This window comes from Danio rerio, chromosome 5 (genome assembly GCF_049306965.1).
Source record: "Danio rerio strain Tuebingen ecotype United States chromosome 5, GRCz12tu, whole genome shotgun sequence".
NCBI lineage: Eukaryota > Metazoa > Chordata > Actinopteri > Cypriniformes > Danionidae > Danio > Danio rerio.
In genome coordinates this window covers 37,536,957-37,609,045 of record NC_133180.1, presented here as the reverse complement: position 1 = coordinate 37,609,045, position 72,089 = coordinate 37,536,957, and the positions used below count along the sequence as shown (strand labels likewise).

The 72,089-nt window shown below is 36.2% G+C and overlaps 4 protein-coding genes and 1 long non-coding RNA gene across 10 annotated transcripts in view; 1 reads left to right on the top strand and 4 right to left on the bottom strand.

Annotated features, from left to right (window-relative positions):
* Positions 1–7,732: 7,732 nt before the first annotated feature.
* On the bottom strand, positions 7,733–15,604 carry dlb (deltaB). The gene is given in 7 exon segments (NM_130958.1): positions 7,733–9,352; positions 11,237–11,453; positions 13,253–13,614; positions 14,090–14,347; positions 14,444–14,510; positions 14,996–15,235; positions 15,369–15,604. Coding segments are annotated over 7 exon segments (1,848 nt in total). The 5' UTR covers positions 15,420–15,604; the 3' UTR covers positions 7,733–8,699.
* An 18,865-nt stretch (positions 15,605–34,469) lies between these two features.
* On the bottom strand, positions 34,470–42,778 carry zgc:153990. Of its 6 annotated transcripts, none has more exons than XR_012406088.1 (5): positions 42,250–42,764; positions 41,090–41,257; positions 39,091–39,561; positions 35,122–36,333; positions 34,470–34,904 (listed from the first exon to the last, which is right to left on the bottom strand). XR_012406088.1 is itself a non-coding variant. In NM_001077271.1 (4 exons), exons 2-4 carry the CDS (start codon positions 41,217–41,219, stop codon positions 35,891–35,893), a joined length of 1,044 nt encoding a protein of 347 aa, NP_001070739.1. In that variant the 5' UTR covers positions 41,220–41,257; positions 42,695–42,778; the 3' UTR covers positions 34,470–35,890. The 6 variants fall into 6 exon arrangements, 2 of the variants coding, with proteins under 2 accessions (NP_001070739.1, XP_073807152.1); XR_012406087.1 differs by having other exon boundaries at positions 34,470–34,883; positions 35,162–36,333; XR_012406086.1 differs by having other exon boundaries at positions 42,695–42,764.
* Positions 42,779–43,801: 1,023 nt separating this feature from the next.
* Positions 43,802–54,674, bottom strand: capns1a (calpain, small subunit 1 a). The gene is made up of 11 exons (NM_001017899.2): positions 54,535–54,674; positions 53,788–53,857; positions 51,472–51,508; positions 48,437–48,529; positions 48,294–48,351; positions 48,150–48,214; positions 47,788–47,856; positions 47,492–47,570; positions 45,347–45,463; positions 44,395–44,453; positions 43,802–44,296 (listed from the first exon to the last, which is right to left on the bottom strand). Exons 2-11 carry the CDS (start codon positions 53,832–53,834, stop codon positions 44,270–44,272), a joined length of 651 nt encoding a protein of 216 aa, NP_001017899.2. The 5' UTR covers positions 53,835–53,857; positions 54,535–54,674; the 3' UTR covers positions 43,802–44,269.
* A 120-nt stretch (positions 54,675–54,794) lies between these two features.
* alkbh6 (alkB homolog 6) lies at positions 54,795–59,397 on the bottom strand. Its single transcript, NM_001005390.1, has 6 exons — positions 59,162–59,397; positions 58,957–59,025; positions 58,790–58,850; positions 55,876–56,027; positions 55,702–55,800; positions 54,795–55,619 (listed from the first exon to the last, which is right to left on the bottom strand). Exons 1-6 carry the CDS (start codon positions 59,213–59,215, stop codon positions 55,350–55,352), a joined length of 705 nt encoding a protein of 234 aa, NP_001005390.1. The 5' UTR covers positions 59,216–59,397; the 3' UTR covers positions 54,795–55,349.
* Positions 59,398–70,149: 10,752 nt separating this feature from the next.
* Positions 70,150–72,089, top strand: part of LOC141385556 (uncharacterized) — a 20,337-nt gene continuing 18,397 nt past the window's right edge. Inside the window, exons 1-2 of the long non-coding RNA XR_012406164.1 lie at positions 70,150–70,422; positions 71,277–71,382. This is a non-coding gene — a long non-coding RNA (uncharacterized lncRNA). The remainder of the gene's footprint in view (positions 70,423–71,276; positions 71,383–72,089) is intronic.

The following is a 72,089-nucleotide window of genomic DNA, read 5'->3' as shown; positions in this document are numbered from 1 at the left end:
CATGTTTGTATATGTATGGAGTAAATCATATGTCTATATGTCTAGAGTGTATATGCAAGGAGTGAATCATGTGTGTCTATGTATAAAATATATGTGGAGAATGTATCATGTGTTTATATCTATGGACTGTATATGTATAAAATATTTGTTTATATGTATAGAATGTATCATGTGTGTACATGCATGGAGTGTAGCATTGGTGTATATGTATAGGGTGTGTATGTATGGAGTGAACATGTGAGTATATGTACAGGATGTATATGCATGAAGTGAAGTGTATGTATATGGAGTGCCTTGTGTTGACTTGTCGCATCAACTGTCAGTGGCGCAGTGATATTGTGAGTGACCTATCATCCCTAGGACCCAGGTTCTATCCCCAGCCTGACAGGAATATAAGTGTGTATATGTATGGAGTGTATTTGTGTAGAATAAATGTGAATGTGAGTATATGTATCAAGTGTGTATATGTATGCATACTATTTGTATAGAATCCATCATGTTTGTGTATGTATTGAGTGAATCATGCATGTATATGTATAGAATGTATCATGTGTATATGTATGGAGTGTAGCATTGGTGTATATGTATAGGTTGTATATGTATGGAGTGAAGTGTATGTATATAGAGTGCCTTGTGAATGCAACTTGTTTGTATATGTATTGGGTGCATGAAGCAAATCTTGTGTATGGATCAAATCATATGTGTATATGCATGAAGATAAGTGTATGTATATGGAGTGCCTTGTGTTGTCTTATCTCATCAACTGTCATTGCATTGGTGTATATGTATAGGGTGTGTATGTATGGAGTGAATCATGTGTGTATATGTATAGGATGTATCGTGTTTATATGTATGGACTGTATATGTATAGAATATTTGTATAAATTTATAGAATGTATCGTGTGTATATGTATGGAGTGTAGCATTGGTGTATATGTATGGAGTGACTATTGTGTGTATATGTATAGGGTGGATATGCATGAAGTGAATCATGTGTATGGAGTGAATCATGTGTGTATATGCATAGGGTGTATATGCATGAAGTGAAGTGTATGTATATGGAGTGCTTTGTGTTGTCTTATTCCTGTAAATTATTCAATAATTATCGTACCAGGAAATTCTGAAACCGTTACATCCCTAGTGTATATAAATAGGGTGTATATGCATGGAGTAAATCATGTGTGTATATGTAAATACTATTTGTATATGGATAGAGTGTATTATGTTTGTGTGTGTGTGTGTGTGTGTGTGTATATTGGGTGATTATGTATAGAATGGATCATGTGTGTATATGCATGGAGTGTAGCATTGGTGTGTATGTATGGAGTGAATCATGTGTGTATATGTATAGGATGTATCATGTGTTTATATGTATGGACTGTATATGTATAGAATATTTGTATATATGTATCGTGTTTATATGTATGGATTGTATATGTATAGAATGTATCGTGTGTATATGTATAGGGTGTGTATGTATGGAGTGTACATGTGAGTATATGTATTGGATGTATGATTGAGTGTTTTCTCTTCACCTGTCAGTGGCGCAGTGGTATTGTGACTGACCTATCATCCCAGAGACCGGGATTCTATCCCACAGCCTGACAGGAATATACGTGTATATATATGGAGTGTATTTGTATTGAATAACTGTTATTGTGTAAAAAAAATGTATCTTATGTGTATATTGTGTATGTTTGTATATGTATACAATGTATCATAAATGTATATCTATGGAGAGTTACAATGGTGTATATGTATGGAATGAATCTTGTGTGTATAGGGTGGATATTTGTATATGTATACAATGTATCATAAGTGTATATGTTTGGAGAGGTACATTGGAGTATATGCATGGAGTGAATTAGGTGTGTCTATGTATGGACTGTATATGTATAGAATATTTGTATATATGTATAAAATGTATCATGTGTTTATATGTATGGATTGTATATGTATAGAATTTATCGTGTGAATATGTATGGAGTGTAGCATTGGTGTATATGTATAGGGTGTGTATGTATGGAGTGTAGCATTTGTATCATAGGGTGTATATCCATGAAGTAAATCATGTGTGTCTTTGTAAAGAATACTTGTATGTGGATGGAGTGTATAATATGTGTATATACATGGTGTGAATATGTTTAGACTTTCTAAATATATGTATAGAATCCATCATGTTTGTATATGTATGGAGTAAATCATATATCTATATGTCTAGGGTGTATATGCAAGGAGTGAATCATGTGTGTCTATGTATAAAATATATGTGGAGAATGTATCATGTGTTTATATGTATGGACTGTATATGTATAAAAAATTTTTTATATGTATAGAATGTATCATGTGTGTACATGCATGGAGTGTAGCATTGGTGTATATGTATAGGGTGTGTATGTATGGAGTGAACATGTGAGTATATGTATAGGATGTATATGCATGAAGTGAAGTGTATGTATATGGAGTGCCTTGTGTTGACTTGTCGCATCAACTGTCAGTGGCACAGTGATATTGTGAGTGATCTATAATACCTAGGACCCAGGTTCTATCCCCAGCCTGACAGGAATAAAAGTGTGTATATGTATGGAGTGTATTTGTGTAGAATAAATGTGAATGTGAGTATATGTATCGAGTGTGTATATGTATGCATATTATTTGTATAGAATCCATCATGTTTGTGTATGTATGGAGTGAATCATGTGTGTATATGTATAGGATGTATCGTGTTTATATGTATGGACTGTATATGTATAGAATATTTGTATAAATTTATAGAATGTATCGTGTGTATATGTATGGAGTGACTATTGTGTGTATATGTATAGGGTGGATATGCATGAAGTGAATCATGTGTGTATATGCATAGGGTGTATATGCATGAAGTGAAGTGTATGTATATGGGGTGCCTTGTGTTGTCTTATTCCTGTAAATTATTCAATAATTATCGTACCGTGAAATTCTAAAACCGTTACATCCCTAGTGTATATATATAGGGTGTATATGCATGGAGTAAATTATGTGTGTATATGTAAATACTATTTGTATATGGATAGAGTGTATTATATTTGTGTGTGTGTGTGTGTGTGTGTGTGTGTGTGTGTGTGTGTGTGTGTGTGTGTGTGTGTGTGTGTGTGTGTGTATTGGGTGATTATGTATAGAATGGATCATGTGTGTATATGTATGGAGTGTAGCATTTGTATCATAGGGTGTATATGTATGGAGTGAATCATGTGTGTATTTGCGTGAATATGTATAGACTATTCAAATATATGTATAGAATGTGTCATGTGTGTTCATGTATGCAGTGAATCATGTGTATACGTATGGAGTGAATCATGTATGTATAGGACATGCCTTTTGTTGTTGTTTTTAATCAACTTCAACTACAATGTATCATAAATGTATATGTATGGAATGTAGTATTGGTGTATATATATGGAGTGTATATGTATAGTGTATATGTATATGTATAGGGTGTATATGCATGAAGTGAATCATGTGATTATGTATGGACTATGGAGTGAATCGGGTATGTATAAGGCATGCCTTTTGTTGTTGTCTCTCATCAACTTCCAGTAGCGAAGGGGCATCGTGACTGACCTTTCACACCAGAGACCCGGGTTCTAGAGTGTATATGTATAGAGTGCATGTGCATGGAGTATATCTTGTGTGTATATGTATAGAATATTTGTATATGTATAGAATGTATCATGTGTATATCTATAGGGTGTGTATATATATATATGGAGTGTATATGTATAGAATATTTGTATATGTATGGAGTGTATTATGTGTGTATATGTATGGACTGTATATGTATAGAATATTTGTATATGTGTAGAATGTATTGTGTGTATATCTATGGATTGGATATGTATAGGGTGTATATGCATGCATGGAGTAAATCGTGTGTGAGTGTATCCTGTGTATGTATGTAAAGAATATATCATGTGTGTTGTATCTTTCAGTAACTTCCAATAGAGCAGTGGTATTGTGACTCAACTCTCATGCTAAGGACCTGGGTTCTATCCCAGATCATGACTGGAGTGTGTCTTGTTTGTGTGTGTATATGTATAGAGTTTTTGTGTATGTATAGGGTGTATATGCATGTAGTGTATCTTGTGTGTATATGTATAGAATATTTGTATATGTATAGGGTGTATATGTATGGAGTGAATCATTCATGCATAGGGTGTGCCTTTTGCTGTTTTCTTTCATTAGCTCCCAGTAGCGCAGTGGTATTGTGACTCACCTTTGATGCCAGAGACCCGGGTTCTATCTCACACCCTGACAGGAGCATACCTATGTATGCATGGAGTGTATCTTGTGTGTATATGTAAATAGTATTTGTATATGTATAAAATGTAACATGTTTATATGTCTAGAATATTTGTATATGTATGGACTTTATATGTATAGGGTGTATATGTATGTAGTGAATCATGTGTGTGTAGTGTTATGGGTTTGAGATTGGTTCGTTCTCTTTCCTGGTTTTTGCTTTCTGTTTCTAAACAGGTGACTCATTATGATGCAGCAGGTGCGGCTAATTTTTATGCTTTCCAGAGTTCACACTTAGCTGATGATTGATAGTAAAGCTAGTTTGGCGTGCTGTCCCGGGAGAGAGCCCTGAGCTTATAAGATCCTCGAGCCCTGGACTCCCTCCCGTTGCAAGGTGAGAGGGGAGTTTGAGCTCAGGTAGATCTCGATAACTCCCCTTCTTGCTTGTTGTAGCTAAGTGTTAGATATGTATACTGAAAGGTGTACTCAGAGGTTAGCTAATGTATTTTGATTATTTATTTAGAGTGCTTGTTTTTGAACTGTGGGAGGAAACCGGAGGACCCGGGGAAAACCCACGCGACCACGGGGAGAACGAGCAAACTCCGCACAGAAATGCCGTCTGGTTTGGAAAGGAACTAAACCAGGGGCATTCTTGCTGTGAGGCAACAGCGCTAATCGCTGGCCACCGTGACGCCCGTTTGAAAGGAGGGAAAGTAGGGTTGGGTGGGGGGGTTTCTTCGAGACGAAGATACAGAGATGAGAAAAAGTCTGGTTATTTATAGTGAGTTAAGGGTCGTCTGATAGGATAATCGGTCATTAGCTAAAGTTGGAACAGCTGCGAACAATCATAAGCAAGTGATCCTCTCGAAATTTGTTTATGAATAAACTTCACTTATAAAAGGAGCTTCCAAATTGTGTCTGACAGACTGCTTTGGAGGATCGGTTTTTCGTTTGACTTCCTTTGGCTCACCCACTGCTTTTATTATTTTATTTATTTGAACTTTGCTCCTATGTAAATTGTTGTTTTAAATGTTATGTTATGTTTGACATTTAATTTGTTGACTTTGAGACAGTCTCTCGCTTTCTCTTGCATTGCTTTGAGAAATATGAAAAAAGCATTTGAAGTGGGTAAGTTTATCTTTGATATCTATGCGATCACGAATGTGTCTCTATTTAGCCCGATGATATTTGGGAGTGTAATTTGAGGTGATAGCGTATTTGATCACAATCGTTTGATGTTTCTAACACAAGGCTGATATCCCCATGTTAGGCAAAGCAATGCTTTGTGTTGGTTTTTGTTGTTTTGTTGTTTTTGTTTTTTTTGTTGTTGGTTTTTTTGTTGTTGGCTTTCTCAAGCCAACATACTGTTATGCTACTCTGTCCTTGAAAACAAACGTATCTCCTCCTAGGCCGTTCATGCCACAAGGCCCAAATGTGTGATTGCTCAACTTTTTTCTAAAATAAAGGGAAGTTTCACTTTTCATTTGTTTTTGTTTAAATTTATTTGGGGATTTTTAAAAAGTTAAGGATAGAGATTGTTATAATCTCTTTCTTTTAAGGGGGAGGTGTTATGGGTTTGTGTTTGGTTCGTTCTGTTTCCTGGTTTTTGCTTTCTGTTTTTAAACAGGTGACTTGTTAGGATGCAGCATGTGCGGCTAATCTTCAGGCATTATAAAAGGAGCTGGGTTCTATCCCAGACCATGATAGTAGTGTATCGTGTGTGTATATGTATCATGTGTGTATATGTATAGAGTGTTGCATTGGTGTATATGTATAGGGTGCATATGCATGGAGTCAATCATGTGTGTATATGTATGATGTGTGTCTATGTATAGAATATTTGTAGATGTATGTAGTGTATCATGCGTTTACATGTTTAGTGTGTATATGTATAGAATATTTGTGTTATTATATGTTAAGGGTGCATATGTATGGAGTGAATCATGTGTGTATATGTATGGAGTGTATATGTATAGACTATTTATATATGTATGGAGTGTAGAATTGGTGCATGTGTATATGCATCGAGTAAATCATCTGTGTATATGTACAGAATATTTGTATATGTACTGAATGGGGTGTTTAGGCTATAGGGATGGGTGTGTCTTTTATTCTAGCGCAGACCCTGACAGGAGTGTATCATAGGTATATGTATGGTGTGTATCATGTGTGTCTAAGTATAAAATATTTGTATATGTATGTAGCTCAGTCGTTTCGTAACTCCCCTCTCATGCCAGAGACCCGGTTTCTATCCCAGACCCTGATAGGAGTGTATATGTACAGAGTGTATCAAGTGTCTATATGTATGCGTGTACAATGTGAGAATATGTACAGGATATTTGTTTATGTATGCGATTGTTTTGTGTGTGTATATTTATGGAGTGTATCATGTATGTATATGTATGGAGTGTATCATGTGAACATATATACAGTGTATCGTGTGGGTTTATGTATAGAGTGTTTCCAACAGTGTATCAAACTTTGAAATTTCAAATGTATAACTCTCCTTAAAATTAATAATTTTGTTGCTTGAAATGATTTAATTGGTGTTTCAGTATTATAAGCTTTAACAAATAACATTGTATAACAAACAATAAATATTTTCTCCAGTAAATATTTTAACAAAAAAAAGCAAGTCCAATATATCTAGATGCATCAGAATAATGTAGCTACTAGCTAACAATGCTTATATATTATACTATACTACTCCACCTGTCTTACCTCCATCTAAGCTAACTTACCTACACTATCTCTATCACTGCTCTTATCAAATGTCTAATCTGCATCATTCTCATGGTAACTAAAACCCATCTCATCATCTCTTTCATCTGCAGGAAGAACCTGTCCTTTTCTTCTTTCACTTACCATAGAACATGGTGGTGTTCGCTAATACACAGCTCCCTGTATTCATGTCTATTCAAAAGTAGCATTGCCGTTCAAACTAGATTTTATCCTTAATGCAAATGCACTTAACATATGACTAATCCACATTATACTACTAGCTCTCATGTTATTTTTGTTAAAAGTTCACAGCTGACCTTGCTATCTAGCTAACCCATTGCAATATTGCATGTTCCACTATTGCACAGTGTTGCCATTTGGCCCATTTACACAAAACTAATTTGATAAAAGTTGTGAATATGTCATTATAACTAACTGGAGGGGATTTTTTTGTGGATCTGACATAATTTGATCCTTTGTTTTTATTGACATTTACATTTGCATTCAGCAACTACAAAACAAAAAACTGCATGTCATGTGACTTAACCAAAGCACATCATTGGCTAAACTAAAGTCTTCTCTTTCCAGCAAAATAATTAGAACGTTGGGCTTAAAAAAACAGCAGCAGGAAAATGAACATAAATATCATGTTGCCATATGGCAACACCATGCGGTAGAGGGTTAAGAATAAAAATTAAATGGTGTGATATCAATTAAACAGAAAGAGCAGAGGTATTTCTCATATAATTTATTTCATTTAAAGTAATAAACGCATGTACAAAATAAATTAACATAAAATCTTTACACAGACAAGACGATGATTGAAAGCAAAAGTACAAAAATGCAAAATAGAAACTTAGGCATCAACTTAGGATTAAATTAATAGGAAACATCTGGCAAAAGATGGCAAAAAAAACATTCACTGAAGAAAATCAGATTTTAATGTATTTAACCTATAAGAACCACTGACACATATTTCCCCATATCAGTTGAGGAAGAATCACACTGCTTAATACGCAATACAAAACTGGAGTAAAATCTTACCATTTGGTCTTAAGAACATATTGCTGACTGTGTTCTGCCAGCTTCCCTTTCTCCACATATTTAAATCATATTTTATATTTATTTATTTATTATTTTTTATCAAAACACTTGTTGCTTGTAACATCCTGACAAACTATTAACAATATTCTCATCCTTTAAAAAAAGAGAAAAGGGTTGCTTTTGTCAGTCTTATACAGATCCCAGAGCTTAACTAGAAACCTTTATGCGCTTCAGTTTACCTGACGTTTTTCTCTTTCAATAGAGGTATTTCCTTACTTAGTTCTCTTTGTATAGAGTCACTTTCACACTTCTTCATCTTTATATAAAGACATCAGTCCTCTTCATATAGAGTACTGCAACCTGTGTTTCAGCATTTGGTGCTCGTGTCTGTCTTCATATGGAAACAGATTCACACAGAGGTGTGCGTGTTGGTCTCTTTTGGTTTTTGGTTTACAGTCTTCCACCTATACAGATGGCAAAGGTCCAATCCCTTATTCGGTTAACACATCCCTCATTCATTCACTCATTCATTCATAAAAAATTAAGACAAAAGCAAGTGCTACATCCAAATTCTCATCCCTGCATGCGAGTTTTTGTATTCATGATATTTGTGTATGCATGAGTGTGTTTGTGTGTTGTTTAGGCATTAAAACATCTCATCTAAGCCCTCCTCCAGCACTCCACAGAAACTCTTGCCCAGCAGGGAGCGTGTGAGATGCAGCCAAAGAGATCCTGCCCTCGGTGTTGCAGGGTTTCACCTGACTGAAGTCTCTGTCATAGGGATAGTGCTGCCTGTCTAAATTATTCACCGTCTCCAAATCATTAAACACGGAATCGCACAGCTGCTGTCTGCGCAGTCTATGCCTTCTCCTTCTGAGCACCACCAGTCCCACACACACTCCCAGAAACACAGCCAGCACTCCTAACACACATGACACCGCCACAGCCGAGGGCGAAGTCTGCCCAACTCTTGGCGCCATCTTCTCCAGACTGGCCTGCACTGGAAACTCGCAGGTGGAACCCATGAAGCCGGGCACACACTGACACACTGGCCCGGAGAAATGAGTGAAACATGTTCCTCCGTGGAGGCATGGGTTCGTAAGACAAGCATCTGCTCGCAGGCTGCAGTTTTTACCAGTGAAACCCAGCGTGCAAGTGCAGGTGTAGTCGTTAATGCCATCTTGGCAGGTTCCAGCATTTTGACAGGGATAGCGGGCACAGTCGTCGATGTTTGTCTCACAGCGAGAGCCGCTGAAACCAGGGCGACAGCGGCAAAGAGCACTGGCACCCAGATCCACACATTCACCACCTACAATTACACAGAGAGGAGGATACATATGAGCAGGTGTAGTGGAGGAGAACTGTAACAGATACTGTAACACTAGCACCATTTAGCAGAAAGCTTTAAGCTGATCTTTTCCATGAAGCTTCATGATAATCATGATCATCGACCACATTTTAATCAAATTAAAATTTAACTCAGGGTTTCTAACTCTTAACTTTAGGGTTTTGAAGACCTTTTTGAGACCATTTTAAGACCATAATGAATGAAATTTCTGACTTACACAAGGCCTAAAGATGTTTAAATGGCCAAGTTTAAACCTTAAAAACATTAAAAAACAAATGTTATTGTAAGGAAGATAGTTAAGCCATATTAGTAAACTGAGTAATTAAATAAATGTTTCCTAAAACTTTTACTGAAATATGTTGTTGGTGATTGGATGGGTGTTGGCCCAGTTGGAGCTTTACATTGACATAAGAAAATGAAGAGCCATTTAAAATGATTTAAGACCTAAAACCCTTATTTCAGTGGATTTAAGACTTTTTAACGCCTAAATTTAGTTTTTAATAAAGTAAGACGTTTTCAGACTTTAAGACCCAGCAGATACTCTGCAACTGGAATGACTGATATGTATCGATTTTATGGTTTATTATTTTCTATTTGGGGGCTCAATAGATTTAAATGCATTGCAGTAAAGGATTAGTTCACCAAAAAATGAAAACTCTGTTATTAATTACTCATCCTCATGTGGTTCCAATCCCCCTGGGTTTTTCATTCATCTTCAAAACATAACATTGAATATTTTAGATGAAAAGAGAGCTGAAAGCTCTCTCATCATCATTCACAAACAGCAATGTTCCCAAAACAATCAGAAAAGGAACCAAATGTCGTCCACCTTTTTTTTTTTCTTTTTTTTTTGTTGGTCCAAAATAGTCTACTTAGAGCTTCATGTTATTACAGCTGAAGCCACACGGAATGTTTTGACAAATTTCTAGTTCATTTTCTGGACATTTCTTTATCGTTGTTGTCTATGGAGGATGAGAGAGCTCTCAGATTTCATCTAAAATATCTTAATTAGTGTTCTGAAGATGAATCTCAGGTCTCAGGGAATTAGAGCCACATGAGCATGAGAAATTAATAACAGGATTTTCATTTGTGGGTGACCTAATCCTTTAATGATTTATGTTTCTTTCTGGAGCTACTAGAATTTGCTTTCCATCAAGTGTTCTTGTTTGAGCATCTTTAGCAACTCAACTTGTGGCTTTTTTTAAGGTATAGTTCACCCATCATTAACTCTCCCTTGATATTGTTGTGTTCTGTTGGATAAAATATATATATACATACAGTTGAAGTCAGAATTATTAACCCCCTTGCTTATTTTTCCCCCAATTTCTGTTTAGCGGAGAGAAGATTTGTTCAACACATTTCTAAACATAATAGTTTTTTTTTCTGTAGACTATCAAAAAAATAGCTTAAAGGGGCTAAGAATTTTGACCTTAAAATGGTTCTTAAAAAACTAAAAACTGCTTTTATTCTAGCTGAAATAAAACAAATAAGACTTTCTTCAGAAGAAAAAATATTATTAGACATACTGTGAAAATTTCATTGTTCTGTTAAACATCATTTGGGAAATATTTTTAAAAAGAGAAAAAAATCAAAAGGGGGCTAATATTTCTGACTTCAACTGTATATTCTGAAAAATGTTGAGAACCTTCAACCATTGACACACATAGTTAGAATTACAAATAGCCTACTATGGAAGTCAGTGGTTGCAGTTCTTCAATAAATCTTCAACAAAACTAAAACTGTACTGGAACAAGTCAATAGTGAGTAAATGATGGTTTTCATTTTCTTTAGTGAACTATTGCTTTAATACATGACAGAACTTGTTAAGTTGCACTGTCCATTTACCGTTGGCACATGGTTTGTGGCTACAGCGGTCCAGTCTCTTCTCACAGTTGGATCCGGTAAAAGTCGGTGGGCATCGGCAGACGTAGCCACCGGTGAATTTCTCCTCACATGTGCCTCCATTAAAGCAGGGATCATCTGCACAGGTCATGGCAATGATTTCACAGTTCTTCCCGTAGAATCCCTGAGGACACGTGCAAGAGTAATCGTTCTCCAAATCCTGCAAGGAAAAAAGAGAAACACAGATATATTTAGAGAAATATTAGCAAAGCATAAACACAAAATTAGATCTCAAACACCAGCAACTGACTTTAACAATTCATTATGTACGTGAAGCCCATCGCAGTAACTAATTAAGTCATTAAGAGACATAGTTAGGTTTAAAATAAAACAACACTCTTTCTGACCCTTTATTTATAAAAATGAATATAAGTTAGTTATTAAAGTATTACAATGTAATACATGATTGTGTTGTATTTTAAATTATTAAAACCTCTTGCTAATGAATGAGTAAAACCATGTGTGGTTAAGTATAAAGTTTAAAATTACAAAATATTAAAATTTTGGGGCCACTCATAAATACATAAACAGCTTGTCTTTTTTTTTTTTAAATATCCTTTAAAAGACTTTTTCATTTATATTTTCACCTACGCAACATTGCCCGCATCGGTCCTTTTCTCTCTACACAAGTTGCTGAAAGGTTTGTCCATGCTTTCATTACGTCTTCTTTAGATTTTTGTAGCTCTTTATTTGGGGGTCTGCCAGCCAGTTCACTTAAGATTTTACAATATGTTCAAAAAGCCGCACGTGTGTTAACCCACACATCATCTCGTTCCCACATTACCCCTGTATTCCAACAGTTACACAGGTTGCCTGTTAAGTCACGCAACGATTTTAAAACTTTGATTTTAACTTATCAAGCTGTTCTTGTTTCTGCTCCTGATCATATATGTGACAAACCTAAACTCAGCACCATGGGAGGTAGGGCATTCTCTTGTCGTGCACCTTAATTGTGGAATGCTCTCCCCACAACCATCAGGAACGCAAGTTCCCTGGACTGTTTTAGGAAACTTTCCTAAACCTCGTCTTTTTATTATTGCTTATAATTTATGAGGCTTTCTTTTAATATGTATTTTTATCATTATTTTCATTCTTACTTTTATGTGTATTTCATGTTTTTCTGTGTTTTGATGCTCTTGTTAGCGATTTGAAAAGCGCAATACAATTCAAATTTATTATTATTATTATTAAACACTATTGCTACACCTATTTACATTTCAGTGGGTGTCTTCTATATATCAGATCAAAAAAATGTACGAAATTAATATCTAATATATATAAAAACAGCTTTTAAAGCTTTATTACAGTTTATATATATATATATATATATATATAAAATATAATTTTGTAATATATATAATACAGTTGAAGCCATAATTATTGCCCCCCCCCCCCCCCCCCACCCTCTTTTTTTTTTATTCTATTTTAAATATTTCCCAAATGATGTTAAACATAGCAAGGAAATTTTCAAAGTATGTCTGATAATATTTTTTCTTCTGGAGAAAGTCTTATTTGTTTAATTTCAGCAAGAATAAAAGCAGTTTTAAAATTTTTTTAAAAACATTTTTGGGTCTACAGACCACAGTCTACAACCATCGTTATACAATAACTTTCCTAATTACCCTAACTGTCTAGTTAGCCTAATTAATTAACCTAGTTAAGCCTTTAAATGTCAATTTAAGCTGTATAGAAGTGTCTAAAAAAATATCTAGTCAAATATTATTTACTTTCATCATGCCGAAGATAAAATAAATCAGTTATTAGAAATGAGTTATTAAAACTATTATGTCTAGAAATGTGAAATCTTCTCTCCGTTGAACAGAAATTGGGGAAAAATAACCAGGTGCGATAATAATTCTGACTTCAACTGTATATACATTTTTAAGTATGTTGTCATCCTGTTTGCTATGTTTTCACTAAGAAAAAAATACCGTGTTTTTATCATGTGAGTTGACTTACATTACAACTGCCGCCATTCTTGCAGGGGTTGCAGTCACACTCATTAATCTCCAGCTCACAGTTTGTGCCTCCAAATCCCGGCCGGCAGGTGCAAGTGTAGCTGCCCTGTCCAGTGTTGGTGCAGGTGGCGCCATTAGCGCAGGGTTTGTGATTGGTACAGTAGTTGAGGTCCTGGTTACAGAAGAGGCCTCCCCAACCCTCCTTACACACACACTGCCATGGCTGTGAACATGTCCCATGCAGGCATCCAGGATAATGAACGCACTCGCTGCAGGAAGGCCCCTGCCACCCCAGACGACACTTGCACTCTCCGGGAGACTCGCAATAACCATGTCGTTCACTGCAGTCTGAAGAGCAGATGGCTGAGGGAGGAGACACAGAGAGAGGGGGGGTTACACACACCACACACACACACACCACGCCCCCCTGGAGAGGGCAGATGAATGGGTGTGTTAAGTGTTGGGGCCAGCAGCTGGTGAGCTGACAGAGGTAATGCACTCTTTTGTATTTTGAGCTGCAGCAAGCGTGCACACACACACACACACACACATTGAACGGCCTGCTAGCGTGTATCTGTTGGGTTTCTTTGTTCAGCTGAACAAAAGAAATCCAGAAGCCTAGGAGGAGCAGCTTAGCTTCCATCAGACACACAAAGATATGAGAGATAAAGAGGACGTATCGCTGCTGCTCAGGTTCCACCACACACAAACACACAGCAATCCGAAAAGAGCTGGAACGGTCTCATTTTGGAGACCCAGACATACTGTCCCAACAGAGTTCAAGCACACACACACACACACATATATATATACACACACACACACAGGTGGTACTCACGGTCAGAGCAGTAGTCTCCCTGCCATCCCACCAAACATTCCTTGTTCCCATTCTCATCGCAGGTATAGTGGCCAAGCGTGTCGTCACGAGGACGGCAGTAATCTGAACAAGCCTCGCCGAAGTAAAACTCATCACAGAACACATGATACGAGTAACGGAGCTCGCTCTGATCGCCAAAGTGAACATCCTGAGACCAGTCTTCCCCAACTGCCAAGCGCCTTCGTGTTGCTAAGCGGCTGATCAGGTTGTTTTGATTCTCTGTTGAGGGAAATTGAAGAAACATTTTAGCTTGAAGCACTGAATAATGAAAAGTGACTCAGGTCTGTATCTTAATTGAGTCCCTGATAGACTTACCTGTGTAATCATGATGCTCTTTGGGCGATTCTGCATTCCATGCCTCAATAATGAGAGAAAACGTCCCCTACAGAGAGAACAAAACATTATTCCAGATCTCTAAATATTATTTATTTTTTGGTTAAAATAGAAGAGCTGGCATTTTGCATTGTTCATTTGCTTTCACCTATAGGTAAAAAGTATAATGAACTGACATTTCAATTGTTTACTGCACTAATTCAGGCCTACATTTGGTTAAAAGTTTAGTTCATTCCACCCAAAAAAAAAAGGAAATTCTGTCATCATTTACACACCCTACTTGTTATATATTAGTTTTTTCTTCTGTTGAATACAAAAGAATAATTTTTTTGAAAAATGTTGGAAAACTGTAACCATTGACTTCCATGTATTTGTCTTTTCTATGGAGGTTAATAGTTACAGGTTTTCAAAATCTTCAATAAATTTCTTCTATTGTGTTGAACATAACATTATTATATTCATATTTAGGTGAACTATCCCTCAAATGAGCATAATCTAGGCTAGTGTAACGTCCAAAATGTCGATGAACTTTACCGGCCACTTGAAGTGAAAAGGCACCCGGATGGCAGCGCTGCTGGCTATGGAGCTCTGGTCCGCTCGCAGGACGCTGGTCTGACCGGTTCCGAAGGTGCACGGAGGCTCTGCGGAGATCACGTCCTCAGAATGCTTGAGACAAATCCGAAAAAAGATGTTGCAGTCTCGCGTCCTCCTGCAGAAGCGCCGTGTGGTGCTGAAAGAGTGAACTTTCAACTCAAACACACCCGACGAAGCCACCTGTTCAAAGACAGAGGAGGCGTATTGATGCAGCATCTTTTAATAAAACGACGAATAATAGCTAAATACAGTGAATGAAACAAATACATACTCTAAACTCTCATTAAAAAATTATGAAGTGTAAGTTCCTTACCAACTGCAACAGCGACACAGACAGCAGGCAGTACAAAGACAGATGCGCCATCTCGCTCACTTTATCCTAAACTTTACTACAAAAAGGCGCAAGTATCTTCATTCGTTACTTCCCAAGTTTTAAAGTGCTTGGAGATGAAGAAAGAAAGGAAAAAAGTTAGATGTCCTTGTAAGAAATCCTCGGCACGTCCATGAAAGTCCAGTGAGTCTTCATAGGAAAAGCGCACTTGTCCTCGTCGTTCTTCTGCGCGTGCGGTTCGTCTTGATGAATGGACTTGATGAATGGACGCCGTTATATACGTCTTGCCCCCCTCCACGTGACGTCAGAGGTGACATATGGCATAATATTGGCCTGATTAAATTGATCTGCTGCTGCATGTGGCAGTGGTGTTGATGGAGTTAATGCTGAAGGTGGCCATAATGCTATCTGTATCAAAACAGAAAGTTTTAATTGCAGTGAGGCAGAGCAGATGGGTTCTCCAATATGATATGGTGAATCTTCCCTGATTTTGCTTTTAAAAAGTACTAAAAGAAAGAAAGATCAATAAATAAATAATATGTATAGATATTGTACAAATAAATGAACTATATATGTTACATTATGTTATTGTACTCAAAACCAGATGTCTAATAGTAAATTCAGAAAACTCGTCATAAAACTGAAGATGTCTCTTATTTATTCTTGAGCCGTACATTTATTTTACTGCATAATACATTTGAACACAATCAGTTTGGCAAGTTGAAGTAAAATGCAACTTTTGCAAAACAATTCAAGTTGAGCATAAAGTAGAATAATGATAATAGATATGCTGTCTCCTCACAAGATGCATCCTCAAATCCTGAGCTGTTATTTGTTAAATCTCACTCTCAAAATGTATTTTATATTTGCAGAGTTGTCTTTTTTATTTTTTATTGATGTCAAGGTAAAAAAACAGGCATCATAAAAAATTACATAGATTGTATATAAGTTTTATGGAGAGGTAAGCATCAAATAAGCACATACAAGAAAAAAAAAACAGATGATATAAAATCAAGTGTTAAACAAATTAAAAAAAAATGAAAATAAGTCAACAGTTCTAATAGCTTTACATTTTTAGAGGAGACAATGGCTCTAATGTGCTGTTGAAGTTCCTTTTCAAAAAACAATAAAAGAAAGTATACGTTGAGACAAATTACAGCGGTGTATGGAATTTTGCCAGAATTAAAAGAAGGTTAATAATTCCTTGTTTTTATCATCAGGGCAAATTAAAAAACCCAACCAGACATCTTTAAAAGATAACAAGGATCCTAGTAGTATTTTGAAAAGAAAGTTCAATTCAATAGCATTGTGTGTGAGGTCAATTCCACAAAAGATGATCAGAAGTTTCACTGGGTATATTCCAGAAAGAGCAGCATGTATCTACATCCGACCTAATTTTTTTCAGAAATGTCTTAGCTGGGTAAACTTTGTATAGCAGTTTAAATGAAACTGCTCTAATTTTGTAATTTTTTTATTATATATTTTACAGACAAAGACCAAACTTTTTTTCCATTGAATCCATTTTCTATCTAATAAAACTTCACATATGGTGTAGTTACAATTTCCTTTTGAATGAGAGACCTGATTTTGTAATTACGTGAGAAAGTTTGTGACAAAAATACATATTTTTTCCACTGAATTTTCCAAGGAGTGTAATGGCACAGGGGAAACATTGGATTCTTTACCATAACCTAAAGCTATTGTACAGTTGTCCCTGACCATTTAAGGGAGTTTGTGACGTTTGTTTAAACATAGGGCAATGTCCAAATATCTGCAAAAATTCTAAATAATTTCTGATACTGAAAAAAGTAGATCATTGTTTCATATAGGCAATTTTATACAGATATAAAACAGCAACTGGTTATATTTATGTTTTAATTAATCGAAATAGCATATATTTTCTTGAGTAGTACACCCTATGTAGGCTACAAGCGCAGGTTTCGGTTTTTAATTATTTCCTGTTCAACAAATACACACACACACACACACACACACACAATCAATCTTAGACTGTGTGGTCTTTATGGCGCGTGCGGGCAGGGGGAGGCCAAAGGTTTGTCTTTGCAATGTTCTTTGTGTCTGTAGTGAAGACACAAGTGTGTGTGCATGTGTGTGAGTGTGTGTGTGTGTGTGTGTGTGTGTGTGTGTGTGTGTGTGTGTGTGTGTGTGTGTGTGTGTGTGTGTGTGTGTGTGTGTGTGTGTCTTTTGTTGAGCAGTATTCAGAGACGCTCTGGAGGATGGGTGGGGAAATATCATGATGACGCTTTTGTGTGGGTCAGCTCCAACAGCTGTATGTTAACAGGCGGCACATGGTCACTTATTGTCCGCCACAGCCCGCCCGAACTCACCCAACTGGCATCTGTTGCGGTCGGTAAAACCCTTGCAGTCATGATTGCGCCTATTTTTATACCGTGTAGCCTAATATTTGTCTACATATATGCCTTTTTGTTGTTTTCCACAGCACTGGACCTGAGTGTTTGATAAGAAATTACAGAATATCGAATAGTAAAACTGTCTTTATCTGCTTATCTCATCGTTCATGCAAACTGAATGTAATTAAATTTCTTATCTATTTCTTCAAGAGTGGATTAAGCAATGACGTGTTGTCGTGTTCTTGTGTGTGTGTGTGTGTGTGTGTGTGTGTGTGTGTGTGTGTGTGTGTGTGTGTGTGTGTGTGTGTGTGTTGAGGTCGGTCACGCTGGCGAGGCTGTGCTGTTGTTATGGTAATAAGTGACGCGTGCCTCAGAACCCCTCCATTAAGCCATATCCACAATGCATCACTTATAAAGTCTTTTAATGGGCCTCATAAATAATTTCTCAAAGACCACTGATATGTGTAAATAAATAAAGCTATCATGAAGACAAAAGGCAATCCAAGTACAGATAGGCACTCTTGATTTATTTATTTTTTTCAGCAATGAAAACGAGGCTGTGGGGGATGCATGAATGATTATTGAAATAAAAAAAAAAACTGTATAAATAAATAAAAAGATTAAAATGACCAAAACTAGCTTATATACAGTAGTTTTGAATGCTGAACAATACGTGATGTTCTTGATAAGTGCCATCAAAAGACGCTTTCATTTAGATATTAAAAGTTCCCCTGAAAGTTCTTTAAACATTCAAAATGTTGAGTGGTTATGTTTAAATGTCTAAGAACAGAAGTAAAGTGGGCATTAAATTGTATTCTTTTGCATACACTGGTTATATTACCTTTGAATGTTTTCTAAGACTTCTTTTAGTCCAAGCTCTTGTCATTTCAAGGCTTGACTGTTCCAATGCTCCACAAGCTGGACTCCGATCTTGCACTTTCTAAACCTCTACAGATGATCCAGACAATTGCAGATCGTCTTGTCTTCAATGAGCAGCCCATGTAACACTTCTCTTTATCTATCTGCATTGATGCTTTCTTACACGACAGCGGACTGGATCTGCACTCTCTTATTCCCACCTGCTCTTACAGGTCTACATCCCATTTAGAAGCCTCCGGTCAATGAGTGAGCACCACCTGTGATCCCATTACAGAGATGCTATAAGTCACTCTCCAAAACCTGATCAATTCTGAGTGTGTCTCGCACAGGTGAGTGGGCTTGACAAACCACCTGTAGAAAACACACTCTTTCATCTCTCTGACACTTTAACCAACACATGTACCAGTGTCACACATTTGCACCAGACATGTTCTTACATTCATCCCATATAATAAAAACATTGTTCATTTATGAAGTGTGTTTCACACAGGTGAAGGGGCTTGACAAACCACCTGTAGAAACATTTCTGTCTCTCTCTCTCTCTCTCTCTCCCACTTTTAACTCTAGCAGTTCATCCTCCGATAAGTACAAACAATTCCTTTGTATAATTAGCACTTCTTGTGTGTATTGCCTCCCCAATTGTAATTCGCTTTGAACAAAAGTGTCTGCTAGATGACTAAGGGCGTTCTCACACTATGATATCCGAACAATACCCAGGCCTGTTTCCCAAGTCGTTTGAGATATGTGATTGCTCTGCATTGGGCTCAGACGCGGTTCGGTTTGCCGGAGTTGGCCCTGTTGGAAGAGGTGTGCCAGAGCGCGGTTTAACTTGGGCTTTGGTATAGTAGGCTTGGAATGAAAAGCATGCCTGAGCCCGAAACTGAAGACGCGACATGACTTTTAAGGGACTGTTTCAAATTGATCTATTAATCATTATAACTGTTCAATGAACGCAAACTGTAGTGGTTTATTAAAGACGCAAACCACTCACTGCACAACAGCTGCACCTTTAAAAAATCTCCTAATACCTGCTGTACAAGGGCTTTTATGATGATTTATGAGCATCAAAAGATCTGTTCAGCAAAGTATTTGACTGTCACTGCATCCCAAACGACTAAAAATAATACAAAACAATATAACTAAAGCAATCAACACTGTGCTAAGCGAAAGCACTTCTCTTCTGCTAAACTGAACAGTCCATCATCGATGACATAACCGTACTCCGGCTCAGATGCAATGTGAGTGCAGGCTGTCAGGGGAAAGGGGAGGGGGACAACAGTGCTTCGGCACCATTCAAGGTAACCGTGCCTAGTGAGAGTACGCACTTAATGTAAATGTAAATCTTGACAAGCATCTAACAAACATCCAGTGAAAAAAATCCACGAAGGACATATAGTCTATGTTGTTGTGTTAACATCTTGAGAACTTTAAAAGGCCAGGTAACTTTAAATAAACATTTCAAATAAAAATTAGACAACTTTGCCAGACCATTAGTCAAAATTCTTAGAATGTTCCCTGTTAGTGTGTTAGTGTTAGTTGAGTGATTTTGTGCTGGATAACATATGTCATTAATAGAGGGCAATGGACCTACAATGTGTGCTACCTTCCAGACCACAGATCAGATCACAGAGATTAGGGGCTTTTCTAGCCACCAGGCCTTGTTTTCTGAGATCTAATTTTCCCTGGAATGTTTTTCTGGTTGCCTTTGCTCCATCATTAATATCTCTAAACCGACTAACGCTGACATAAAGCACTATAAGCAGCTGAAGGATGGCAGGTGTGGTTAAAGCTGTGATTTTATTGTGTGTTGTGCTTCATTACTGCATAAGTTAGGCAAAAGAAACCACAAAAAAAAGCAAAATAAATCACTTTTACCAATATTGTAGTAATAAACGTCATCAAGGCTGAGAAGTAAACACTATGTTGCAAACAAAAAGAACAGATAAATGCCTCTAACAATAGCTTCCTGAATATATATGTCTTGTAATGCTTTAAAATGCTGTGCCAGTGTTTTTATGGTGTGCATTTGCCAAGTTGGCATACATTTGTATCACTGTAGTTCCTGCTCTCACAAAAGAGCTAACTTAGTTCCCCAAATGCTGTTCCTACAGCTAATCTCATTCTTAGATCCTGTGGTGTGAGCTTGTTAACAATCGGGCACCTCTCCAGTAGTTCTAGGAACTGTGAAAAGTTCCTCTGATACAGAAAACCTTACACATGCTTTATCATGCTGTTGTCATGTAATATGGTTGATAACCTGATGAGAGAAAGCAGCATGATGTATGTACAGCATGCTTGAATCAATATTGATCAATATTAATAAAAGTATGTGCACCTGATACTGTTAAAGGTTTCAGCATTGAGAAGAATAAGTTAACGATGGTCAAAAAATGACACAAAAACAGAGACTAAGTCAAAAAGAAATCAAAGAGATTTGTTTTGATAAAGGTCTGTGCATGATAACACTGGATTAAACATAAATGCAAAAAATAATGATAATAATAATAAAACTAAATAAATCAAAGAGATCTGACATAAAAACAGCTCACTGTCTGACATGCAAGATGGTTTAATCCTCGAATGAAAGCTCTGCAAGTAGTAACAAGTTAAGGTTCAGTTAAAAGCAATTGACACATGATCTGGGCTAAAGACTGGTAGCCAGATTTAGGCTTTTGAGAGGTTTGACATCTGCACAGACTGGAGAAGGAGAAGCACTTATCCAAAGAGAGAATCTCCACATAGCATTCAGAGGTGCTTAGCTGAAGAGGGTAAACACGTCAATAAAACAGGAAGCCCTTTCTTTAGAAAAGGCTTTCTTACTGTTGGTTTATTGACACATTCCAGTTGTATTCTTTAATTGTACACTTGTACCATTATATAAACCATTTGACTTATGTGTTGAACACAAAAGATGATATTTTGAGAAATGTCTGACAGTTTTGTTTTTGTCCAATAAAAGTCAATGTGAAACTGTTCAGTTATCTACATTATGTATGTTCTTTCGTGTTTGCAGGGAAAAAATAATCCATATACATGTTTAGATTAACTTCAGGCAAGTAGATGATGAAAGATATTTAATTTTTTTATATATCACTTTAATAGAGTCTGCGTGACTTTGCTTTGAAAATATGAAATAATTATATAAACAACCTATAGTAAATTTAAACAGGGATCTGTAGAAATTTGTACAGTTTGAACCCAAGAGGAAGAAGAGTCGTTGTCAGAGATTCAAATAAAAAAAAGTTTACTGAAAATAGATCAGCAGAAGCCAGCTTCAACACTCGAAAATGAGTTTGTCAGCCGCTCTGCTTACAATCTCAAAACATCAACAATTATACTCTTCTTAAATAACGTCATTCACTGCGTCATACATATACTGTAGATGTTTTACCCTGAATTAGTTAAAACACAGATAGACTACGAAAATTTCCACATGGGTGCATGCATACAATTCTGAATGTCAATATCTCAAGCATACAAACGTCAGACAACCACTAGGCTGTTTAGAGCTGACCCCTGACCTGTGAAAGGATCCACGATTGAATAAAACACACTCAAACTCTCAAAGTATGATCTGTTTCTTACCCAAGGCTGAGTGTGCACTCAGCAGTCTTATCAAAACTTGTTAAAAATCGGTATAATCTACATCCAAACTGGCAGTTTACATCCAAAGATTTTACAACTACAATGGCAAATATCAGTTTAGACATAATAAACATATTAGTAAATAACACTACGAACAGTTGTTTCCAATTCTTAAAGAGCCCAGGTCTACTCAAGAAGTCTCCATGACCTCCTGGCAGGGTAGAACCTGAGGAAACAAATCATTTGACATACAAAAAAACAATGACACATTTATTCTAATTTTACTTTGTAGTGGGTTGACTTTAAGGTCACCATATAGTCTAGGCCCTAAACTATTTAACTTTATTAGCAATCATAAAGACATAATAAAGGATATTACTCCATCCTGGAGTGGATATCCATCAGAAAATCCATACCATTCTTTTTTTCATGAATGCTTGAGAGTGCTAAGAATATATTTCAGACAACTTTGATTTATTATAATTGATCATTTCATTTAAATTAAAATGAGTTAGTCCTATGTTTTCCCCTTTTTCCCGGTCTCATTCAGGTCCATTGATTTTTATACATTAAAAACAGCTCCTTTTGCAGCTTTATGTTGCAAACCGATATTTTCTTATTATATTCTTCTTCTTTTTTATGTATAGCCATGAACACTTGTTTGTAGAGCAAGTAGTCTGATAGTTTTCTGCTGTTTATTATTCTTAGTCATTTCTCCCATAGAATCGGAAGTTCTAAAACAATCGCAAAAACGAGTGCACTTCCCTATTCCAGAATAAGGTCAACAAACACAGATTATTTTTGTAAAAACTACATTCTCTTGAAAATGATTTAGGTCTTGTAGTGTCTGGATGGTTAAAGGACATTAATAGTGAAAGACACAAAAACTTACCTACATATTCGAATATTTCTATGTTTACAAAAACAGCTATTAGCAATGAGAAGAAACAAAAAAGACGACAGAGGCGCTTTCAACAGAGAGTTCGAAGAGGACAAGGACAATGTACTAAAGTGGGTTCATTTTCTGCTGACCATAAATGAATAAATGGTCAGATGACATTTCTGACCAACTATTACAATCGGAAACTGAAAGAGGCCTGAAAGCATTATCTTCAGAAAAAGATATTCTTTGCCAACTAGGAGCTCTGACCTTGGAGGACAAGACTCTTGGAAGACTGCCCAAATGCTGATGTAACAGAAGAAATGCTTTGCCATGTTTTTATTCAAATGGATCACCCTCGAGAGACAACAAAAAAGGATTTTTATGTATTAACAGATATCTTCAACTATATCAAACATTGATAGCTTAAAGCATTAAAGGCACACCTGTATTCAAGGTTTGAATACTGTATAAAAGGCTGGAGAAGACAGACCAGCAGCGCACTTAACTGACTTCTTTTTACTGAATGTCTTAGGCCCTTTATTCTCAATGGACAATAAAGTAAGGGGTTTTGTTTTGTTATTGTGATTGTCTTTATTCTACTTTTTTACTGAATTTATTTTATTAATAAAAGTGTATTCTATCAATTTTTTTACACTGTAGTGGACACTGGCTTCATTTGCTGATCCCATCAAGATACCTTTGATGGCATTCCTTGATCAACATTACAAAAGATGGTCCTAACAAAACTATAGAAATATAGCCAAGAGACAATTCTGGTTTCTTGATTTAATTAAAGTATTAAATAAAGGCATCCAGCACGACCTACGTATTTTCCTTCCTCTTGCTTCTGTTAACAGGTTAATATATGATTAGAAAAGAGGTAATGTCATCATTTTAATAAATTAATTTGAAAAAGGTCTGGTCTGAAGAAGCAGTGACTGCACTAAATATTCTCAGTGGATGCATTTCATTAATATTGAGCAATTACTCTACTTCTAATCTAATAGTGAGGCATCTGTTAATTATCCGAGTAATAGAATGACCGGGTGTTTGTATCAGTGTTTGCATTGAATTATTGCATCCATGTATGTGTGTGTGTTGACTCATTGTCTGTGTCGTGCAGATGGGCAATGACTGATTTGTGTCTTGTAACGTGGATGTTGGGGGATGGAGGTCCCTTGAGGTGGGACACAGGCGCGCAGGAGCATGGGAACCCCAGAACACCCTTCACTCCACATGCATATATACATATTTATGACCCCGCACCCAGACACCTCAGATCTCTCATGTGTGCATGCAAAATTGCCTGCAAAGAAAAACACGCACACAGACTTTTCTCTTAGTCATTTTCAGTCACTTAGAAGGCGGTAAATCAAAAGCTTTGTCATGACTTTATGTCATCTTGGCAAGTAGAATGTTATAATAACACCTCAAGACATAAACAATTGAGGTCAAAATTAAAGGACAACATACATTTGAAGTGAAAGTTATTAGCCCCCCTGGGTTATAGTGCCATGTTTTTTTTGTTTTTCCTCAATTTCTGTTTAACGGAGAGAAGATTTTTTCAGCACATTTCTAAACATAATAGTTTTAATAACTCATTTCTAATAACTGATTTATTTTATCTTTGACATGATGACAGTAAATAATATTTTACTAGATATTTTTCAAGACACTTCTATACAGCTCATAGTGACATTTAAAGGCTTAACTAGGTTAATTAGGTTAACTAGGCAGGTTAGGCTAATTAGACAAGTTATTGTATAACGATGGTTTGTTCTGTAGACTATTGAAAATCTATAGCTTAAAGGGGCTAAACATTTTGACCTTAAAATGGTTTTTAAAACTTAAAAACTGCTTTTATTCTAGCTAAAATAAAACAAACAAGACTTTCTCCAGAAGAAAAATATTATCAGACATACTGTGAAAATCTCCTTGCTCTGTTAAACATAATTTGGGAAATATTTAAAAAAGAAAAAAAAATCAAAGGGGGTTTAATAAATCTGACTTTAACTTTATGAAAATGATTGGGGTTTTTTTCAGACAAAATGTAATCTTCAGATTTGTGAAGGAATTTTAGTTGTGGTTACCATGCTTGCAGAACCTTCTTCTTCTTTTTTTTTTTTTTTTAAAGAAAATTAACCTAGTCACTTCAACAACAGCAACAAAATCTTCATTATGTGGATAAAAAAAGTCATAAAAATGAGAGAACAGTCGTTATTTAATGACAAAGAGAGATTATAATAGAAATTTTGGAAGATTACAGAAGTCAAAAAAGAAAGGGACCTTGAAATGAATAACCTCAGATGTGCTGTGGTTTTAGTAAGCTCTTTTTCCAGACTCTTTTACAGTTAATTGTAGTGGGTGTCTAAGTTATAACCCATCAAGAAATCTTGTGTTTAACTGACAGCTTGGCTAAAACAAGACTAAATCTAAGATGCTTAAAAATAGTCCAAAAGCTAGACTAGACAGATTGGACGGACTTCACATGTGTAGTCATTCATTCCTGTGTGTTTGATGACTAGTCTAGTTTTGGGCTATGCTCTGACATCTATTAGATTGTCACTGATGGCCCAGATTTACCCAAGATTTCTGTATTTTTAGATGTCTATTAGATTTTTAATCAGGTTTAGGTCAGAACACTGGGTTGGCCATGTCTGTCACGGTCACTCAAGGATGGTTATGTTTTTAGAAAGTTTATTCAAAACAATGTAGATAATTTAGAGGGGAAGCAGGTGAGTGGTATTGCAGAGTGAGAGCAATCTTGTTAACCAATACGTCTTTCATCAACCACCAGAATATAATAGTCACTTCCCTTATTCATTGAATAGGCATCCACAAGTGAAGGAAAAACGGAGACATCTGAAAACGGAGGCGGGGCTGCAGACATTCCCCTCTTTGATTGGGGCTGTTCCTCTATTATAAGTTTCCAACAAAGAGTTCAGTCCTGCATCCTCTCCTTGTAAGTTCAGACTTCGTAAGTTTGATATGGCAAACAGACTCCCGAGGACATGTCAGATAAACGTTCAAAGGAAACAGTGTAGTTTATAACCTCATTTACTTCATCGTGGCTACGTTGTTTCACTATATCTTAATAATAAAATGAAAACATGATATAAAGAACTGCTATTTTCATTTTGATCTTAACAACTTAACAGACAGCAGAAATGTTGAGGCATTGTGCAGCATACATAAGCATCATCTTCACTGCATGTGTGTTCATAACAAAATGGAGCCTTAAACAGAACTGCCTCTTCATTTTCATAGAAAATACGAAACATACCGTCTCTTTTGCTGAATATCCGTGTTAATAATCACAATAGTTTTAGTTTTAAAACAGCATTTTAGAATGAAATAATGGCCATTATAACACTATAACGTACAATAAGCTTATATATTATAGGACATAAAGGCAAGCAATCAGTCAATTTACGGAGTGTACGTGGTTCCATTTTTATTAACTTATCTTTGCGCTCAGCCAAAACACGTTACCCAAGAACAAGTAATAGAGTCAAAAGACCAAACTCAGGGAATATGTCGTTAGATATAGACAACAAAATGAATTAAATATCACTTTAAACAAATATAGTGAGATCAGATCCAGCGGGAGATCCTTGATGAACACTCCGAGCACAGCTCTCGTGGGTAGATACTGTGCAGCACATGCCAGAGGTGTAGATGGAAAGCTGTTCAGAAACGCTGGGTGAAACGCTGGTGTGGACGAGGATCGTTTTCATTCTAAAACATCGTTTTAAAACTAAAACGCACTAGTGTAAATGGGACCTCTGTGTGAAAGGGGGGGGGGGGTGAACCGACTTCGATTCCAGCCGATGAGTGACTGGAATATGTGAGTTCATATAGTAAGCGGTGATTAATGGTGCAGATGTATGTAATCAGTAGTCGGGTGATTGTGCACAGGTGTGGTGAGAGGTGGCTGGTGAGGAAAGCGGTGATTGCAGCTCTAGAAACAAGCTGAGGATGTGACAATGGGTTCAGTCTTTTTAAAATTTGACAGCAGAGCAAAGATTAGTCTTGTCTTTGGTTTTTTGTATTCTTTTGATGAGAGGTTTGATCACTAAACATCATCATTCCTCATCAGTCCATATTTTCTGATACTCCACGAGACATCCTTACCGTGTTTATAGCTGAAGTGGCTTTTCCAACAACTCACCATCCTGCAAAGTCAGTGAAAACTGTAAAGTTAGGCTGACAGTTAATTATTGTATATAAAATAATAAAGGATTTTGTCACAAGGTGCCAAATAAACACAGATGAGAGGAATCTGGAAGTGTGTACAATTTGTGATGTTTACAAATATCTATCTAATTTGTATTATTTGCTTCTGAACTCTCATGAAATATACTAAAACTTGAATTTCAATCATTTAATAGGACTAAATGTTTAGGTGACATTGTTGAGTGGGGTTTTGAAAGTACAACGAAATCCTGAGTTATAATTTTTTTCTGTTCCTAGAACTGCATTCCTGTTTGAAAATTTTATCCATACCTATATCAAATCACCCTAAATCCATAACTGTAAATTATTAAGTAAAAATAACTGTAAATATTAAGTCAGTAATAATTTGATAACAATGATGTAAGCACATAACCCCAATTATAAGCCTAAACATATCATATTATATAAATGTATACTTCAAATCTGAATGGCTGATTGGAATGTTGTTCCAGGATCAACATCAGTTATAATCCTGGAACATACCCTGTATGAGGAAATCACTCTAACCATGACAAAGCAAAGCAGTGACCTCTAATTATATTTTGGTAAAGTGTTCTCTAATTTGGGTTTGGATTTTATATCATCGCACTAATTTTAGGATTTTGACTTTAACTAATTAAAAGTGAACATGAATTGACTCCAAAATATGAAGCCCCAAAACAGACTGATGTCCATTCACAATCCTCAGACTTAAGATATCTGATTACACACACACAGCCTCACAGATTCATTCACTCTCTTCACCGTATCCTCATTCGAGCCTATAGATGACACCCGACCCAGGATTTCCACACACGTCATGACATCTGCTCACCCAGAAGACCAGCTCCCATAGGACACACACACTCACACACACACGCACACATTAGTCATTATTAGTGACCCACAGTGGAACAGCATCCTAAAGACACACACTCTCTATCTGCATCTGTTGAGCCTTGAGCCCTTTGGGACGACAGACTGGTCTTTCACATACACACATACACACACACACACACACACACACACACATGCGCACACACACACACATTTACTTTGCTTACTTATAAACATAGTTATACATTTTCTACCTACCCTTATAGAAAAACTTCCGCGTTTTTACAATAAAATTTAAATACTAAAGGTAATAAAATAAGAACGTCTCCATGAACAGGTTTATGATGAAGTTGTCAGGCTTTGCTCACATTTGGGTTCTCATTTATCCCCAAAAAATGATTAAGTATACACACACTTGCATGCACATGTGTACAGGATCTACTTGCCTTGAGGGAAGTGCTGACCTTTGGCCCATGATCAAACTATGTAAATGTGTGTGTGTGTGTGTGTGTGTGTGTGTGTGTGTGTGTGTGTGTGTGTGTGTGTGTGTGTGTGTGTGTGTGTGTGTGTGTGTGTGTGTGTGTGTGTGTGTGTGCAGCTGCTGTGTTCAAGTAAGAATGACAGGAATAATCTCAGAGAAACAGATCTGCCATTTCCAGAGAAGCACACAGCGGAAAACACATTTGGTCAAAGTCGTGGTCTTGTGGTCTTGTGTCAGTGCTCAAGGGACATTCACATTTGAGTCTGGCTCGGTTTATGTCCTTGCATTTTTGTTCACATTTATTTCATGACATTGCAAATAAATGAAAAATGTGTGGATTATATTTACGAGAAATCACATTCCTTCGACTTTTTCTACATTTTGTTTACTGAAACGTACTAAATTCCACAAAGTGCACTGAAACAACAATTTTAAATGCTTGGTTGTGTTTATACCATACAAAGCAATGTGTGCTCATGCTTCATTTGTAAAAAATCACGTTATTTTTTCATTTTTCTTACTTTGATTATATACAGCTACTCAGCTCATATGAAAACAACTGTCATAGTTCCTATTTTCTCAGAAAGGCCCGCCTTCAAGATGCTCTGATTGGTCAGCTAACATAATGTGTTGTGATTCGCGGAATCGCAGATCGGCTCCACATCCCCAGAAAGCGTCACATACCTTCAAGCACACACTTTTTGCGTTGTGTAAACACTGTAAGTCAGAGTAGCTGTTAGCCGCATCAGTTTGTGCTTGAATCTGACTGAAAATGAAAAGTACACAGCTGAACCTCACGCCTGCTCTTTAATAGAATATCTGACAAGTGCTTTTCACATATATTTTAAACAAGCATGTGTAAGTAATATAAAATGTTCACATATCTCTTGCGAATTTGTTATTTGAGATGTAGAATGCAGGGAAAGCGTCCGTAAAGAGAGACACTGCAGCGCTGCTGAAGATTGTGGCTGTTCACATGGGTTTGACAGATAAATATGAATTTGTAGCTAAATTTTTAGCAGTGCCTAACAGCATTTCCCAGTGTTTGCATCCTTGTTTACATCCTCATTACAACATACCGTTAACGCTAGAAACTGTGCATGTAGTTGATCAATTTGTAACAATTAAAAATACTTACAGTTTGTGGCTCACAATCCAGAGGTTCTGCTATTATGGTTGGAGCTGCTCCTTCTTTGCTCCAAAATCCAGCACTGAACTGGGAGAGATTCTGGAAGCTGTCCTTTGTCAAATGCTAGCTATATATATTTTACAATTCTTTGGAACATAATTAAATTAAATTGTAAGCTCTTCTTTCTTTGTGTTGTGTCATTTGGAAGCCCAAATACAGAAACAGAACAAGCTCTGTGCAAATAGCAGCGTTTGAACTGCATTTTAGCCTTCTCTGCTACAATACAGTGCCTCTGGCTATGCGTCTTCAATGCGCAGGGTGTGCACTTGGTAAAAGCGTGTAACCAGAAGTCTGTGTGATCTCACTAACCCCGATTTATTTTTTTTTAGTCTCCAAACTTTGTTCGCTGTAGGCTTTACTAAGCTTACTCTGTAAAAGTCAGTGTCTCACTTTGCATTACACTTTGAGCGCATTACATTCAGAGATGTTGATTCTGTTCACACAGCTACATTACAAATCAACTAAAGTTTAAAATATGATATCGTAGTGGACCACCCCTTTAAAGACACAGCTATAAAATTAAGCATGCCGATGTACAAAAACTGAAAAGTCACTTTAAAACAAACTTATATAGGAACTACTAGTGATTTCCAAAATGTATTACAAAAAAATGTCAACACATCTAATCAAATATGACATTTTTAAAGAGTGAAATTGTATTTTCTTGTGAACTAATGCAACTATCACAATCACAACATCAAAAAAATAAAATAGTTTACACTGAAAATGGCAAATGAATTTAATTACAAAGAAACAAGCAACACACTGAATTACACTTGAAACTAACACAGAATTAAGTAAAGGACCTTACAATAATATTTCTTGTGAATGTTTATTTTCTACTGAGAAATATTTTTATAAACAAGTATAGTCGAGAGAGTTTTTACTGAGAGATTTATAAAGTTCAGAATTTTATTAGAAAGGAATTCAAATGATCAGACTGAAATAAATGAGAAATGTAAGACTATAGAGAATTAAATAACTTGTAAAACAAAAATATACCATCCACATAGCAAATGTTTTATGGCCCAGCCTCGGGCCACACAATAACTTTTCCCTTAGCCCAAGTACCGCAAAGAACGACGGTCCTGAAGTGGCCCATAACTGGATTAAAAACAAGGGCCACACATGAGCCATAATCGGCCTGAATCTCAGCCAATTTATCACCCTGAACCAGGCAACAACTGGTATATTATTGGGTACCGATTCTCAGCTATAAGTCAATACTTTAACCAGAAACCTCAAAAACTGAGCCATAACCTAGCCTAATGTTACCTAAACAATGTAAATAATCGCTACACTTCCCATCCACAACTGGCGCAAATGTAGTTTGCTGTCATGCATGCAGTGCCATCATTGTCATGCATGGCCCACATTCGGCTGACATTATGCATGCCAGTGCCGGCAACACGCCAGAAGTGCCACATTTGGGCCAAGTCCATTTGCTATGTGGGTTTTGTTACATTATTATAATTGTTTTTTTATATTTAAAACATTAAATAGCTAATCTTATTATAATTTCAACACAATAATACACGTAAATCTAACATCCACCTTGTTTTCAGTTGGAAGTTAACAGCAGTTTTTGGTGGATTTATAAGATTCATCAGCAGTAAGCGCACTAAACTGTTGAATTACAAACCAATGTGTTATTTTTTTAATATTAACACAGTAAAATAATATGGTAAGACAGCAAGAATCATAACAAGCTGATGAGTACTGCTACAAGACAAAAACTGGAAGTGAATATAAAAAGTTGAAGCCAGAAAACAAAAATAAAACAAAAATACTACAATATAGGAAGTACAGGTGAACAGCAAAAATATAAACATGTGGTTAGATGTGGAAACAGGTGCAGTGAACACACCGCGGCCCCTCAGCTCATGCAGTTGAATGGGCCTGAATAAGGCTGCGGGCCCCTCTCTGCACCTCTGAGGAGGAAAACGGCCTCACAGCAGAGGCACCGCTGGGTTATTAGTGAACGCAGAGTGACAGATGCGGGATAAAAGAGAGAGGGCAGGAGAATCAGCAGGGGTGAAAGAGAGAGAAGAAAAGGTGAAGAGGTCAGCGGACCAACAGAAGAAGGGGAGGAGAGATAGAGTTGTACTTGAAAAAAAGAAGGATCGATAAATCTATCCGCCGCTGCTGCTTCACGCTCCGCCTCTTTTGTTCCAGATGGCAGCTAATGTGTGGCAGCATCACCGAAAAATCACCTTCAGACACACAGAAATCAGGGTTTGAAGTCATTAAGCTTTTTTCTTCACAAGCCTCTTGTGCATATTAAAGGGCTAGTTCACCCCAAAATAAACATTCTGTCATCATTTACTCATCCTTCACTTGTTCCAAGCATGACTTTCTTTCTTCTGCTGAACACAAAAGTAGACATTTGAAAGAACTCTGAAACCTGTAACCATTGACTTCCATTGAAGGAAAACAAATATATGGAAGTCAATGGTTACATGCTTTCAACTTTCTTCAAAATATCTACTTTCGTGTTCAACAGAAGACAGAAAGTCAGGTTTGGAACAAGTGAAGGATGAGTAAATGATGACAGAAAGTTTATTTTTGGGTGAACTATTTCTTTAATATGCACATGAGGTTTCTGAATGAAAAAGCTTAATGGTTTCTTGAGGGTGAGTCAATTTTGTTTAATAAAAAAAAATAATAATTAAAAAATTTATAAAAACAAACAAACAATTTTTTCACTTTCTGCCAGTTTAACCAAGTTAAATGTAAAAGTTTTAAATAAATTTTTCAGACTATTATGAATGAAACGTCAGACTTATACAGGGCTAAATGCCAAGGATTTTTTTCGAATATCACAGTTAGAAAAGATTTTCACTTGCCCTATCAAAACCACTATTTATATATATATATAATTTTCAAATACATCCATTCTCAAACAAAACATAGTGGTCAATTATTTAAGTCTACAAAAATAATAATTTAATAATAAAAAATGTAGGTCTGGCCAGTATCCTCAACAGTAAATAAATGGAGAACTTTTAAGCAAATGTTAATGTAAGGACAGTAATTAAATGCTATTTTTCAAAAAGTGTTAAAGAGATGGATTGTTGGTGATTGTATGGGATAGCTATCAACAAAGTAAAATTAAAACCTGTTAAAAAATATTTAAGACCTACAGCACAATATCTCAGTAGATTTAAAACTTTTTAAGGCCTAAAATATCATTTTGGACATTTAGGACATTTTAAGACTTTTTAGGTCGCTGCGGATAGTCTGTTTTTCCCCATAAAGACTATTTCATTCATATATTAATTTTCTTCAGCTTAGTCGCTTTATTCTTCAGGGGTCATCACAGTGGAATACCAGCTGCAACCCATTACTGGGAAACACCCATACACTCTCACATGCACTCTGATACACTACAGCGAATACAGTTTACTCAATTCACACAGCACATGTTTGGATTTGTGGGGGAAACCCGAGCACCTGGAGGAAACCCACACCAACTCAGGAAGAACATGCAAACTCCACACAGAAATGCCAACTAACCCAGTCTGCACTCGAACCAGCAACTTTCATGCTGTGAGGCGACAGTGCTGACCACTGAGCCACCTTGACACCTTAAAGACTATTTTGTGGTATGAAAATATTCTTTGGATGTTATGTGTGGTTTTTTTTTATCAAACAAATATTAATAAATAAGGAACCTTTATTATTGAGGCTGTATAAATATATCAAATCTGTGTGTCCTTCTGGAACTTTACAAAAAGGAAAATACTTTTGTTTGGTTTTAGAAAACTACACAAATAAACAAAAGAACAACTGACCGGGTTTTTTCATTCCTAAAAGAAGAGTTCCCTCAAAACTGAATATTGATTTACTTATCCACATCGGGTTCGTCACAAAGCTGTTTGAGTTTCTTTACACTGTTGAACACAAAAGAAGATATTTTGAAGAATGCTGAAAACCTGTAACCATTGACTTGTCTAATTTTTGTTTTCTTATTATTTACATTGGTGACTAAAGGTTTCCTATTTTCTCTAAAATATCTTCAAGTTCAACAGGAAAAAAATCTGATTAATTGATGCCGAGTAAACAGTGAAGTTTAATTTTTGAGGGAACTATCTCTTTAAAATGCACTCGTTTTACTACTAGTTATTTAATTGTCTAAAATAACCGAAAACTAAACCAGCTTTTAAAGAACCAACATGTATAACCTGACCCAAAGTATAAAAAAGCCATTATTGTGCATCTGGTGAGTTGTCCTGTCAGTGATGGCTTTTATGATAAATGACTGATACAATATACAGACATATTCACAGACAGACACACACACACACACACACACACACACACACACACAATACAGTACTTCTTTTCAACAGAGGTCCCTAAATCACACAATAGGGCTACCAGCTGCCGTCTTACGCACACACACAGCATTCCCCAACCACAGCTCTACATCAACACATAAACACACACACACACACACACACACACACACACCGGCAGCTGTTTAAGCAGAGCTCTTGAACCCTGGAGAGTGGAGAACAATACTTGAGCCCTGATCACTCATCCTTCACTCCAGCCCAAAACCTAAAAAAGTGGGAAACTTGATGTACAGACACTAAAATGTATAAGTGTAAACAATAAAGGCAAAAACAACATCATGCTAAATGTTTGAATATAATTTATTGAATTATCTAGCTCAGGTAAGGAGCCAATTTAATTCAGAAGACAACATCCTCTCACACACATGAATCTCATAGTGCTAGGGGAAAAACGACGATGATTTTGAAGAAACCCATGCAGTAAAATAATCGTTTGAGCACTACAGTTATTGAGTAAATGAAAACACACACACACTGCCCTCTAGCGACTAAAAGACGGCATTGACCGTTTCAACAGTCAGATTTAGTTCCTGGAGATGTCCATTTGCCCCACTTCATGTTCAAAGCAAAACAGAAAAGTTTCTAAGGAAAAAATGTCCTTTTAGATAAAATATGATAGATTTAATTTGCATGCCTCAAACCGTTTTTACACTGTGTAGTTTAGATCAGGGGTTCCCAAACTTTTCAGCACACGACCCCTAAAATTACAATGCCAGTGACTCGCGACCCCCAATATCCTCTGAGGTGGTTATAAATACAGAAAACTTGCATGTAATGGCGCGCACACACACACACACCAATAGACCAAAGTCTATTCTTTGTTTAATTTTTTTTATTTAAGTCAGTGCTGTAAATGGGCCAGAAAGTTTAACCTGGTGTTATAAAATCAATCTGCTGCATCTGACGCTATTGCTGTCTTTAATATAATGTATTTACCCCAGGGGTCGCAATCCAATAGAACAAGTAAATAAGCTACTATAGTAACTATAAATGACTGTCTTTTTCTCTTCAGTTGGTTATGGATAAAATATGGTAATTCTTATGGCCTAATAATAATAAGTAGATTTTTGGAAATCACCAGGCGACCCTGATTGTGAGTAAACGGTGCGGTAATTTTTATTTTAGGGTGAACTGCCCCTTTATTAAAATCACATGATTTCACTGAAGTGTCAATCAAAGGCTGGTAATAAACATAAATATGTGATCGAGGAAAAAAACACTTCTTCAAGCAGCATTCAGATGATTAAATTAGCCACAATTACAATGTCAATGTCACTCCTAAATATACAATTTGTTTTAAATTGGCCCTCTGAGTCTAAATTTTGTTAACTCTTAATGCTTACTATGTGAGAACATTGTGAATAAGGAGGGAAAAAAGGTATTATGCTTAGGAAGACCATATCACCACCAAAATCCCTTTGAACAGATTCAACTAACAATTTTGGAGTGCTCACACTATATTTGTGCACTCCACTATAAACAAAAACACTATTTCGTGTTCTATTAATAAACCAGGAGTAGGTAAAAAGAGTGTCTTCATAGTTTTGAAAACTTACAAAAGCGCTTTTGTCCTCGCACAGAATCTCAGTATTTGGACTTTTCACACAAATCACACAATATTGGTCATCTATATGCAGTTTCAACAACGGGTCACAATCTGTGAAGCTTGTTGGTCTTCGTTTGTTTGTCATAAACAAATCTTACATCACAACGCAGGTTTGCCGTTGACTTTCTCTTGTAGTATTGTTATCGCTCCTGAGGCAAACTCCTGCAAAACCCGAACAGTATCCCTCTGTAGCTGTAGAGATTCACGCGCAAACTCCTGCTGGGTCTCCGTGAGCTGATGCATGGACTCTGCAAGAAGCTCCAGGGAGCGCGAGACTGTGGACAGAAGAGCATTAGTGGCATGCTGCTCCTGCACGCTAAGGTTAGCGTTGTGCGCTAGCTGCTCACGGGAACTGTCTGGCTCCACGCCAGGGAACGATGAGGGTCTTTTAGTAGAAGCGGTGGCTGTGGAGGAGACATGACCTGCACTGCCTCGGGATGCTCCTCCATCCTCCTCGGAGTAAGAGTTACTGACAGACGCCATAGAGGATGATGGGAAGAGGTCACGGTTGTCTTCGTCTGAGTCAATGTGGGATTCGCGATCTGGAATCAAAGAAGCAAAACTTAATTTTAAAACAGTAGTACATTTATATAATTATATGCCTAGAGAGATGCATTTAAAGATTAAAAAAGGAATTAAAACTTAAATTCAGTTAAGATTAAAATCTGTTAAAATGTTTTTTTATATTACAAGGTTTTTTATTTTATCACAAATGGCCTTAGTGAGCAGAATTTTTATAGACATCATTTAAAATAAACATACTGATCCCACAATTGGACTGGCAGAGTGGCTTTGAAAAGCTGTTGATTTGTTTTTTAGATCAGAGTATAAAACTAAATTAATTTTTGGTAACGTGTACAATTCCACACTACAAAGTCAAATGAAGTGGTCATTTATAACGGGTTAATTCATCAAGCAATTAAATTTCTGTCATCAATCAGTTACTCCCATGGCTGCAAACCCATAAGGTTTTTATTCATCTTTGAAACACAAATGAAGTTCATTTAACTTTCTGTCTCTCCGCTGAAAGTCTCTTCATCTAGAACAGAGATGCCCAAACTAGGGCTCCTTGGCCAAATCAAAGATTACCATGGCCCAACCAATCTGAGAAGAGAGGGAGAATGATGGGGATGGTTTAGAGATTGTCATTTCAAGTACACATGCCGCAATAAAGTCAACCTGTCAGGTTTTGAACCATATGGGGCATAAGACATGTGCGTGATTATAAGTCAGTTTTTTGACAACACTTCATTATTATTCTTCATTTATTAGTTTGCTGGAAATTAGAAGGAAATTTATAAATAGTTTTGAAACAAATATTTGTGTTTAACAAACATAATTAAATACGTCTTCAGTGGAGTGTTCAACACCATTTACTTATTCACGAAAGAGAGAAAGAGAAGGTGAAAGTAAAGACTAATTGGCGGAGGCTCATCCTTTATCCTCGCTCTCCAGATGGTCTGTTTAACTGTAATAACCTAGGTCATTAAAAGAGCCCTTTATTTGTGTTTTATTTTTAAGCACCAAAAAAGCAAACTGAAGATAAATGTTTTAATTTAAATGCTGTAATTTGGTTTATTATGTACATACTGTCACCCAACAGACAGAGAACAATGGGGAGACTTGGGTGAGCAAATCAAGGCAAAGGTAGATTCTGCTCGACTAGTGTATTCAGCATTAAACTACACTGTTATGAATGTGATCGTTTATGTTTTTGTTGCAATACGTTATAACTTAAAAAGTTCTACTGCATTAGTTAATAGGAGTCAAAGTGAAATTTTATGTGTTATGTATAAATTATGAAATTACCCATGGCAACTTTAATATAGAATAGTTGGGTATATTTAATATCTGGCCCACAGCTCTCGATACCACTCTCTTCCTATGAAAAATTTTAGGAACCTCTGATCTAGATCCTAATCAGTGATTATGAACAGAAGCTCAGCCACACTGCTTGCTGCCTGAGAACAAACCTTATTGGTTTGTGTTGTGAGACACGCAAGAATGAACCTCATTGGTTATCGTGTCATGAAGCATGTTTTTTATATGTTGTCAATCATTTTATTCCCAGATAACAAGCACTGAAACTAAGAACACTGGCTAATACAGGTACTTTGAATCATCTTGATCATAACTAAATATAAGGCAACATAGCAAGAAGGTAGCTGGTTCGAGACCCGGACAGGTCAGTTGGAGTTTCTGTGTGGAGTTTACATGTTCTCCCTATGTTGGCGTAGGTTTCCTCCGAATGCTCTGGTTTCCCCCACTGTCCAAAGACATGTGCTATAGGTAAGTTGAATAAACTAAATTAATTGTGTATTAAGTGTGTCTATGAGTGTGTATGGGTGTTTCCCAGTGTTGGGTTGTGGCTGGAAGGGCATTCGCTGCATAAAGGACATGCTGTGTAAGTTGGCGGTTCATTCTGCTGTGATGACACCTGACTAATAAAGAGACGAAGCCAAAAAGAAAATGAGGAAATTGGCCGTGGTGTATGAATGTGAATGAAAGTGTGTGTGGTGTTTCCTTGTGGTGGGTTGCGACTGGAAGGGCATCTGCTGTGTAAACCTATGCTGGATAAGTTGGCGGTTCTTTCCGCTGTGGCGACCCCTGATGAATAAGGGACTAAGTTAAAGGAAAATGAATGAGTGAATGAATAACTGAATATATTCATTATGTATTATAATGTGCATTATCCTTTACTGAAATGTTTGAAGTGTTAAGAGTTTTAGGTGTCCATGTGTTCAATGTGGTCCACTTCCATGAGTGAAAATCTTACAGGTCTTATAGGCACTTACAGGGTTACTGTAACATTACTGAACCTGTATGATTAAAAAAACATAAAAATAAAAACTTACATTGTCATAAATGTCAACAAAGCTACCACATACAGCTCTGCTCTTGACAATAAATAAAATAAGTGTGAGTAAATAACAGAATTATACACATTAGATGTACTGTAGTCATCATTAAAGGTATAGCTCATCCAAAAATGAAAATTCTGCTATGCTTTACTCACGCTTTACTTGCTTCAAACAAAAACAAAATGTTTCTTTTGAACCCAAGGAAAAATACATTAAAGTAAGCTAAAAACCTGTAACCACTGACTTCCATAGCCTTGTTTTTTTCCTACTATGGATGTCACTGGTTACAGGTGATCAGCATTCTTCAAAATGTCTTCTTTGGTGTTCGACAGATGAAAGAAACTCATGAAGGTTTGGAACCACTTGATGGAGAGCAAATAGTGAGTAAATCTTCATTTATGGATAAACTAACCCCTTAAGTGTTTTTAGTGTGTTTACCTCCAGGTTTAGCACCATCAAACTGCATCTCGCTTGGACCCCCGGCTCCGCTTGTAGTAGCAGGCATTCCTCCCACCTCCATTCCTCTGCCTGGAGAACTGTTGACGGACCCCATTCCCACAAAACCACCATCCTCCTCTTCCTCATCCTCACACACGGGCTCCTGATCATCGTGACTGCGAGATCTGGACCGCTGTGTCGCTTCCCACGGTTTCTTGTCCAGTTCCAGGATGGACTCCACAATGACTTCCATGGGGGACAGTTCAATATTGGACCGTGCCAGTCGCTGAGACACCATCGTACCTGTCTGCTGGGCAGCAAGTTTGCGCTTCGTGTCACATTTAAGGTCAGACCATTTCTTGATGACCTCCATTATTTCTCTGTCGCACTCTCCGATCTCATTCACACGTGCTGTGATCTCGGCCCATTTCCTGCGCTTCACGTCAGAGGGAATGCCGGCGTTAAACTTACCTGCGCAAAAACACAGAAGAGTGTTATTTGAAGATTTTATTCTGGTGTTTGTTAATAGTAGGGGATTTTAACTGAATTAGTCAATCAAGGTCTTGCTGAGCAAAACAGAAACTTCTAGACGGTGTGTTAAAGCAAGCTTAAGGTGACATTTTTCAGGACTGAGATTAAACATTTTTTAGACCAATAGACCAATTGCAGGATTAAGTGTAATAAACTAATTCAGGATCTTAATGTTTTCAGACTAAGTTAAAACTGTTTTGTAGTAAAATATAAAAAATAAACAATAATGTGTCATATTAACATGAATTACTATAGTTCAAGGTTTCTGCTACATTATTCTTCCATGGCGGGGCGCCACACAATGATTCATCCCGCCACAGCTACATTACCGCATTTCATGTAAAACATTTAGTAGTTGTTTTTTTTAATAGCGGGTTATAATCACACCAAAACGTAATAAAAAGTCAGTGAATTATAACAGCATGGACTTTTCTGTACCCAAAGTAATGCTGTGCGTTATTTGTTTAATCCTTTAAGGTGACATGCTGGCTGACTGACTGCCTGGCCTGTGCGATGCATGAGGCAAGCAAACACGACGTTGCTTTGAGGTATGATAAACACAGTTTCCATAATTAAACTCTATAGATAAAAGTCTATGGTTCTGCATACAATGACTTAATCTTACTGGAGTTTATAGCCGTTTCACTTTACTTCAGGACGCATCAATGCCACTCTGTAGGTCTATTGGAGACATTTGTAAATATTCCTAGCAAATTTAATAAATGTTAGAGACATACTTTTTACATAAACGCACTAAATCTCACTTCAGCAGTGTTTGTTTGCGAGCACACAAGAAAAATTTGCACTTGAGCAGCATATAATTGAGGGACCTTGCTAAAAATTTTGTGCACGAACAGAGGAAATCGGCACGCAAGCAAAGAGATTTGCATGCTTGTATTACAGTTATAAACAGATAAACTACTTTATCTTTTACTAAACTGTAGCAACTGTTAGTAATATATATATAAATATATATTTTAATGTATTGTATTTATATAGGATTTTATATATCTTTTTATTATTATTAATATTATTAACGATAATTTGTTTGTAATACGATATTTGCTGCAACTATAATTACTACAAATTACCAGTACTTTATAGTTCAAATACAATACATTACTTACTATAAATTACTATAGTATTTAGAATGGGAAAATCGTAATAAAAAAGTTGTAATTAGTTCTAATTAGTTATTTGCTATATTGACTCTGTCAGATAAATAATGACTGATAGAAAAACGTTGAGTATATTAAGTTAAATAGCGAACCCTGTTTCCCTGTCTCAATCGTCATATTTGTGAAATATATATATATATATATATTTTTTTTTTTTTATGACAAGGTCTGAGAAGACGTTAATAACAATGACATCCGTCGTAACCATTTATTGTTTATTGATTGGATTTTATGTGCTGAAAAATGTGTGGGTCTGCAGCTGAATATTATTGAACGCAGGTGAAACTCACCCACAACAATGTGTCGGTTCTTCCGCACTTCGTCCAGCAGGATGTGCACTTCACTGAAGGAGAAACGTGCTTTTCTCCTCTTGAAGCGCACCATGTTGTCTTGTTTGAGGTAGAGCGAGGACACAGACATCTTCACAGCAGATCACTCTCTCAGCAGCTAGGGGGAGTCTGTGGACAGTGCAGGAATGACAATTAACTTATTAAACAACTGGTTGATCTGAATCACTAGCAGATTTCAAACCCTGTCACTTAGTTTTAATTTAATAAACTGAACTGCATCAATGTTTAAGAACTTAAATATTCTGTTTAAACAGAGGTTTGTGTGCAATATCTTACATTTTCTCGTTAAATGTGTACTTTAGTAACACTCAATCTGAGTTAACACCATCAGAAACAAACAAAATAATTATTTACAAAAATGGAGCAATCCTTTACATGAATAAAAGCTACCGTCATAACTCTCAGAAAATTAAGTGTTTTATTTTATTTTTATTAATTTAATTATTTGTTTATTTATATTTTTGTTCATTTTATTCATTTATATTTATATTGCACAAAGCTAAAAAAAATAATACAGGATTACTTATACTTATACACATATTGTCTTATACACAATGTTGATATTCTTATGTGACAATTTATTATAGGTTATTTCAAAACCTAAAAATATACCTTAAAATGTTTAAATATATACGAATATAGATGCATACATGAACAAATTGAACATATCAGACACCTTAAGGAAACATGTTTCTTTAAAAGATGCATGCTTTTATCTTAATTTCAAAACTTATGTGTTAATCTAACATTAAGTGCTGCCCTACGTTTTGAAGACAGATGTCATGGTTTTAGGAATAATTCCTTTTTTCTGATAAATTGTTTATGTTCATGCTTCTTGTAATCATCTCTTAATCTCAATTTGGAAATATTGTCATTTTTAAAGGAAATGCCAGGCAATGGTGCGACATGTTTCAAAAATTAGCGAGTGTTTAAAAATCTCTAACTTTAATCAAGTTGAAGTGAATAACGTTAGACTTGTATCTCTGTAAAAGATGAGCGCGCATTAAAGTTAACGTTAGTCATCAGCGTCTCATTGCGTGTGAAATATTCCACATCAACAGCTCAGATTAAAACTCAATTGATTTCCAACTTCGATGTACCGGAAGAATGATCAGCTAAACCACCACCGTCTCTTCATTCATTCTCTCACTGGTCTCCGCCGAGCTGAACTGCATACGGCGGATTCACGGTCACGAGATCTCTCTTTGTGCCGCGAGGAAACGCCGTCGCGATGAAACAACTGAATTAAACCACAAACAAACATCCCCAAGCACAGCACAATTGTAGTTCGGCTAAGATAACCTACGCTTCTCCACACAAAATATACAACGTTATTTTTTATCGCAACAAACCAAACCGCTCGAATGCGGAAGGACATTTCGCCCTCATTTTCCTACAACCTACACTACTGTCTAGCTATTTAAGCTAGCTTGCTATTTCACACGATACGGGTGATTATAGTCACTTTACGGAACAGTTAACAAACTCTTAAAAAGCCGCAGGCACAATTAGGTACTTTGAGAGGTTAAAGCGTGAAATAAATACCTCAGATTGCTCAAAATGTAATCAATATTTTGCGTTGCGCCCCAGAAACTTCGTAGAAAGCAGAGTATGCGCAGCGCATGCGCACGTGTTCTTCTGTTTTCCGTGGCGTAGATGGTGGGTGTAGTTATCATGTGCTGCCGCTACAGTATGAGTGGCGCTGGTGCTCGCTTTACCACTACAGTTTCAGCACACACACGCTTTACCAAAGATGACGGTAGGGGCTCATTAGCTCTAATCTTCGCGTTTTTGCGAATACGTTTATTGATTTTATTTATAGCAATTACAGTTGGCATGTATGGCAGATATATTTGATATTGAAACAAAGACAAAATATTACTGTTTAAACTATACATCCATGGTGAACCACATGCACTTAGGTACAACTGTATTGTTTAAAAATATTATTACTAATATTATTTTAGATTATATGTGTAATTGTATTTATTGTAAAAATTATTTTTAAAATTCTCCTTTTTGTATTAAAATTATATGTTAGGCACCTTGGGTCTGAGAGTAACACAACTACAATTCTCTGTATGTCCTGTACACAGGGGCGAAATTAAACAAATAAGCAAGGTAAGCAGCCGCTTAGGGCCCCAGCAAATCTGGAGGGCCCCAGATAAATACCTAGAAGTATAAATTATAGCTATAAATTAAGTAGAACATAATTTTCCATCATATTTTGTATGACGAGGGTCTAGACAAATGTTTAATTTTTATTACTTCTGCGCAAATGTGTCCCCCACCTTCCATCATAGAGCAGTCCAGCTGTCAAATTAGGCAGATTTAGTTTTTAAAACAAAATTAAAAAATTAAAACTATTAAAAAAGCTTAGACATCATTTTAGTTGTGAATTCATTTTAAGAAAACAAATAATTTAATAAGTTTTACAAGATGCTTTACATGTTGTTATTATTTTGCATCAAGACAAAATATAGAAAAGGGGATGGAGTGATATCAGAAAAAAAACGGCTGGAATTGCTTCGCCCCAATAACAAAATCTGCCCCTGCCTGTACATGTGGTTGAATTGACAATAGAGCTGACTTTGACAAATCAAACAAACCAATTAATTCATAATCAAACTAACAATAAAACACAAGAGGTTATTACTTTCAGCGTTTTTATTCAATATAAAATTGCACTTGACACCAGATCCTGATACATTTGTGGCGATATCTGTATCCCCAACATCACCCATTGGCTCAATGCAAGTATGGCACCAAAACCGACAACATTGACATGTAATACAGTTTCTTTACCTAATTGTGACTTCGGATAGATGCTTCCTAAGTGCATAATTTGTTAAAATAATTTGACATTTCTCATAATTTCTCATTCTTTGGTTAGTTTTCTATTGGACAGTTCTAACAATGAACTAAAAGCACTAAAACTGGAGTAAAACCGTAGTGAGAAACCGTCCCAGTGAATAACCAGTTCAATGCTGGTGTCTCTTTAAAATGGCTGCTATATGCTGGATACAGTGTGTAAAATAAAAAAGGGTGCTGTGTAAAGCAGAGTCATTATTGCATATATCATAAGTTGCTTTATCAACATCATGCAGGCCTTCACATCACTCAGGAGTACATGGTCAGCTGCAGCCACTGTGAAGAGACAGAAGACAACATTTTATCCTCAGTAAATCTGATTTTATTTTTAAGGGAATGCAAGTTGAGTTATTAAAATGTCAAAATTCTCTTACCTCCTGAACATTGACCTTGATTGTACCGTCATTGTCTTTGTCAAGAGTCTTGAAGGCATCTGGAGTCAACACAGGATGACATCAATCAATATCTTTAATGTATTAGTAAATAGACTACTTCATTTATCTCCATTTTAAAATGCTGCAGTGATACTACACAAAAAAAAAACACACAGTAACTTTCAGATCCAGTCAAAAAAAACGTTTGCTGAAGCTGAAATAAATCACAACTTAGTCTAAAACAGTCTAAACATCTCCTAATACAGTGCAAAATCAATATCACTGAATTTTCTCAAAGCCTGCAGGGGGAGCAACAAGTAACCAAACTGAGTAGATCAGAATTAAACACATTAATCTCACTACAGTTGCTTATTAAGTTTGGATAAAATGGACAAGCAATAATCTCTTCCTTTCTTGTGCTGCTGACAGTTCCAGCAGTCTTTAGGGTACACCCCATTCACACTCTTGCTATTCAGATGCATGTGGTATTTGGGGGAGGTGCAAAACTAGAATACATTTTATTGGACAAGCATTTATAGTGTGTGGAATCTGACTCATCATCCAGTTCCTCCACATGACAGCAGACGTGAACTTCAAGGCACAAAACCTAAATATATTACAGGAATATACATAGACTCGATATGGAGTAGCCACTGTGGCTTCCATTGTATTAAAACTGATACTAAACAGACCATTGAACAAGATAAATCAGTGTTTACATTTCCAAATCCTGTTCCTCCCTTGTCATTTCCTTTATTTACTCAACTCTGTGCTCATGGAGCTCTTTAACTTTGCGCTCATTTTATGAAGAAATTAACTACAATTCAACAAAACACCTTTGCTTTATAATCATTAGTATGAAAACATCAACATACTTTATTAAACCAATCAGATATTTACTTAAAACAAAGTTGTTGTTTTTCTTCATTAACATTTTCAGGACTCTACTCACGGCACATGGCGTCAAGTCTGACAAGGCACCCGATGTAATTGTCAAAGTCCATGTTTCCACTTTCATCGCTATATCTTCGAATAATCATCTGAAAGAGTTGATCTGTTAGCGGGAAACCTGTCAAGGAAATAAGTTAAGGAAAAACATGCAGTTGAAAATATGATCACCATTATGCATATACAGTTGAAGTCAGAATTATTAGCCCCCTCTGATTTATTATACATTTTTTAATGTTTCCCAAATGATGTTTAACAGAGCAAGGACATTTTTTACAGTATGTCTAATAATATTTTTTCTTCTGGAGAAAGTCCTGTTGGTTTTATTTTGGCTAGAATAAAAACAGTTTTAATTTTTTTGATAAACATTTAGGTCAAAATTATAAGCCCCTTTAAGCTAATTTGTTTTTCGATAGTCTATAGAACAAACCATCGTTATACAATAACTTGCCTAATTACCCTAACCTGCCAAGATAACCTAATTACCCAAATTAAGCCTTTAAATTTAACTTTAAGCTGTATAGAAGTGTCTTGAAAAATATCTAGTCAAATATTATTTACTGTCATCATGGCAAAGATAAAATAAATGAGTTATTAGAAATGAGTTATTAAAACTGTTATGTTTAGACACTTGTTGAAAAAATCTTTCTGTTAAACAGAAATAAACAGCGGGGCTAATAATTCAAGGGGGCTAATAATTCTGATTTCAACTGTATATTGGAAGTCCATCTATAACAAGTATGCTAAACTTTAACTGGCTTTGAATGGCTACAATGATAGGGGTTCATGTAAATGAACAGTGTGCCCAAATCTTCTGGCTAGTTCCTGGGCTTTGTTAATGCAATAGATCATATCTCCAATTTTTTGTATCACCACCCGCCTGCCCATCATTAGATTGATTCCAATAGATTATAGGTGGCAAAATTGTCTTTTTTTTTAAAGATAAGTTTTTGGTTCATTCCGCTGTGGCAACCCCGGATTAATAAAGAGACTAAGCTGAAAAGAAAAGCATGAATTTAGTTTTGTCTAGTCATTTTGGACCTATTAGAAAATGGTTTCTATTGCATAGATAGACAAGTTTGATTAAAATCCTAATTAGACTAGTTTCATTAGACTGAAACTAGATTAGGACTAGTATGGTTAAAAATCATCATGAAACATACAACTGCCAAGAAGTCTTAAATATGGCCTTGTCATCAATAACTTACACTCCAATGAAAAGGAATTTATGACCGTTATCGGCCCCACTTTATATTAAGTTTCCTTAACTACTATGTACTTACATCAAAAAATAAATACAATGTACTTACTGTGTTTATAATGTATTTAAGAACACTTGTGGTGCTTTTGAGTTAGGATAGAGGTTGGGTTATGGACAGGTTTGGTGGCATGGGTAGGTTTACGGGTGGGTTAAGGTGTAAGGGATGGTCAGTGTAGTTAAAATGTAATTACAAAAGTTAATTACAGATGTAATTACATATATGTATTTAATCAAGCATACAGTAAGTACACGTATTTACACAATAAGTACATTGTAACAAACTATTCCTGTGAAAGTACATATTAGTTAAGGCCACTTAATATAAAGTGGAACCTTGTTATCATTAAATATGGGTGTGTTGTGTTTAGGTCTGCAGGATTACTGTTTTTTTTTTTTAAACTGAAATTGCGATTTGAATAAAGCACAAAATTGAGCAGGTAAAATTAAAGGTACAGTTCATATATCTGACTGCTTGTATTAAAAGACGAACTTCTATTACAAATAATATCTAAATATATTTATGCATTTTACAGTTTAATACAGGAATTTTTGTGCTGTAAAGTAAAATATAATTTAATCATAACTAAACCGAACATGAGACCAGTGTAGGCTCACACCCCTACTCAGTGTCAAATATGACACAATCTAAATGTAAAGGTTATACATATCTATATATTAGATTTTATATACAATTAATTTATATACTGTAGTTATTTTCTTAATTTGTCATGACAATTTCATTGGAAGAAATGGTTATAAATTAACAGTAGAATAGGATGTACATTGTGATTATGCTTGGTCTTTCTTTGGTGCTTGGTGTTGTTAATACCACATCAAACCTGTAGTTCTTATGAAAATATAGTAAATTGATGAACAGAGGGCATTTACCTGCAGCTCTGAAGGCAGCTGGAAGCTCGTCTGCTCCAATAGTTCCTGAATGATCCCTGTCATAAGTCTTATAAATCCCCTATGAGACAACAAGAAGTTCATTTTGTTAACTGGGTTATTTTAATGCTATATTTAAGCAGATTCAGCTGTAAATCCATTTACTTTTACTGCAGAGTTTCTGATGTCTTAATAAAACACAAATATATCAAAAACAAACAAATGCATTTTTCTTGAATCAAAACTTCAGTTTAAATATCCATAAATCTTTGAGCTGCGATGTAACATCAGTTACTCACCTGCCATTTCTTGATGTTGTTCCAGAGGTGTTTAAACTCATGGAAGCCCAGTTTACCTGTGCTGTCACTCTGGAGCCCAGTGTCAAGATCAAACACCATTCAACAAATGACCATCAAACCATCAGAAATACTTTTTTTAAATTATTTGATAAGATAAAAATGTATATATACACACTACAATTGCTAACATTTAGAAAATTCCCTTGATTTTATGTTTTATTTATGGAAACTATTGCAATTCACAATACCTAGAATTAGTTACTGTCTCATTAGCATTGACAAAACTCACTATAATAAATTTTCCACTAAAATCTAGTTGGTTTATATGAGAGCAACTGTTCAGTTCAAATGAGGCAGGATACATCCATGACAGCCACCATACTTCTACATGACTCGATGGTAAAGCCATCTGTCTTCAGATCACCATCTGCAATAAGAAACAAGGCAGAGAGGATAAGCGTATGCATATACAGGGGCAGACGTGGGGCTGCACAAACACTACTCACGTTTGGAGATGATTTTGTTGAGGATGTTCATCAGCTCAGTGGGGCTTACTTCCATATCCTAAAACCATAGAGCATGTTTATGATATCTAGTGTGTATTTTACGCAAAGGTGTGTTTTTGAGTATTTGTTAGTGTAATACTAACATCGCCAGCGAGCTGATTGAAGACCTTGCGGAACTGCTGCTCTTCTGCAGACTCATTGGACACAGCATAAGCTAGTGGTCTGCGGGGTGGAGGCTGGAGAGACATGTCAATAGTATTATTAGCATATAAATGCAGACATAAAAAATTCCACTGGCTTTTTAAGCACATCTCGAATTCAAAAATGCCTTGTGCTGTAAAAACTCTCAATCATTCATGTTTTAACCAAGCTATCAGTCACTCTAGCTGATATAATGAACAGACTGTGCTTTACTGTACATTGTCTTTATTATATAGTCAATACTTTATCATTTTGTTTGATTTAAAGGGACAGTTCACTAAAACTTCATTATTTTCCCATCAACCTCAGGACATACAAGTGAAGAATATAACCAAGGATCTAAAAATCCTTGTTGGAAACTTTTGTGTGTGTTGTTTTAAGAAAGCAACCATAAATTTGTGTTGTGTTTGATTTTCATTTGTTTATGTTAATTTATTCTTAAGGGGCATCACGGTGGGTAGCACAATTGCCTCACAGCAGGAAGGTCACTGGTTCGAGCCTTGGCTGGGTCAGTTGGCATTTCTGTGTGGAGTTTGCATGTTCTCCCCATGTTGGCGTGGGTTTCCTCCAGGTGCTCTGGTTTCCCCCACAGTCCAAACATATAGTATCGGTAAATTGAATAAGCTAAATTGTCTGTGGTGTATGTGTGTGAATTCAAAAGTGTATGGGTGTTTCCCAGTGTTGGGTTGCAGCTGGAAGGGCATCCGCTGTGTAAAATTTATACTGGATAAGTTGGTGGTTCATTCCGTTGTAGCGACCTCAGATTAATAAAGGGACCAAGCAGAAATAAAAATGAATGAATTAATACATTTATTCTTAATTAAATTATTTTATTTAATCTTGTGATTGTTAGTCATTTATACAGTTATCATTATATCATTTTATTGATCATCAGTTAATGATTTTATTATGATTTTATTATGTTTTCATATTTTATTATTACCATTTTCCTATAATTATTGCTTTATTATTATTATTATTTAATGTTTCCATTATATTGTTATAATCTTATGACTGTGTGGTTCAAGCGACGCTTGTTTTCATGAATAAGAGAATGTCTCCATTTTAAAGTCTACATAGCCCAGTGACAATATACTGAAGCAGCAATTTTCCATTGCTGTTGGTTGTGGTACAATAACACTTGCTGGATTAAAATTGCAGACATTTGCTGACAGAAACTGGCATCCGGGGCTAGATCTTATTTATCTGTCATAAAGAGTGTGATCTAACACAAGGTATAGAGGTGACTTTTCTTCAGTAGATCATTTAAACAGGGTTTTTTGAGCAATTAGGCTAGGGGTGTCTAAACTCGGTCCTGGAGGGCCGGTGTCCTGCAAAGCTTACCTCCAACATCCTTAAACACACCTGCCTGGAAGTTTAGAGTATACCTAGAACAGGGGTGTCCAAACTTGGTCCTGGACAGCCGGTATGCTGCCGATTTTAGCTCCAACTTGCCTCAACACACCTGCAGGAATATTTTTAGAAAGCCTAGTAAGAACTTGATTAGCTAGCCCAGGTGTGTCTGATTGGGGTTGGAACTAAACTTTGTAGGATACCGGCCCTCCAGGACAGAGTTTGGGCACCCCTGACCTAGAAAGATCTTGATTAGCTGGTTCAGGTGTGTTAAATTGGGGTTGGAACTAAAATATGTCGGACACCAGCCCTCCAGGGCCAAGTTTGGACACCCTTGATTTAGGCCCTAATAGATTCATCAACTGCAAAACCAATAGCTTCTAGCACATTAAAAGTACAAAAATAGATAAAATAAAAAAAATCACAGGCAAAACCATGCTGAGTCTTAACATGCTTACAGCCAATGAAGTACAATTTATGAATCGACTAACAATTCAGAATTGCTAAAAATGGTCACCTACATCTTGAATGGACTGAAAGTTGGGAAATTGATTTCTCATTTTTTAAAACTATCCTTTTTAATATAAAATCTAAATGTGGATGTGTGTAAACGTAACATTCCGTAGCGCATTTAGGTTTTGCCCAGCAGGCACACAACATCATAAGACGTTAATATTAGGCTATATTTAGGTTGTGATGTCAGATGACCAAAACTAATGACTAGCCAGTGTCTAAAGACAACGTTAATTTAATATCCAATAACGACATCAAATGATTGATATTTGGTTTTTTTTAGGTTGTGCTAGAAAGTGTCCAAAATCCAACGTCGAGCCAACATCAACGTCATACTGATGTCAAATACTGACATTTACTCATCAGGTACGGCAACAAAAATCCAATATCTGACAGACGTCCTAGTGGTAATGTCAACAGACCATCAAGCTGCAAAATCATTAGACGTTAATATTTGGTTGATTTTAGGTTGGACATTAGAAACTGACGTTGGCCTGACACTGGGTTCTGATGTCAACCAGATTTTCATTTCAAAACAAAATGCAACGTCCCCACAACGTTGGGGGATGACTTTGATTTTGGACATCTTCTTGAACACTTTTAATGCTTCCAAACAGTTTGCTGGAACTATAAATCACTTACGTTTTGAGGTTGTGCATTATAATGTGATTTATCTTCTATGCGTGATTTGATTAGACAGGAAACACAGGACTGACTTTTCTAATCCCCATAGACAAGAATAAAGTAGTGACTAGTGCAGGTTGAAGGAAAGTAGTGGAGTAAAAGTACTGATACAGCACTTTAAATGTAATCAAGGGAAAGTAAAAGTACACATATTTAGAACTACTCTGTAAATTACAATTTTTGAGAAAAACTACTCAATTACAGTCATTTGAGTATTTGTTATTAGTTACTTCACATCACTGCCAATAAAAGAGTGTTAGTATTCGATTTGTTTAAAATGAAAAGGTTAGAAAATAGCTGAAGATATGGGTACTATAAAAAAAAGTTTCCATCCTTTTGTTTTTTTTCCAAACAGGTCAGAGATGACTGACATCAAGCATCAGACACACTTATGTATAACATCACACAGAGAGCTCCTGTTACTCACAGGTTCTGAAGGCACAAACTGGTTGGGGTCGATGTTGCTGTGGAAACAGGATGAGAGGCCATAATTATGCTTTCAAATCAACAGCACATAGACAAGATGTCACAGATGTATAAGTACACTCTAGATCAGTATTTGCATCTTATGAATAGACAAATATAACAACAGCAGTATAACACAGCAGTACTACACATGTACTGTTTCAAACTTAATCGGGTTACTTATATAATCTTTATACAGTTGATTTAAGATGGCTCTAAAGTGGGTTATCTGCTTAGAATTCAGCGTAAAGATGCTATGCCACATTAAATGGTTTATGTATATATACATTTTTGAAAATGTATGCTGCTTTAGATTTGGATTTTGTGCTTCATTTGCCCTTGTGTTGATGCATTTAGCTCATCCAAACATGCAGATACAATCATGTATTTACCCATGACCAACTGATCTTGAACAAAACCAAGCAATTTAAACAGATATTTTGAAAAATTTCACAACAATTTACTTCCATAGCATTTTTGGAAGTCAATGGCTGCAACTTTCTAACATTCTTCAAAATATCTTCTTGTGTTAAAAATCTATCTTCTAAAAAGAAGAAACTAAACAAGTCTTGGAAACATTTGAGAGTGTAAAAAAATGTCATTTTTGGATGAACTATCCCCTTAATTTAACAATAAAATAGAATTAGGAAAGTGATAGTTACTCTATGAATTGCATCTGAATTCATTTATTTAAAATACTAAATACAACATTGCTGGTCTTATTTTAGAAAGTTTGCTTTGACTTAACCTAAATGTAATGCAGTGTATTTAGCCAGCACTCACTTTTGGGGATTTACCCCTACCTAATTTTAAATAGTAACAGTTCTTGATCCAGGTGAGCCACAAACAAAAAAAAATAGGTATCATTGGAAAGAAGAAACTTTGAGCTTTACTATGGTCCATGGCAGGAAAACATTAATGTTATGACCTAGAACAAATATGCCAAGTGAAAGCCAAGTGCCTCTTGAGTTTATATTTCAAATTTTGATGAATTATGAAATGGAATTTTCTCAAAAATGACCTTAACATAAAACAGTAACAGTTGCTGAATAATTTGGTCGACATTCACAGTTCATGTATCTTTAGAAAGAATACACTTTGGGCTTTGTTATCCTCATCTAGAGTTTATAATTCTCAAAATAAAAAAATGTTATAGATACTTAATTTAATGCCATGTCAGTAACAAAGGCAATTTTCTTGGCAAGGCCATTTCAATAATAAATATACAATTAAAAATAACAAACAAATTAATATCTAAGTTAAGATTTTTAGAGTTAATAATACATGATAACATTTCAGAAAATTTAAACTCAAAATGCAGCTTTGTACAATAGTAACATTTTGTATTTTAAAGAACCTAGGATAGCATTTTCCAAGAATCACAGTATGAACATATTCAGAAAAAAATGGACCAATGCAACAAGCTCTGAGACTAATCTAAACACAACCTTTGATTGAAACCAGTGTTGTTTTAGTAACATTTAGTCATTATTGTAGTTATCATCAGTTCGATTAATCCTTAAAATGATCTTAATATTTATCATTTTTGTGTATTTTTTGTACTGTTTATCTTTTCATGTCTATTTTTTTCTCATTTTAATTCAGATTTTAGTTATGGCAATTTCTTTGTCAACATTCCCATATAACTAAAGCAAAATTACTAACTAAAATGTTATTCAATTAAAGCAAAATCAGCACTGGAGATATCAAAAAAAAAAAAAAAGTTGCAGCACAAGACTGTGCCACTAATGAAGAAATTAACTACAATCCAACAACAAACCTTTAATTTTCATTCATTTAGTACAAAAATTGTGCTTACTGTGTAGCTTTTAAAAGGCATGGGAAATATTTAGTGTTATCAGGATACCTATAATTACCATAGCTTTGTACTCTGTTTACCATATTTGCCCCATACACAGTTTCAGTATTTATTTGTTAAATTGACTTGTTTAAATCTCTTATACCACAGGTGTCAAACTCAATTCCAAAAGGCTCTGCACAGTTTAGTTCCAACCCTAATTAAACACACCTGATCAAACTAATGGAGTCCTTCAGGCTTGTTTGAAACTTACAGGTGTGTTGGAGCAGGGTTGGAACTAAACTGTGCAGTGCTTCGGCCCTCCAGGAATTGAGTTTGACACCCCTGTTTTATACGTTTGTCTCGGTTGAAGTACAGCTTAATGTAAATTGAAGCACAACAATAAAACAGATGCCTGACACAAAATTTTGCTTATGCACAGAAGAAACAAATTGAGCTTGTGGTGAAATATTGCCTTACCCGATCACATCAATAACACCCCCAATGGCTTTCTTGAGCAAGAACATCTTTTGGCACAAGTGGTTCACTCCTAAGAGGAAAAAGACAGAAAGAGTAATGTCTGTAAACTGCTATACAATACACACACGGCAGTTAGAGGGAGACAAACAGGTTTGTTGAAACTTGAAGGATTTAAGACAGAACTAAGGATATAGACACAGGGGGGTTGTGTCACTTTAACGTTGACAGAATGTGGACACACCCACTGTAAGTATGTTTCCCATCCATTATACAACACCACCCACGATTAAACCACAAGAAAAACAGCATACTTTTTCAACGCGAAGCTTGCATTGAACGGCGTGTAATACTCCAGAACTAACGCTACTTGTAGCAACAGATTGAATGTTAGAAATCTGGCGTGTTTGGGATGTTTTGCAAGCGCAATCACAGTAAACAGTCGACCTATCTTGCTGCTTTTGCTGTCAGCTGACATTTTCCGATAATAGTGTTTGATCATCCTTATTTAAAATGCTTGGTAAGTAAAACAAAGAAATTAGTGAGCTAAATATGAGCGTTTTTGGAAGCTCAACTAAAATTGGATGCGAGTAAAACATGCTAACACGCTAAACAAGCTACCCTAAGATGACCGCATTAAATCAAGTAAAAACTGCAGGTTATACAATTTACCACACAATATATATTTGTTACGACACTTGTAAATATCTTTTCAACTCGTTGTTTAACACGCAGACAGATTAAACTCACCAGTAAAGAGCAGTGGATACTGTAAACCGTCGTCAGCCGACGTACAATGCGCATCTGACAGGATACGCAGATTCTAAAGTACTTTACGCAAGCAGCGTAAAGCTAGACAGAAACCACCAATCCACATTCTAAAACGCAGAGCAGGACAAGCCCACATTTCCAAGAATTAAAGGAGGGGAAGACGCAACACCTGAATGATCAGTTCTAGTTTGCATATTATTATACAAAATCAGTACAAAAGCACTGCAACAATTCACAAATACAGCTACACACTTTATTTCTGAGGCTCCAAAGACAACATGTTTCTTTTCACTCATAAAGAAAATGTAAATGTGTTTGTACAGGATAAGCCAGGCATGATAGAGGTAAAGTTGGTTTTAGATTCACACATTCGTTCATTTAGAAGTCTCTAAATTGTTTAACATGTTACTTTGAATATTTGATTGGAATTAGCATGCAAGTGTGGCTTGAAAACAACATTAACACTGTTTATTTGACTGTGAACAATGTTGTACTATTTGCAGCTATGCGATTTCACTATTTAGAGTTCAAAAATAATACTTTAATAAAATTATATTATTTAAGGGGAAAGTCTGAATGTGCGAATATAAAACCAACTTTACCTCTATCCAGGCATGTAGTGTTTTCAGCTGCCACACCACCCTGTAAGATTTTCTTAGAGACACTAATGAATTGCACATACAATAATATATTGTAGAGGAGTTTGTGTACTGCATTTACACAGTTTGGTCTGCGGGTGCGAACATGTAGCGCCTGTTTGTCTAGTTCAAAGTTCAGGCAGGTCTTTGAACGCCTCACTTCTTCCCAAGAAAGAGATTAGCTCGGATGATTTTGGGAACATGACGAATGGTAAGAGACACTCTGGTGCTCCGGGGAAGCGTGTCGCCCACCTGAGCCCCCGTTGACGAAATATTCACCACATGCTCAGACAGCACATCCTCACAGACTCCTCGAATACCATGCAAATAACACTTGTACATATCGTCCTGGAGAATCAGCAGACTTTTTCGTTGCACCAAGAGTGAAAGCATGTAGCGGCTTTCTTCTGTTTGCGGAGCGTCAGGCTACAGGCAGAGGGGGAGAACGTTAGGAGCAGAATGTTAGCTTTGATTGTCTGATTAATTGTGTGAGTTTATCTGCCACTACCTCGGCTTGACAAACAGGCCTGTAGAAATCCAGAAGTGTATGAGAACCCACAGTGATAGTGGTTACAGTGGGGTGATACAATGGTCCATCCTCATGAGGCTAGGAAAGTGAGAAAGAGAAAATGGGTTAAAATACGATAACTGGGGGAAATTAAATGGAAAACACTTTCCTTACCATAATTCCTTCCCCTGGCTTGTATTCATTTACAAGCACGTGATTAGCCGTCTTTCCTGCAAAAGCTCCAAGAGCTGATATCTTCTCTGTGTACTCTAGCAGCCAATCAGGGAGTTTCTCAGCAAGCATTCCTTTGGGATTTGGCAATCCACCTGGAAAAAGAAACCCATCAATCATTTTAATATATTCCCTCCAGCTCTGCAACATACAGTGAAATGCTCTTAAGGTGTGAAGTAGTGACATGTCAATCTGTATCAAGAGCTACAACTACACAGGCCTTCAACATTTCTAAAATAATATTTCTCAATTACACGAAGAAGCAGACTAGATTAGACTTTTAGAGGAGCTTAATTTAGCCTCTGTTATCATGTTTGATACATGAAGTTCCAAGGCCTTAATTCAATTATTTATTAAATAAAAAGTTAAATATAGAATTTTTAAAAAAGGTAAATATAGAATAAATTATCTGAGCACAAACATTTCAGTTGTATAATTAGCACTTCTTGTGTGTATAGCCACCTCTTGTTGAACAGCTTAATGTGTCCTTAATTGTAAAGTCACTTTGGACAAAAGCGTCTGCTAAATGACTAAATGTAAATATACACTACCGGTCAAACATTTGGGGTTAGTAGGATTTTTAAATGTTTTAAAATAAGCTTCTCCTGCTTACCAAGGCTGCATTTATTTAATTAAAAACACAGTACAAATTGTACAATTGTGAAATGTTAGTTTACTTTAAAATAACTGTTCAAAAGTAGTTTATCATTTAATTTAATCATTTATTCCGGTCATTTAATTTAATCATTTATTACTCCAATCTTCAGTCACATGATCCTTCAGAAATCACTAGTCAAGGATAACAGTTTAGAGCAGGGGTCACCAATCTCGGTCCTGGAGGGCCGGTGTCCCTGCAGGGTTTAGCTCCAACTTGCCTAAACACACGTGCCTGGATGTTTCAAGTATACCTAGTAAGACCTTGATTAGCTTGTTCAGGTGTGTTTGATTAGGATTGGAGCTAAAATGTGCACGACACCGGCCCTCGAGGAACAAGTTTGGTGACCACTGGTTTAGAGGTATGACCCGGTCACCATATTGCCTGTGCCCACTTGCCTAGAAATATGTGTAACATTGTAAACCTATGTATAAAACTGTAGCAACTAATGTATCAATGTTTTTTTTTAAAAATAAATACTTTTCTGTCTTTATAGTTGTTGTTGGTTTTTATATTGCTCAGTTTTACATTTATTGAATGCTGCCTTGATGAACAGAATAATTTTTTTACAAAAAACACACACACAAAAAAAAAAAATCGATCCCAAACTTTTGACCGGTAGTGTAAATAATGTAGAAATAATGTTCTGTCATCATTTAGCATATGAGATGCGTATATTTATACAATATTCTTAAACATGGCCACAGATAAATTTAATAAAAAAATAAGATCAAACTAAATTTGATTGTGACAAATTCTAAAGATTTAAAATAAAAAGTATTAGTATTTTGAGGCTGCACTGTGACCCTTAACCCTTTAAGAGGCATCAAAAATAAATGGTTGATCTTTTGTCCATACATTACCATCTGGACACAAAAACTCAAATAGTGGTGTCAGGAACGCTACTTGACCAAAGTAATTGGTCTTTTTTTCTGTGCAAGTTAAAGTGAATTAAGTCATCCAATTATTTTCCTTTTAAATATGCAGAGGACTTGCACTACCTGACGCCTATCCAACTTTTAGAAACAACAAATGATAACTTGACTTCTAGTTGATCATTAGGTCTCAGACATGGCCCAAATGAAAGGGAAATGCCTCTAGATTACGCTTATTTTAACAAAATATGATCATGCCTTGATTTTTAATTATTTAATTAGGAGAGTAAGGTCTGACTTTGCTTAGACAAAAGTCTTGTTACTTAACAGAAATAATTTGCAGTATAGAATATATAGTCATGGTGCAGTAGAAAAATAATTCATATTGTGTCTGACTTCCATGAGCTTGGAGGACTGCATCCATAAATCTCTGCAATGACTCAAATAACTTATTAATAAAGTCATCTGGAATAGCAAAGAAAGCGTTCTTGCAGGACACCCAGAGTTCATCTAGACCTTTTGGATTAATCTTTAATGGCTTCTCCTCCTTCATCTTACCCCAGACATGCTCAATAATGTTCATGCCTGGCGACTGGGCAGGCCAATCCTGGAGCATCTTGACTTTCTTTGCTTTCAGGAACTTTGATGTGGAGGCTAAAGTATGAGAAGGAGCGCTATCCTGCTGATATTTTGCCGTCTCTTGTTGTTTGTAATGTAATGGGCAGCACAAATGTCTTGATATCTCAGGCTGTTGATATTGCCATTCAGTCTACAGATCACTCGCACAGCACCATATTTAATGTAACCCCAAACCTAATTTTTCCTTCACCAAACTTGACCGATTTCAGTGAGAATTTTGGGTTCATGCAGGTTCCAATAGGTCTCCTGCAGTAATACTGATGATTGGGATGCAGTTTAAAATCTACCTTCTGCCACTTTTCCAAATGATCTCCTAGAAGTCAAGTTATAATTTGTTGGTCTTACAACTGTTATTGATGACAAGACTTTTGTCAGGTAGAGTAAATATGCCAATGTTATTTTTATTCTCTAAATGAAATTTAGACACACTTTTTTCATTCATTTACAAATGTGAAAAATATGACTAAATAATATGCTATACAGGCCCATAACACCTGATGCATCAAGTATGGTACAAAAGTTTATTAATTGCTCATTTTTACATATTACAGATTAAAAACATTAGGTTTTTAAACAACATTCCATTTTCCATTCCATTCCAAATTCCATTTTAAAAAAATAGATTTTTCATATAAATACAATGTTAGATCCATGAACTGCAGTGGTCAAAACACAGCATTTTACTGACCCCAGTTCTGTAGCCTTCTCCCTGACAACTGTGTCCACTTGGGCTTTGGAGCTCTGTACACCTTAAACAAACAAATAAACAAACACTGGACATGAAGTATAAAAGTAAACAGATAGCATGTTATGCAAGTGTAGATACCAGGATTACAGGTAGTTTGAGCCTCCTACCTGCTGAAGCAAAAACTCCTCCTCAGCCTCCGATATAAAATCAGGAATATAGTAAACAGTCGGAGGAGCCTACAAAGAAAACATTTCACCCACAACATGTCATACTGTGTGTGTGTCTGTGTGTACAATTAAATAACAAAATGTGTTTAAACATACAATAGATAGAAATGTGACAGCATTACTTTACATAAACTTAAGTGTTTACCTCTTTCACAATGTATTTTTCGAGGTCCACAACTCTTTTACAAAGATTTGCCATCGTCGATGTCACATATTTAATAGAAAAGCAAGAAACTGAGTGTCGTAATGCCACCCGAAAGTTTAAAAACAAAAATCATTCCAGTGCTACACTAGTACAAATTGTCGTACGCATTAAAACACATGTGTTAATGTTTACATAGGCATCTTCGTTTTAAATCACTGAAATGTTGCTGAATGAGCAGGATAGTTCATTGATGTGTTCGGCATGAAGTGTTTTCTTCGCCGTGTGGTCCGATCACAGGTATAACTCAACGCCTCCCTCTGCAGGCCCGGAGCGGCAGCGCGCATCACAGAGGGCGCTGCGACCACTTAAATCAACCTTCAATGATGTAGGATACTACGCGTACAATATAAATCGCCCAAACATAATAAATATAGTGCAGAAAGAGCACGAACTCCTGCAGGAAAACAATAAATAACAAAACGTTTGATTTATTTGACAAAAAAACATTATACAGTCTAAAACTACGCAGCCAAGGATGTTTGTAGAGGGAAATTAGCATGAAACACTTGGTATTGATTATAATAACTAGCATTGCCCCGTCCTTCTCTCTCCCCTCGCTTTCCCTCTCCTTTTTTTCCTCCCTTTCCCGTCTTTTTCTTCCAACTCCCAATTTGAGCCCGCAGCGCTGCAGCTCTGGTTTCCATGGCAACGGCAGAGCAGGAGCCACATCTTGAATCAGCCATGGCTTCCTTCATTAATAGTTATTGATCAGGTGTGATAATGCTAACAACATCAACTCCAGGAGCACAGTGCAGGACTGCATATCCCTTCATCACTCCTGACCAGACCACTGCAAGCAGAGGAAGAGAGAGAGGGAGAGAGAAACGGAGCAGCATGTCAATGTTGAGACTGGCCACTGCAGTGTGTGTTGCATAAACTGAGCAAGACCAACAACTGTGAAACACATCATGAAAATGTGAAGCATCATAAACAACATGTTTGTAATCCATAGTTCACTGTGATTTATGGCGCTCAGAGATTCGCTCAGCCTTCACAGTGCACGCATAATTATTATGCAAGTCCATGTTCAGTTTTCCCATACACATTTTGCTAATTGCAACCACATCGATCTCACTAAATACTATTAGTTAATGTATATCAATATCAATAAGCAATGTGTAGTTTTTAAGGAGGGCTGGAAGTATTATAAAATCATTTTAGTCCAAAAAGGATAACATTTAAGCAGTGTTGTTACAGATAAAATGGCCCTAAAAGCAAGATTTAACTCGCACTAAAAAGTCGACAATACACACAAGAAGGATCTCGTATAGAAACTGCAAAACTAAGCTGGCAAGTAATGCTCACTGAGCAGCAAGATGACCAAAACTAGGGTTGAGAAGAAAAGGTTTGAAGAATTAAGGTGTTAAAATAAAAATTAAGCCCCCAGGAACTTTTCAATCTCCAGGGGCCAACATTTTTTCCCAGAGCTGTGGCTCAGTGGTTAGCACGTTCGCCTCACAGCAAGAAGGTCACTGAGTCCTGGCTGGGTCAGTTGGTATTTCTGTGTTGAGTTTGCATGTACTCAACGTGTTCGCGTGGGTTTCCTCCGGGTGCTCCTGTTTCCTCCCACATAGGTATAGTTAAATCGAATGTACTAAGTTGGCCTTAGTGTATGTGTGTGAATGAATGTGTATGGATGTTTCCCAGTGCTGGTTTTGCAGCTGGAAGGGCATCTGCTGTGTTAAACATATGCTGAATATGTTGGTGGTTCATTTCGCTGTGGCGACCGCTGATGAATAAAGGGACTAAGCTGAAGGAAAATCAATGAATGAATGAATGTAGCCTGCTTGGATTCTTCTTCATAAGTACAACGTGTCAAGTTCTCAGAGACTTTGCTATAAGGAATTTCGAAACATGACCCCTGCTTAATAAGAGTCTCAAGCTGAAGTGTCATAAAATACATGATATTATGGACAGTTTTCTGGACAGACAGGTTGAGAATGGCTCTTGAGTCACCAGTTCGAGTCAGACAACAGCAAAGAGGTGGGAAAATCATGAGCTGATACCAATAGCAACAATAACTGAGACAGACCCTGCAGGGTAGACTAAAAAATGAGCTCTCAAACTGACAGATTCTGGAAGACAAACTCTTCAAACTGTGGTACAACTGAAAATTGTGCCGCTCCTTTCTCTATCCCCTAGCTTAAAAAGTTCAAACTTTTTACACAGTCAAATTTTTATTTATTTATTTGACACCATGGGTCATTCTTCAGGATTTTTCACCTTTAAAAACGATAACCTGACTGACAACTTGTGTTTGTGGCGACTATACTCCAATTGTTTAAAAATTTGACAGTTTCTTGTAATTTTTTACTTTTTGCATAATTGTTTTGGTCCATTTTTCACTTCTAGCCCTTCACACTAATTATGCACATTTGAAAAAGGACTCAGACCGGGTTGGGTGCAGTAGAACCGGTGGGTAACACATGGGGGCTCGTCCGGGATGGGAGTGGGGTTTAGGACAGTGGTTCTCAAACTTTTTTCATCAATTACCACCTCAGAAAAAAATTGTCTCTCCAAGTACCACCAAAATGAGCAGTAGTGAAATACATTAGCGTAGTAGGCCCAGTAAATCAGCTCCAACTCTCACAGTTAAAAAAAACATGGCAGATTACCTCAGAAATATAGGTTATATGTCATATATGGCATATTATATACATCATTTTTGATAAATTTTGAAATGTGTGTTGCATGTACATGACATATTTCATTCCTCTGCGTACCACTAGAAGGAAGCCAGCGTACCACTAGTGGTACACGTACCACAGTTTGAGAACCACTGGTTTAGGAGGTTGTGTGTAACGGAGGCCAGCTAGTACATTGCTATGCTTGTAAACCTCACTCCTCTGACCTCGAAAGGTGCTCTAGTGACAGATGCTAGAGGCCATGGTCTTTAGGTCTTTATGCCCATACAAAGAATCGCTGGTTCGATCCCAGCTCAGAGCGGCCTGAGTGCAGTAGGATCGGTGGGTTACACACAGTTCACCCAAACATTTTAATTTGCACTGCACTTGTTTCAAACCTGTTTGAATTTCTTCCCTCTGTTGCATACAAAATAAGATATTTTGAAAAATATTGGAAACCGATAGCTATTGGCATCCATAAAAGAAAATACAGTAGATGCAACTGCTTTCAGGTTTTTCAACATTCTTCAAAATTTCTTCTTTTGTGTTCAACAGAGGAAAAAAAGATAAATGGAACGAATGAAGCGTGACTGAAATGTTCATTTTTGGGTGAACTGTTTCTTTAATGATCCTCATTGATAAATATGACTGATTTTATGGCCAAAATATGTTTAGCAAATAAAACTGTGACACTAATGCAAACAGTCTGTTCTGATACCGTAAATCATTCTGACAAAGCAGTGAGTGAATGTGGTAATATGCACTTACCTGGTTGTAGTGTTGCGGTTTTTGGGGAGTTCGGGTTGCCAGGGTTACGCTGAAATGGTGATGAAATCGTGACAGGAATACGCCTGTGCTCTGACACACTCCTCAAAGCCATGCTCCACACAAACTTGTCGCCTTGACAACATGATTTAATGATGAGATCCTCCCCTACAACTATCTTTGAAAAGCAGACACCTCTATAGGAGAAAGCTGCGCACAGAGCTACAGTAATCTCACAGATTACTTCACAACATCCCTCTCCTCTGATTAGACCAGACACTGCTCTGCCATGAGAAAAGGGGGACGGGCTGATTGTATTGTGCGCATTTTGCCACTACAGTTGGTTTTCATGCAATTCTGATGACCTTGTGTGTCGATGAAGGTGATGCAGCATCCCGTTCTTTTAAGCAAGTCTCACTGCTAACCAGATGAAACTGGACTGATAATTGCTTGCATAAGACAAATAATGTTCTAATTACTCATTATTGTGGTGTTATTTTAAGCGTTGTACTTTACATGCCTGATTGGTGTTGCATTAGTAATATTCCATTTTCCACAAATATCCTCTAATAAAGATGACCTTGAGATTTGAAGATGCTGCAATGATGTATAACTCTCTTAATGTATCTAATGAAGTAGTGTGTGCATGAAATAGCAATGCGGCATGTTCAACAGTGTTCATCCTGAGATGTGTTTTGTACTGCCATTAATCATGTATTACAGACATGCAGCACTGTATGCTGGACTGGATTGTCTATATTTTTGCCTGTACTGATAAAGTGTGGAACAAATTGCAAAAATACGACAACTGTAATCAGTAATCTAATTTAATGATTACTCATTTTAGGCAATGCTTTCTATTTCTGGCTACAGCAAAATCCATCCCATTTCTATTTCCATCATTGACGTTCATCCTGAATGCATCATGCCAGGATTTCAAAAACAATTTGTGCAAGTAGATCATTTTGCCATTTTGAAGTTCAAACTGAAGGATTATTAAAATGCACAATAAGGACCTTTAGGGTCACGTTTATTTCCCATTCACAAAATTTACATTTATGTATTTGGCAAAGGCTTTGAAACATGATTATACAGGCCCATAGCCAGCCTGGTGAAAGGGATGGATATTTTATTCATAAAAAGTGAACCCTTTTGCATTTATTCTTCTTATTAATTCTAAGGTTTAAATAGGTTCAGTTTGGTGACATTTTAAGCACTTTTTTTTGCTGGATCAGCTTGTCAGATAGTCATCATACCACATGTTTCGATGTACCAAAACACGTGCTAAAGATTTATAAAGAAGAAATATGAGAACAACACTGACTTTTGAAATCCAAATTTATTACATTTTATATTATTCAAAAAACATATATAAATCTGTTAAAGTTTTAAATTAAAAACTGTAGCCTATTGTAATTTAAATGTGGTCAGCACATTTAACTTTCCCCAGTCAGTCTGAAGCAACAGCCAGGTATTCCGCTTTTAAGGGTTATTTTCACAATTTATTATGGCATACCAGTCAAAATAAGATAAATGAGCTTGTGTATGGGAAAAATTCTGGACCATTGTCTGTGAGGGGTGGATCTTTCGAACCACCCGAACCCCCATTACACTGTAAAACCCAAAAAGTTAAGGTAACTTAAACCATTTGAGGAAACCGATTGCAACAAACTATTTAAGTTCAAAAACGAATCCTAATGAGTACTTTAAACTGAATCCATTTGAGTAAACGAAACAACTTGAGCACAGTAAAACCCAATAAATGAAGAGAACTCAAACTAGTATTGAAAAACTATAAGTTAGGGCAACTCAAACCGTTTGAAGACACCGATTGCTACAAACCATCTGAGTTAAAAAAAAATAAAATAAAATCCATACGAGTACTGTGAACTTACTTCATTTAAGTTGAAGTAATGAGGTATTTAATTAACTCATTTCCTTCAACAACGAGTTCAAAACTCTTTTCAAGTGAGTAGAATTAACTTTCAGTCAATTTTGAGTTAACACACTCATTTCATTTGATAAAGTTGACTGTTAGATTTTACAGTGTACAGTGTATTCAAGATACACATTTTAACAATGTGTTTTTTTCCATGTTTAAAGAAGAAATGCTCTGCTGAAGCACACAAATCATCCATTTTTATGTAGATAAAAAGGGTACAATTCATATGCATCTTACTGGCAGCAGGACAGTGATTTAGTAAATGCTTTTATGGGTCATATTTCAGGAAAGCGTCAAATGTTATATGTTGTTGTATACACTCTTACTAATAAAGCTGCAGAAGGAAGAACCACATTTTAACAGTGATGCCATTGATTAAACAATCTTTTTTTTGTTTTTGTTTCTCAAATATAGCTGCCTATTAAGAAAAGGTTTTTTCAATAGTAATTTTTTCATAAATGTTAATAATCTAAAGAGCCTTATTTTTCACTGTAAGTATTGTTGGAAAAAAGTAATGAAGAGAACCCACTCCAGGAGACTTAAACAAACGAATTTCTTCATTGAGACCTGTTGGTTAGTCTGCAGTCAAAGAAGTCTGAAGCAAGTCCACAAATGTGCAAGAGCCCACTGTAAAACCTAATAAGTTAAAGTAACTCAAACCATTTGAGGAAGCTGATTGCAACAAAACATTAGAGTAAAAAAGAGAGTAGGTGAGTTTGTAGGTGGAGAAAAGGGACAGGACTAGTTTTAGTTGAACTCTTGTTTTAAATAGATCCTGAGGTTTCACCTGCCCTGATTAGCTTGAAAGTGTCACCCATAGACAAAGGCACAGTCGTTGGGACCCTGCCTTTAGCATTTGCAACACTTTGGCTCAGCCTAGGGCTGTTGGATTTGGCCTAAAATTTAAATCTTGATTAATTTAACATTTTGACTAGATTACGTTTAATGAATGATTATTTTTTATTTTTTGCCCTCACTAGTTCACTGACAAAATGTTCTCCCCCTGTTCACGTGGTTTTCCTCCGGGTGCTCCAGTTTACCACACAAGTCCAAAGACATGTGCTGTAGGTGAATTGGGTAGGCTAAATTGGCCGTAGTGTACTTTATGTGTGTGAATGGGTGTATATGGGTGTTTCCCAGTGATGTGTTGCAGCTGGAAAGGCATCCGCTGTGTAAAACATATGCTGGATAAGTTGGCAGCTCATTCCACTGTGGCGACCCTGGATTAATAAAGGGACTAAGCCAAAAAGAAAATGAATGAATGAATGAGTTCACTGGCAAGTTTTGTACAGTAAATATGTTAAGATATTACAAGTGAGAGATTTTAGAATGAAGGGTGCATTACTTGATTTTAAAATAGTTGAAGGAAACACACACTATCTACAATTTATGATTATTTGTTGACTATTGAGGATGGCAGCGTGATCTTCTATGGTTTTAAAACACAGGTTTCCAAGAATGCAACATGTCTGCTTCACATTCTCTTTGTGGCTGCCATTAAAGTGCACTGCGAAGGCATCATCATTGCCAGCTGTAATCAGCAATGCACCAAGAGGGACATGCATATAAATGAATCGAAGAGGGCATCATTCTGAATTTAACAAATACATTGATTATTCCTGCTGTTTCCATAATAAATACATTTTAATAATAAGATAACATAATAAAACATATGATAATTTCAAAAGCTATGTATATAAATGTAACAAAAAAGAAGAATAGGAAAAAAGAAAAGTATAATATATTAATGGGCGAAGCAGTGGCACAGTAGGTAGTGCTGTCACCTCACAGCAAGAAGGTCGCTGGGCCGCTGGTTCAAGCCTCGGCTAAGTTGGTGTTTCTGTGTGGAGTTTGCATGTTCTCCCGTGCATGTTCTCCTCTAGCGTGGGTTTTCCTATATTATAAATAATATAGTAATTTTAAAAATTATGTTTATAAATATAACTAAGACAAAGAAGAGAAGAAAAAGAGAATGTAATAATATATAACATATTAAACAGAAGAAAAAAGAAGAAAAAGAAAAAAAGATAATATAATGATGTAAAAAGGTGGTGTCTGTAAATATAACTAAGAAAAAAAGAAGAAAAACAAGAAGAAAAATAAAGAAACACAACTGAAAATAGAATAAACAGAATAAAAAAAGAATATTAAAAATAATAATCAAGCTAACCAATTAAATCTTCCAGCAACAGGTGCTGAAATATCAACCAGTTTAAAAATGTATGTCTGTGAAGCATACACTCTTCAGTAAACTCCTGGAGCAGAAGCCTGATTTATTGGGTGAGTAAGACATGCTTTTAATGAGGTGTTGTGTGCAGAGAAAAGATGTACTTGTCTCCTGTGGGACCTGTGAAGTCTCTGTGACCTGTATTAAGCAAGACATGAAAATAACACATTGGCATATGTGAGTTTCAGACCTTGCAGTTTGGCATTTGGCTACCAACCCGTTACATTCACTTCATCTGCATTTTAAATGTTTTTTGCATCTAGATAAATCCTGACTTTCTGCATTTCCAAATGCAAATGCTGAAAATCTAAAGGAGAGAAAACTGGGATCCTTAACTAGATTTCTACATGATAAAAACAGCCCCCCTCTGATCTTTTATTTTCATCATACATTGAATTTAATAAGTTGTCATGTGCTTTGTGTAAAGAAAATGAGCCCTTGGGTCTTTTATAATGAAATGTGCTGCTACTAAACACCAACAGAAAACAATTAATTTTATGACCCACATAGTTGGTACTTCTGGGCCTGTAAATTAATTTTAGTTGTCTGTTAAAATTGAAATAATGCTTTCTGTACAAGAGCTGACAACTCTTTGTCTGTAGTGTAACGTTAAATTGTAATCAATAATGCAAATAATTTGACAGAAGAACCAGTATTTTATTGTCGGATGATAAAAGAACAACAAAACAACCAATGTATTATAAAACCCATCATTTAATTTTAGTTTTGGTTTTCTAGCTATACATGTGTTGGTAATAATAAAAGGGTTAGCTCTCCCAAAATAGGAAATTCTGCCATAATTTTTTCATCCATAACTTGAGTTTTTCATCTGTTAAACACAAAAGAAGACAGAAGAATGCTGGTAGACGACACTTATTGACATATTTACAGACAGTTACAGACCATTATGCACATTCATGCACGTTTGCACACATGCTGGTTATGCAGTAGATTGTGTAGTTCTGAGTGTGCTCCTTGTGAGCTTGACAAACCACCTGTAGGATGTACACATTTTCCTTTCTACACTACCTGACAAAATTCTTGTCGTCAATCCCAGTTGTAACAGCAACAAATAATAACTTGACCTCTAGTTGATCATTTGGAAAAGTGGCAGAGGGTAGATTTTTCTGATGAATCATCTGTTGAACTGCATCCCAATCATCACAAATACAGTAGAAGACCTTGGAACCCACATGGACCCAAGATTCGCACAGAAATAAGTCAAGTTTGGTGAAGAAAAAATCATAGTTTGGGCTTACATTCAGTATGGGTGTGTGCAAGAGATCTGCAGACTGGATGGCAACATCAACAGCCTAAGGTATCAAGACATTTGTGCTGCCCATTACATTACAAACCACAGGAGAGGGCAAATTCTTCAGCAGTATAGTGCTCCTTCCTGCAAGCAAAGAAGGTCAAAGTGCTCCAGGATTAGCCAGCTAAGTCACCAGGCATGAACATTATTGTAATCCAGAGGCCTTTACCTTTCATATAAGCCACTTCTGATACTAAATGATCAAGAAGTCAAGTTATTGTTTGTTGTTCCTAAATCTTGGATATGGGCGACAAGACTTTTGTCAGGTGGTGGTTACTAGGAACTCTACTGTTTTCTATCTTTGTTTGTAGAGTTAGGTTTTTAAAAATATATAATAATTTTTTATAATTTTTTTTTTTTTTGGGGGGGGGGGGGGTGGGGGGGGTTCTTTTTTATTCTACACAGCACAGTACGTTTTATTTATTTATTTGTTTATTGCATGAACACATTTGAATCTATTTGCATTATTATTCATTTATCCATTATTATACAACGCATTCATTTGCATTATTAGCAATGAAATTTTTTTTCTATTAAAAAACATTTTTATTTTAAAAGTTTTCAAAATTACACTCAAAATGTTAACAATTATTTTGTTAGTTCAATTGGTGTCCAACAGTGTGTGGCCTAATTGTAACAACCTTCATACATTCATTCATTCTGTGTGGCAAACTGCACACAGAAACGCCAACTCACCCAGCACTACCTACTGCGCCACTGTTTCGCCCATTGTAACATCCTGATACAACTAACCCTGCTGTGTTGTGTTTTCCTCAAAACTGGCTAGCAGTCACTGTGTATTTACATCTTTCAAAATGGTTTCATCTTTTAGCCTAGAAGACGGTGATCACAACAATATAAGATTTCATTTCACTAACTTCCACACATTTTCAAACAATAAAAAATCAAAAGTACTAAAAAGTACTTTTATGCTGCAAAAAATGGTTTCTCCTGTGTTTCTAATTCAGTTATAACATCTATTTCGGTAACACTTTACAATAAGGTTCATTAGTTAATGCATTTACTAACATGTACTAATCATGACCAACACATGTACAGCATTTATTAATCATAATTCATCATTTACTAATGCATTATTAACATCCAAGTCTTGCTTGTTAACATTAGTTAATGCATCATGAGTTAAAAATGAACTACTGTATTTTCATAAACTAACGTTAACTAACATGAATAAATACTGTAGTAAATGTGTTGTTCATTGTTTGTTCATGTTAGTAAATGCATTAATTAACATTAACTAATGAACCTTAATGTAAAGTGTGACCTCTATTTCTATATCTAAAATATTCTGTTGTCACTTCTTATTATACTCCATAAATTAGATTCTTAACAACATTATTTTTTAATGTTACGAGCGGTTGTATAAGCATTTCAGTGCATATTATACTATGACTGTATAAGTGACAAGTAAAACTTGAATAAGACTTGCATAGTATTTTCCCCTCTACAGTTTAAGTCTATGGGTGCCAGCAACCAGCATTCTTTGAAATATCTTCTTTTGTGTTCAGTAGAAGAAAGACACTCATAAAGGTTTAAAACCACATGAGAGAGAGTAAATGATGATATGCATTTAATTTTTGGTTAAACTGTTTTTTAAATCTATTATGTAATTATCATCAAAATGCCACTGTTTACCTTGTTAGCACCCATAACTATTCTTGAGGTGAAAATTGAATCTGGTAATCCACAGAAAAAAGAGCTGTCGTGGTTATCTTTAACTGACGTTGGAAAAATCTAGATACAGGATTCCTTCCGTGATCATGACAGTTTGACAACTATTTTGAAGTAAAGGATTAGTTATCTAGGGAATTAAAAAAATATAAGACAAATTTCAGTCAAAAAAAGAAAAGTAAAAAGGGAAACATTTGAGTGTTTTTCTTCCTCTTGCACTGGCGTGGCGAGACCATAGTAGTATGAGACGCACATCGACGACGAACAAAAGCCCCGCCTACTCAACAGCGCATGAACGCGCACTGCACAGTGCACATCTAGAGTATCGTCTGCAAAGCGCCAATATAAACTGTCCTGATAGTGACCGGCGGCCCGGTTTTTGAGTTTGTGGTGTTGTGTGCCCGGCTGGAGCTGTCCCCATTTCACAACCCATTTCAAACACAGACCTAACACATTGGAAATAGCCGAACTAACGTTACACTGCTGCTGAACAGCAATCGTCAGTTTTACTCCCGCTCCAGAGGGCCAAGATGGCGCTGTGAGTGATATTGTTTAATTAGTCGCCAGCTGCAAAATGTTAGCAATGAAGAAGTAAAACCTGACGAAAGACCCATGTGAAAGACTGTTTTCGGTTTCAAGGTAATGTTAAAACAAAGTAATACTGTTTCTACTATGTAACAAGTCCTGAACCAGCTGAAGTTTTACAAAAACGTCAACAAAAGCAAGTAATTTCACTCTGCGGGCGGCCATCTTTGAAAAGCATTTCAGTCATGATAGTGTTTTTATTTCTAAACGTTTCAATCAAACAAACTGCATTTTTTTTATTCTGTAGTCTTGAACGTTTATGAAACGCCCAATGCCATACTGTATCCATATTAACTACACCACACTGCAAAAACACACTTGCTCTGTGTTCAACACAAGCATGTCAAATTATTAGTCTAATTATGGATAATGAGGATCTACTTCCAAAACCAGATATAAAATCTCATGTTAATTAGTTGTAAATTAATTACTGTATACAGTAAATTACCTCATCTCTCACTCACAGAGAGACTATTACAGACAGACAAATACTAACTTGAACTTATTGCTAAATGTAGCTGATTTTAATGAATGAATTAAAGTTTATCTAATTAAAAATGTACACAAAGTACATTAATACCACAAACAAATCAAACCATATAATTACCTGTCCAAAAGAAAAACTGCAAGCAAGGCATAATTTTTTAGACCCTTCCGTCCTGCAGTTTACTTCAGTGTAGAAAAGCAGCAAAACAGATAAATAAGCTTTTAGAAACCAGAAAGAGCTTTATTTCCAGCTATGTTCACACACAAGAAGAGTTTGTTTCTCAGCCTCCATAGTGCAACAGAATGACAGACAAAACACAGATTAAAAAAAGGAATTAGAAAAATAAGTAAATAAAAAAAATAAAAACAATTTTATGTGTAACAGTTTTTAAGACTTTCTTTTCTTCATTTTTCTGTGCCAGGTGCTGCTGTTGATTACCTTGGCTTGTATTCTCATTTGCTCTGCACAGCATCCTAGAACACGATGACCACATGTTATTATCTGTACAAGCAGCAGAGTGCGCAAAGGTATGAAATGATACAAATACGTATATATTGACAGCCAGGTAGGACATCCTACCAATGATTGGATTAACATATGGACATGAGTTTTCACAAAGGCGTGTAAATGTAAGTGCTGGAAGTCCAAATTCACTTGTTTATCTTGAGGGATCCTTTCTCTCTGGTATTTTTGAGAAGTTGATTTAATCTAGTGAGCGGATTTACTCAATTTTAAAGGGCACCTATGATGAAAATCATCTTCTGTAAGTTGTTTGGACAGAACTGTGTAGGTCGTTTGTCCACTGTCATACTGGAGTAATAGAAACACAATAAGGGTCTTCTAAAATTTCCTAATGTTAAAATAGGATTCAAAACCCTCCCATATTGAGGCTCACTGCAATGTGAAATATGAGTGTGGGTCCCCTGCCCACCAAATTGAATGACATCCACGTATTATCCACGTAATGTAATCAAGTACATTAAAGATGGAAAAATCGCTGTAATTCATCACAGCAGCCGTGTGTCAGTACAATTATAAAAGAAGTTAAATTGTTGACGTTAAATCAGGTTTATTTGTACATTAACATAACAGATATCCATACAGCAGTAAGTATATCTTGTTCCTGTCACATTTTCCATGCAAAAAAGTGAAAAGTTAAATGTGCAGTGTGTGTGTGTGCGTAAGCTTTGAGATGACATTGTGAGTGACTCATCATTGCAGAAAGGCTTGAATT

Bases quoted from the DNA above. Each gene is read 5' to 3' on its own strand.
- zgc:153990 (NM_001077271.1), bottom strand. From the start codon at position 41,219: ATGTCTGTGTCCTCGCTCTACCTCAAACAAGACAACATGGTGCGCTTC. The intron at 39,562-41,089 runs GTGAGTTTCACC...GTTTTTGCGCAG, and splicing joins GAACCGACACATTGTTGTGG to GTAAGTTTAACGCCGGCATT. The intron at 36,334-39,090 runs GTAAACACACTA...CTTTGATTCCAG, and splicing joins TGATGGTGCTAAACCTGGAG to ATCGCGAATCCCACATTGAC.
- capns1a (NM_001017899.2), bottom strand. From the start codon at position 53,834: ATGTTCTTGCTCAAGAAAGCCATTGGGGGTGTTATTGATGTGATCGG. The intron at 48,530-51,471 runs GTGAGTAACAGG...ATGTCTCTCCAG, and splicing joins AGTTTGTGCCTTCAGAACCT to CCTCCACCCCGCAGACCACT. The intron at 45,464-47,491 runs GTAAATGCCCTC...TTTCCTTGACAG, and splicing joins AGCTGCCTTCAGAGCTGCAG to GTTTCCCGCTAACAGATCAA.
- alkbh6 (NM_001005390.1), bottom strand. From the start codon at position 59,215: ATGGCAAATCTTTGTAAAAGAGTTGTGGACCTCGAAAAATACATTGTG. The intron at 58,851-58,956 runs GTAGGAGGCTCA...TGTTTGTTTAAG, and splicing joins AGGAGTTTTTGCTTCAGCAG to GTGTACAGAGCTCCAAAGCC. The intron at 56,028-58,789 runs GTCAGTAAAATG...TTCTTTTTCCAG, and splicing joins GAGAAGGCTACAGAACTGGG to GTGGATTGCCAAATCCCAAA.